The sequence below is a fragment of the Diceros bicornis genome, chromosome 25 (genome assembly GCF_020826845.1).
Source record: "Diceros bicornis minor isolate mBicDic1 chromosome 25, mDicBic1.mat.cur, whole genome shotgun sequence".
NCBI lineage: Eukaryota > Metazoa > Chordata > Mammalia > Perissodactyla > Rhinocerotidae > Diceros > Diceros bicornis.
This window is the reverse complement of record NC_080764.1, coordinates 33,928,418-34,000,506: the sequence shown is the minus strand read 5'-3', so window position 1 is coordinate 34,000,506 and position 72,089 is coordinate 33,928,418.

The following is a 72,089-nucleotide window of genomic DNA, read 5'->3' as shown; positions in this document are numbered from 1 at the left end:
CTCTAAGTTATAACTAAACAGACATTCATCAACCAACAAAGGATTCCCTACACAGCATAACAGAACACCTGAGAGATCCATGCAACCATACACCTGAAGGTGGGCAGACTGGATCTCTGGGAAGCAGCGGAACTGGGTGAGTGTACCCCTCCAACTCCCCAGCATCTGTGATCCAGGTCGTGGGTCCTCACACAGTGGCTGGCCTGGTGCAACTGTAGGTAGAGGCAGGGGTTGCCTGGCCCAAGTGCCAACACCTCAGAGTGGTGGTCCAGCCCATGGAAGCACCTACTGTGCCACAGCAGCCCTACCCATAGGAAAACTCCCCATCAAGTGGCTGCGGCTCAGCCCCCTCATGGGCACCCCTCTCCCCTATCTCTGGAGCTCAGCTGAGCCACCCACAAATGTAGTGCCAATGTGTGTGAAAGAAAACTTGCCTCCCACCTATCACAGCAGCTCTGCTGGTTCCCTGCTGAGTGCAGTAGCCCTTCCCTCACTAGAGCAACTAGCTTGCAGAGCACAGAGGCCCCACCTGCAGTGTGGGGTCTGCCCGCTGAGCACAGAGGGTGCACCCATGTGAGTGCAACCTGCTGAGGGGCTGTAGCCAGCCCACACAAATGCAGAGCAGCCCTACAGGCACAATAACAAGCAGATGGGGCAGGATCAGAAAATACAGCACCTGCCTCCACCCCTGCAGAAGCAGGTGAAATCTGCAACCTGATACTACCACAAATGTGCCATCATGGGATCAATTCATCAAACACCATGAAAAACTACAGTAACACTTCAGAGGGGAGGGAAAATGGCAAGTCTCCAGAAATCAATCCTGAAGTCACAGAAGTTTACAATCTAAATGTCAGAGAAGTCAAAATAGTTGTCATAAAGAAACTCAATGAGTTACAAGAAAACTCAGAAAGACAGTTCAATGAGCTCAGGAATAAAATTAATGAGCAGAAGGCATACTTCACTAAAGAGATTGAAGCTCTAAAAAAGAAAAAAAAAAACAGAAACTTTAGATATGAAGAACACACTTAACGAGATAAAAAATAATCTAGAAACCATAAAAAATAGAGCTGATGTTATGGAGGACAGAATTAGTGAATTAGAGAATAGATATATAGAAATGCTTCAGGTGGAGGAAGAGAGAGAATGAAGACTTTTAAAGAAAGAAATTCTTAAAAAGATATCCAAGTCAACTAGAAAAAGCAATATAAGAATTATGGGTATTCCAGATGGAGAAGAGAGGAAGAAATGAATAGAGAGCTTGTTCAAAGAAATAATAGCTGAGAACTGGGGAAGGAACTGAACTTACAAGTACATGAACTCCTAATTACATCAATGCAAAAAGACCTTCTCCGAAGCATATATTAAAACTGAGAGACGTCAATGACAAAGAAAAAGTATTAAGGGCAGCAAGGCAGAAGAAAATAACCTACAAAGGAACCCCTATCAAGCTTTCAGCAGATTTCTCAGCAGAAATCTCACAGGCTAGGAGAGAATGGAATGATATATTCAAAATACTGAAAGGCAAAAATTGTCAGCCAATAATACTCTATCCAGCGAAATTATCTCTCAGATATGATGGAGAAATAAAAGCTTCCCCAGATAAACAAAAGCTGAGGGAGTTTGTCACCACTAGACCTATCTTACAAGAAATGATGAAGGAAGTCCTCCTACCTCAAACAAAAAGACAAAGGTCCACAAAGCTTTGAGCAAGGAGACAGGCAGACAAAATCAGAAAATTTCAGCTGTCTGTCAGAACAAGTTAGCAAGCACTTAATTGTAACAGAAAAGGTAAAGGGAAGGAAAGCAGCAAAAACAACTATAATTTAGTTATAGTCACGTCAATTTCACCTCACTTCAATTTAGTCACAAAGTCACAAGAAAGAATAATTTGTGACAACAATAACTCAGAAGGGGAAGAGGTAAGGGATGGAACCTGCTTAGGCTAATGGAGATAAAAGGCTGTCAGAAAATGGACTATCTCGTCTACGAGATCCTTTATACAAAGCTCATGGTAACCACTAAACAAAAAAATCAGAGCAGAGCCACAAATCATAAATAAAGGGAAAACTGAGAAAACCATCACAGAAAACCTGAAACTGAAATGACAGTCAGAAATACAAGGGAAAAAAACAATGGAAATATAGAACAACCAGAAAACAATAGATAAAATGGCAATATTTAGCCCTCATATATCAATAATCACTCTAAATGTAAATGGATTGAATTCTCCAATAAAAAGACACAGAATTGCTGGTTGGATTAAAAAACAAGACCCAGCAATATGCAGCCTCCAGGAAACACATCTCAACTCTAAAGACAAACATAGGCTTAGAGTGAAGGGATAGAAGATCATACTCCAAGCAAACAGTAAACAAAATAAAGCAGATGTTGCCATACTTATATCAGACAAAGCAGACTTCAAGATAAAAAAGACAATGAGAGACAAAGAGGGACAGTCTATAATGACAAAATGTACATTCTACCAAGAGGACATAACACTTAAGAGTATATATGCCCCGAGCACAGGAGCACCAAAGTATATAAAGCAACTACGAACAGACCTAAAGGGAGAAATGGACAGCAATACAATAATAGTAGGAGACCTCAACACCCCACTTACATTAATGGATAGATCATCCAGACAGAAACTCAACAAGAAAACAGTGGCCTTAAATGAAACACTAGACCAGATGGACTTAATAGATATAAATAGAACATTCTATGCAAAAACAGCAGAATACACATTCTTCTCAAGTGCACATGGAACATTCTCAAAGATAGACCATATATTGGGAAACAAAGGCAAGCCTAAATAAATTTAAGAACATTGAAATCATATCAAGCATCTTTTCTGACAACAATGCTATGAAACTAGAAATCAACTATAAGAAAAAATCTAGGAAAGGCACAAATATGTGGAGACTAAACAACATGCTATTGAACAACATTTGGATCAATGAAGAAATCAAAGGAGAAATCAAAAAATACCTAGAGACAATTGAAAATGAAAACACAATGTACCAACTCTTATAAGATACAGCAAAAGCAGTTATAAGAGGGAAATTCTTAGCAATACAGGCCTACTTTAACAAACAAGAAAAATCTCAAATAAGTGATCTTAAGCTATACCTAACAGAACTAGAAAAAAGAAGAGCAAACAACACCCAGTCAGCAGAATGAGGTAAATAATAAAAATTAGAGCAGAAATAAATGAAATACAGACTAAAAAAATAATAAAAAGGATCAAAGAAACTAAGAGCTGGTTCTGTGAGAAGATAAACAAAATTGATAAACCCTTAACCAGATTCACTAAGAAAAAAAGAAAGTGCAAATAAATAAAATTAAAAATGAAGGATGAGAAATTACAACAGATACCACAGAAATACAAAGGATTATAAGAGAATACTATGAAAAACTATATTCCAAGCAATTGGATAACCTAGAAGAAATGAATAACTTCTTAGACTCATACAACCTCCCAAAACTGAATCAAGAAAAAATAGAGAATCTGAATAGGCCAATTACAAGTAAAGAGAAAGAAATACATGATGAAATACATCATACATGATGACCAAGTGTGATTTATACCGGGGACACAGGGATGGTTCATCATCTGGAAAATCAATCAACGTGATACACTACATTAACAAAATTAGAAATAAAAAAATCACGTGATCATCTCAATAGATACAGAGAAAGCATTTGACAAGGTCCAACATCCATTTTTAATAAAAATTCTCAATAAAATGGGTATAGAAGGAAAGTACCTCAACATAATAAAGGTCATATACGACAAACCCATAGCCAACATCATACTTAACAGTGAAAAACTGAAAGCCATCCCTCTGAGAACAGGAACAAGACAAGGCTGCCCACTGTCACCACTCCTATTCAACATAGTACTGGAGGTTCTGGCCAGAGCAATTGGGCAAGAAAAAGAAATTAAAGGTATCCAAATTGGAAAGGAAGAAGTAAAACTCTTACTGTTTGTGGATGACATGATTCTATATATATAGAAAAAGCTAAAGAATCCACCAGAAAACTATTAGAAATAATCAACAACTGCAGCAAAGTCAACCTACAAAATCCAGTTGCATTTCTATACACTAATACTGAATGAGCAGAAAGAGAAGTCCAGAATATAATCCCATTTACAATTGCAACAAAAAGAATAAAATACGTAGGAATAAATTTAACAAAGAAGGTGAAAGACCTATATACTGAAAACTATAAGACACAATTGAAAGAAATCGAAGAAGACATAAAGAAAAGGAAACATATTCCATGCTCATGGATTGGAAGAATAAACATAGTTAAAATGTCCATATTATCTAAAGAAATCTACAGATTCAATGCAATCCCAATCAGAATCCCAATGATATTCTTCATGGAAATAGAACAAAAAATCCTAAAATTTATATAGAACAACAAAAAACGCTGAATAACCAAAGCAATCATGAGACAAAAGAACAAAGCTGGAGGCATCACAATCTCTGACTTCAAAATATACTACAAAGCTGAGTAATATAAACAGCCTGGTACTGGCACAAAAACAGAGATGCAGATCAATGGCACAGAATTGAAAACCCAGAAATAAAACCACATGTCTATGGACAGCTAATTTTCAACAAAGCAGCCAAGAATATGCAATGGAGAAGGAAAGTCTCTTCAGTGAATGGTGTTGGGAAAACTGGGCAGCCATGTGCAAAAGAATGCAAGTAGACCATTATGTTACATCATACAGAAAAATTAACTCAAAATGGATTAAAAACTTGAATGCGAGACCTGAAACCATGAAACTCCTACAAGATAATATAGGCAGTACACTTTTTGACATCGGTCTTAGCAGGATCTTTTTGAATACTATGTCTACTCAGGCAAGGGAAACAAAAGAAAAAATAAACAAATGGGACTACATCAGACTAAAAAGCTTCTGCAAGACAAAAGAAACCATGAACACTGTGAAACACAACCCACCACCTGGGAGAAAATATTTGCAAATCATATATATTTCCAAATATATAAAGAACTCATATAACTCAACAACAAAATAATGAACAACCTGATCAAAAAATGGGCAGGGGATATGAACAGACATTTTTCCAAAGAAGAGATGTAGATGGCCAACAGGCACATGAAAAGACGCTCAACATCACTAATTGTTAGGAAAATGCAAATCAAAATTACAATAAGATATCACCTTACACCCGTCAGAATGGCTATAATTAGCAAGACTAGAAATAGCAAATGTTGGAGAGGGTGTGGCGAAAAGGGAACCCTCATACACTGCTTGTGGGAATGAAAACTAGTGCAGCCACTATGGAAAACAGTACAGAGATTTCTCAAAAAATTAAAAATAGAAATACCATATGATCCAGTTATCCCACTACTAGGTATTTATACACAAAACATGAAATAAACAATACAAGAGATTTATGCACCCCTATGTTCATTGCAGCATTATTCACAATAGTCAAGACATGGAAGCAACTCAAGTGCCCATCAACTGATGAATGGATAAAGACGATGTGGTATATATATACAATGGAATGCTACTCAGCTATAAAAAAAGACAAAATCGTCCCATTTGCCACAACACGGTGGACCTTGAGGGTATTATGTTAAGCGAAATAAGCCAGACAGAGAGAGACAAACACCATATGATTTCATTCATATGTGGAAAACAAACACATGGATAAAGGGAACAGATTAGTGGTTACCAGAGGGGAAGGGTGTGGGAGCTGAGTGAAAGAGATAAAGGGGCACATATACATGGTGACAGATAAAAACTAGACTATTGGTGGTACAATAAGGTACAGAGAAACTGATATATAATAATGTACATCTGAAACTACATAATGTTATAAACTAATATCACCTCAATAAAATAATTTTTAAAAAATTTTTAAAATCTCCAAAAATGTTTTTAGAAGCTAGAACCACATTAAATTTTTTTTAAAAAATAATCTGTCTATAGTGTTAGAATATATATTAATTTCCACTATTTCATCCATTTCTGTTTATAACTCTTCATTTTTTTCTGTTAGAAATAATGAAATATTCAAAAGAGCTAAAGTCTAGTAATAAAAACAATTATCTTTCTTAAACAACGTTGGCCTAGATATGAGCAGCCAGTATTCTAAGGATGACTCTGATGCTGGCTGGTAGACTCAAGATGACTGTAGCCCCAGCCAACACTTCGACTGAAGACTCGTGAGAGATCCTGAGCTACAGGACCCAGCTAAGCCATGCCCAGACCCCAGAAAAAGAGAAACTGAAATAATACATATTGCTGTTTTATGACGCTAAGTTTTAGGGTCATTTGATATTGCAGAAATAGATAACTAATACAACTGATCTTCTGAATGTAGTTTGAATTATCTTTACACTGTGGCTCTAATTTCTATATGTCATTCAGCTGCTCACATGACTCTCGACTATTATTTTCTTTGAATTTCCATTTTTTATTACATATACATGGCACGCAATTATCAAAGAATAGATATAATTGACAGAAAATAGGAGTATAATTAAGAAATTATTTTCTCTGTAATGTTAAGGGGAATCATTATTCCTCTCTACCTCATGCCCCTTTACCCACAAAAAGAAAGATTACCAAAAGGATAAATGAGTCGCTTTCTCTTTGGAACTTTTTCTTTATCTCTACACCTTCTCTGAGGTGGAAAAGTCATTGATTTAACTGATGAAGGTCTAACATTATGGGATTATATTACCAGTGTACAGGGTCATTGAACTGTTACAGCGAGAGGAATTTGTCTCTGATACTCTGGATTGTGCCATCTGACGCCTGGATGAATGAGTCAGAAGAGAAGTAAGTCTCTTTCTACTCCCTGCTACTAGGTTGTCTGCACTTTTGGGGCAGTCTCATGCCTCAGAACCTACCTTCTCGGGTATAGACATGCCATTCTCTCTTACAGACTCTTTGGAAGGCAACTGAATTACTGAAGCAAAATAGAGATTACATAAAGATGTTAAATGAACTCTGAGACTGCATACAGAAGCAAATTTCCACGCACACAGGCCTCAAATCTAGATTTAGGGCCTCTGGTAGGAAAACATTATTTGACCCTCGATTGAATTTGTGTTTTGCATTTTACATTTAATAAGGAATAAAGATTTTTGAGTTATTGTGTCACCATTAATAAAGCTAAATGATGATACCAGTTTAGCTCTTTGTATATTGTTTCTAAGCAGTAGAAACCAGTGATAAACAGTTAAGTGATTGTACAAAGAATCCCCAACAAGTTCCAAATGCATCACTTATCTGTGTATGTTAGACAAATCATAACTCCTTAGTTTTCTCACCTGTAAAATCCACTGACACATCTGCTTTTATAATCTCAGAGACCCTGTGATGACTAAATAAAAGAATAAAATATGCTAATTGCTATACTTAAATGATTGCATGCTGCTCGGGGGGAAATCAATGATAAATATGAATGAACACATAGCATTTGTGCAGTATTTTAAGACATCAAACTCACATCTCCAAAATGGCAATAAAAAATGATATTTATATCTGGCTCATTTCAAGTCCCTCTCTGCTTGCCATTCTATACTCAGTCTCTCCTTTCTGTACTACAAACCACTGTCCGCATTCCTACCTCAGAGCTTTTGCTCTTGTTCTTCCTTCTGCTGAAATGCTCTTCTGTCTGCTTGGATACAGCTCTTTGCACAAACATTTGCTCTTTGCCCATCTGGGGCAAGCTGGTCTTTAGAGAAGAATTACCTGACCATTCCTTATAAAAGATTAGCTTGTCCTCATTTCCATCATTCTCTGTCCCTTTATCCTGCCTTACATTATAATATTGCAGTTATCATTGTTGTATACTATATTGTATGTTCTTTAGTTCATTGTCATCATCCTCTCCCACAAAGGAGAGCTTAATCTTATGAGGATAGTGACTTTATCTATCATGTCCAATGGGTATTTCTACCAAAAAAATACAGCGCCTATAATGTGCACAAAGTTGCTGAAAAGGTATATAGTGAACAAAAGAACAAGCTACGTTTATTAGTAGATAAAATATACTTTAGTCACCACTTATCTCCAACTACCAAGTTACTCTGAACTTCAAGGTCAAATCCAGAGGAGAAAGATGGTATAGCCATTTGTGGGTGGGGACATAGTTATAAACTGGCACCAGAAAAGTCAAAATAAGCATTGCAATTCTATGTCCAAATAGACTGATAGGTTTTAAATAATGGAGGTCAGAGGTTAAGATAGTATTATCAATCAACACACAAACTGTCAGGAGGAAGATAAAGACACTGTAGATAAACATAAGACAGAAAATTTAAAACAGCATGATACACTGGTGAGCAAGAGGGTACAAAAGACGATGGGGTCTCAAGGCCCTCTGAAGAAACAAAAGGGATTCCATCAAACAGCTGTCAAAGGGCAAGGGCAGGGAAAGAACAAGCAAAGGACAAATGACAAGAGAAGAAAGCCATTGCTGCCAGGTAAAATCTATTTACTTTTGGCAGCTATTGAAAAAAGAAGTCCCTATCTCTCACCAACTCACTACAGCTTTGTATATTCTGACACCCCAAATACCAAGTGTATTGCATTTAATGCTCTTTTATTTTAAACCAAGCAACTTTTTCCCATCTAAAGCCAAACTGATCAAATGGACTTTTAGCCCCTCCTTAACCTCAGTTGTTAACACAGTGTCTGGCGTATTGTAGATGCTTAATAAATGTTGACTTAATGATGGATAAGCAAAACTTATTTTCATTTATGATACTAAAGAAATTTTACTTTTTTTCTGAGAAGGTATTTAAGTGTTGTTTAAAAAAACATAAAATGGAGGAATTAACAGAATGGAAATGTACTAAAGATTAAACTCCTTTTAGAAAAACAATTCATGACAGTTATTTTTCAAATAAATTGTCAGAAAAGTTTAATATTGTTTGATTAAATAGCATATTTTATGTTCTTTAATCTCCTACTATAATCCAGGAATTTCGGAAGATCAATATGTGTTCAACTTGAAAATAAAAAGTGGCTGAAATGCTACCTTACTTACCGTAAAAATGATTATTCTGACAATGCTTTTGCCGTGTTCAAGGCGAAAATAATAGCAAGAGTCTATGGTACTGCCATTTTAAAATAAGTAAACTAGTAAAAAATAATGAAAGAATCTCACAGAACAACTTGGGGACCATAAAAATGGGAAAGCGACAATAAAAATCTCAGGAAGACAAACACATAAGACATGTTTCACTAAAGTCAAAGAAAAATGGAATTCAAGAAAAATCTCTAAGGTATGGCCATGACCTTTAATGTAGCTATAAAAAGAATAAAATAAACGAAAACAAGTACATATGTCATTAAGTATTTGATTCCCCTCCAAAAAGTGTGTTTGTGTGTGTGTGTACAAATGCAAGTATACCAGAAAATAGCTTCCTCCTTGCCACTGTATGGTGCAATACACAGCACACCAGGTCATCATAGCAGGAGTCTGGCATGCTGATTCTATGCTTAGATGTTTTATCATCATAAAATGAAAGGTTGATGTAGAACTTACAGCTAAACATACTGTTCTATAAATGACAGTATGCATTAGCTTCCTGATACAGGGTATATACGTTAAGGCCAAGATTGATGCTTGGTATACTGAGAGTTTAGTTTAGTATTTGGAGCATAATTAAGTGTAAAAAAATGTTAGTTTAAAGAAAGAAAAGTTATTCCACAAACAGCAGTTGTACAGATATGCGTGGCACAGGGCTTGGCCCTAGAGAGCTGTGATCTTGATCATCTTGCCTGTAGTTTCTCAACATATACTATCTGATTAGCATCTATTTGAAAAAACTGAAAAGTCATCCTATAAATCTCAAAGTCAAGGCAAAAGAAAGAGAAAAGAGGAAAGTGAAATACTCTCTACAGAACATATTTTTCATAGAAATGGAAGGGGAAAATTGATGAAATATTTCAAAAGTACCAGAAGAAATAAATATTAAAAGATGAATAGATGTAAGTTGTATGAATGCTGAACGTAGAGACTATTAATCAAGAAAAGTAAATATAATACAATTACATATAATTAAATGTGAGATGATGAAATCAAGATCTGGCTGTGAAAAGCAAAGATTACTGTTGAATATTGAGATTAGAGAAATTGGGTGGTCACAAAGCTTTGATTTTAGGCGAACACATTCCCTTAAGAGCTTATTTGTTCAAGTGTTACCATTTTATTGAAAATTTGGAATAATCTTTCCATTTTACTTAGGATTCTGGAAATTAATTATTTAATAAGTTATTTTTTTCTTATGATTGTTTTTGCCAAGTATTTTTTAAATGCAACTGAATTCATTTTTCCTATTGATGCTGGAGTTCAAGTCATGGCTGGAGAAGTTTCACTACTTTAGAGAGAAATTCACCCATATTTGCTTCTCATAGTTTCATGGTACATTTGGTATATTTACATATGTGATCCAAAGAGGAAAGATTTGGAACTTGTTATATAATGGGGGGAATGAATCCAATGTTATGTTTTGTCCAAACGTTGCTTATTAAAATGTCATTCTTTCTCTGCTAATCTAAGATGCTGTATTTATGGTGGACTATTCTCATTAGTCTTTGTTTATGTGCCAGTCATTCTCGTTGTTCTTCTTTTCTCAGGGTTTTCTGGATAAGCTCACTTATTTGTTCTTCCAAGTAAGTTTTCTAACCAATTTGTCTAGCTCAGAATTGGAAGCAGGGACTTGACACTATTTTAATTGAAATTTTTGAATATTCATAAATTAATTGAGGAATAATTTTTGGCTTTTGGTTTTGAGTCTTGCTATCCAACTAAATGATATGTTTCCATTTTTAAGTCTACTTTTGCATCTTCAAAAATGTGTTTTACAGTTATTTGTGTAGGTTCTTCACTATTACTTAAGTTTATGCATAAGAATATTTCATTTTTGCTATCAAAACATCTTCTCTTTCAGTATTTCCTCTTATTCATTTTCTTTATTTTTTGTTTGTATCAATTAAGGTTATTAGTTTTTAGTATGTTGATTGTAAAACCAGACATTTTACTGTATTATCTTAATATGTGTTTTCATTTTGTAATTGATTTTTGGGAAAATGATATTTCTAGATGTATATTTAGGTTATGTAAACAGAGATAATGTGTTTTCCTTTTCAATTCTAATCATGCTCATTGTTTTGTCTCATCTCATTGCAATAGCTAATATCTCCAAAACTATGTATCACACACTGTGAAGGGTTGATGCTTTAACCTATTTGCAAGCTAACAAATTAGACTGTCACAGTTTCAGGGATGCCGACAGAAGACATGAGACTCCTAGGTCAGACACAAAGGATCTTATTACTCACAACAAAGCAGGCAGCTTAAGGTTTGTATTTCTATCGGTTCTCCTTGCTCTGCACATTCTACAGGGGTAATGTGGAGTGGCGTAGGTAGATGCTGTGCACACAGTGGGTTTGTGTCACAACTGATGGACTCCCAACTGAGGACACCTCCAACCATATGAGGAGGAAACAAGCAAACCTGTTCAACTTTTGTCCCAGAGGAAGACATATTATTTTTACTATTCCTAGTTAGCGAGCAAGTCTTCCCTCAGTTCTGCAGAGAGACATTATGTCTGTATTCCAAGGCTTTTTACTATGCAAACACTGTTGAGAATGTATTCTGGAACAAATGTTGATATAAGACCTACAGAAAGACCGTGGAGAATTTTGTCCCAACATAATGCTAAGTATTAATGAAGATAAAAAATATTCTTTTTTGTTTTTATGTAGAAAATCTCTTAGCATTTCTCCATGAAGTGTCCAGCTTGGGTGCTGAGATATATTAATTCCAATACTTTAAATGCATACCCATTGATCCCAAATTACTGCCTTTTTAACCAGAATGGAGGTAATATTTTGTTAAATGACTTTTAAGAATCTATAGAGACAATCATATGCTATTTTTCTTCATGTATATTAATATATAATAGTGGATAAATGACTCAATGAAAATATTAAAGCCTTTTTTTTTTTTTTTTTTTGGTGAGGAAGATGTGCCCTGAGCTAACATCTGTTGCCAATCCTCCCCTTTTTGCTGAGGAAGATTGGCCCTGAGCTAACATCCATGCCCATCTTCCTCTATTTTTTATATGTGGGACACCTGTCACAGCATGTCTTGATAAGCAGTGCATAGGTCTGGACCTGGGATCTGAACCTGTGAACCCTGGGCCACTGACGCAGAGCATGCGAACTTAACCACTACGCCACCAGGCCGGCCCTTAATGGCTTTTTAAATATATTTCTTTTGTTATATATTGTGGGAAGAATTCTAATATGATACATAATGACCCATGCCCTTGATCCATCCCCTCAACTTGAGTGTATACATTCATTCTAACCCACAGAATATGGCAAGGGTAGGGGAATATTACTCTTGTGATTGCATTACATTATACGGAATTTTAAAAACGGATTTCTCAGATACAATAAAAGCCCCTAACGAGCTTACTTTAAGGTAATCAGAAGGAAGATTATTCCGGGTGGGCCTGATCTAATCAGGTTAGCCATTTAAAAGAAGTTCTAAAAGTCAGAGAGCAGAAGCAGCAGAAATGTTCTCTTTCTGGCCCTGAAGATGCTGACAGCCTTGTGAATTGCCAGTGGCGAGAGGCGGCCTCTTGGAACTGAGAGCCTCAGTTATACCACTGCAAGGAAGTGAGTAACGTCAACAACCACGTGGTCTTGGAGAGAACTGCAGTCCTCAGCTGAGGCATTTCGATTGTAGCCTTGAGAGATGCTGAACAGAGGGAGCAGTTAAGCTGTGCTTGAACTTCGGAGCCATGAAAACTGTGAGAGAATAAATGTACATTGTTTTAAGATGCTAGGCTTGTGATAATTTGTGGTACAGCAATATAAGTTAATATTAATATTATGTAGTAGATGTATTAATGGATTTATTAATATATATAATGGATTTCCATGAATCCTAAAAAAAACACATTTTAAAATATTTTTAAGATGTTGTTGGCTTTGGTTTGATAATATTTTATTTACAGATTTTACATAAATATTCATAAGTGAGTTTGCTTTGTAGTACTTTTTTGTGGATATAACCCGCATATATTTTAGATGAATAGAGCTCTCAATAAATTTGATAAGCATTATATGTTTGCATTACCTATTGCCATGTCTATTTTTCCTTTGCAACAAAAGGGCAGAATTTGTTGTAATTTGCCCAATAATAACAGCTAGCTAATTCCTTTTTATTCATAAGAAAAATATAGGATTACATGCTGATCTGAGAAGATATTCTAAATGTCTCTTAACTTCTCATGCTTTCTCTCCCTTGTTTTGTGGTTACATTTTTGTCGGAACGTATCTTTTTATAATTCTTTCAACTTAGTCTGTTGTTGATAAATCCCTTGAATCTCCGAATGTTAAAAAGATATTTATTTTACCCTGCCACTTAAATGCTCATTTAGCCATTGGCACGTAGGATCAGAAAGATCAATGACAGAAGATAGTTAGGGACATTTTTCTCTTTTCTTCGTGGATATATTTCAAGCACCTAGAACCATGATTGAAAACGAATAGTTGCTCCATTAAATTTTTTGATGAATGAATGAATGACTATGTTATCATTGCTTTCTACGAGCATTGTGTGTGAGTTGGCTATGGATATTTTTATTCTCATACTTTTATATTCTCCATTTAGCATGTACATATGTACACACATATGTATGTTTTTGCTTATTTGTTTATTTTTATTGTAGTTTGTTTTGTTTTTTTGTAGAAATGTTCAGAGTTGTGTGCCTAGCTCTTTATATGCATTGCATTCAGCACTTGGATGGTACTTTCTATCTGAAACATATTTTTCTTTACTTCTGGAAAATGTTTTTTTATCGTTTCTTTGATAACTTGCTACTTTTTTTCTCATATTGTAGCTGATATTTATATCTTCTATTTTAACTTCGTATTTTTCCATTTCTCTGTCTTGCATTTTACTACTTTTTTAGGAAAAAACTCTTCAGTTCCATCTTCTAGCTTATTATTTTTAATGTATTCACTCTGCTATTAAGCCCATCTATTTAGTTTTATTGCTATGATTCTTAAGTATTTCAAGGACTCTAATGGTCTCATCTTATCTCTGGTTTGAACTATTTTAGTTTTTAAACGAGATGTCCACCATATACACAGTGTCTATTAACCATATATCATCTATTAACATTAATTCGACAATTATATATCAATAAACCACTACATTTCAGACTTTTCTAATACTTGAAGTTACTATAGTACACTAGAAAAAAATCTTTCTAGTGTTTGCATTATACAGCTTAATTCTAATGAGAAAAGATTTTTAAAAAAGAAAGAAATTCTACATCTGCATGTATGTTGATATGTTTAAAGGGGATATTAAATTGTTAAATAATAAGGAAAAAATAGAGCAGGTAAAGGAAATAGGAACTACAGTGAGCATCAGGGTGTGCTATTTTACATGGGCTGGTGAGAAAAGTCTCTGATTAGGTGACTCTTGAGCAGGGACCAGAGAAAGTAAAAGAACAAGTCATGGAGAAATTAAGAGATTTTTGGGGAAGAGGAACGGCATATGAAAAGGCCTTTTTAGTGTAGATAAGCATTAGTGTTTACAGAAGTTACTCCTGTATCCTGTACAAGAAATGTTATGAACATTTTCCTTTGGTATAATAGTCAGCTATTTCTGAGTAACAACCTAGTCTGATACATAATGGCTTAAAACATCAACTGTTTGTTTCCTGTGAGTCTACATGTTAACTAGATTGTTCTACTGGTCTGGGTAAAGCTCAGTGTATGTTGTCTGGGCCTATGTCTTTGAGATGAGCTGGTAGGTCCGCTGGAGGCTGGCTACCCTAGGATACCTACAATTGGGATATTGCCCCATGTTGTTCCTGATCCTATTCAGTCTAGCCTGGCTGTTTTCACGGTAGTGGCAGAGTTTGAAGAGAGAGAGTGGAAATAAGTATTTTTCAAGACTCTACTTGTATCACATTTGCTACTGTCCCATTGGGCAAAGCAAATTACACGGCTGAACCCCAAGCCAGGTGAAAGCATGCTGCAAAACTATAGAAGAAAAGATGTAAATACAGGCAGGCTCATTAATTAGGGCTATCAGTGCAATCAGTCAAACACAACTGAGTGTCACTGTGAGAACTAGAATTCTTTTCAACCATCATTTATTTAGTTTTTCCAGGCTTTGTATCACAGGTGGTTTGTTCATCCATGTGTAGACGCTGTTTCTGTGTATCATAGTCAAACTGTGTTAATTCTAGAGAAAGCATGCTGCCTTATAATATGAATGTATTCTACACTGTTAGCTAACTTTTGAAAATAATTTTCTTTCCAAAGACTTTCAGTTTCAGTTGATGGATTAGCTTGTTTTTAATGGACTCTCCTGTTGAAAATAACTGTAGACGTAGAAAAAACATGTAAAATATTTTGGAAAATTTTGGATAACAATCAATAGAAGGATTTGAGCCTCTACAGTAGTTGAGAAAGTGAAGTGTGTGAAGTAAGCTGTATATGCACCTTATATTTTTCCCTGAGGGTATTTTTTTCTAAATCACTTTATACATAAATAGAGTATAAGCCGAAAGCAACAGTATTATGCCTGAAGAGACAGATATTGGAGCTTTGGATGGCCAAGCCACTTTGGAGGGAGAAGGACCATGTCTAAGAAGTAAGAGTCAAACGCTAGAACTACACCCTATAATAAGATCAAAACTAAAATATACCAGATCCAGCAAAATCTTGAGAATGAAATTGTTCCCACAAACTTAAGCAAAGACTGATTACTCATTAGTCATGGTCATAAGTAGCCATCAGAACTTGTTTAATCCATCAACAGCAACTCGGTGAACACACTTTACAAGCCAACCAATCAGTGTCGGTCTCTTGCTTATGACAGTCAGCTAATCAAGGACAGATGATTCCAGTAAATATGTATCTGCTAATAAACAGCCTGTTTCTGAACAATCACACTTATACATGTGCTGTTAGCCTACTCAAGCTTCTGAAAGTCCTCTAATCCATAAATTCCACTCTCAGCTCTATTTGGAAATAATGTGCCTAACAAGCAAAGTTCTCCCTTAATAGAGTAAGCAATAGTTTCAGTTTTGTCTTTTTAATTCAGATATCAATGGTGGTCTCATGATCTTATGACAGTCTAAAACCGAGCCCAGATAGTATCAAAGTGATCCACTGGTACTCTATTTACCTGGCAGAAAAAACATTAATCCTGCAATAAAAATTATAATATCACCCAGACCTTCCAAAATGTTTTCATCCACAATAGCTAGGAACTTACTGAAAATTCAGAGGCTTGAATCAAAATATGACTGGATGACTAAAAAGCAATAAAAAGCAGACTAGGGAAGTGGATTCTCAGGTGATTCATATATTAGAGTTATCAAACAGTTACCTTAAAATATTGATATTAAGTTTAAGAAAAGATTGAAAAAGGACAAAATTTAAAGAGGTGGAGATTTTCAATAGAGATTTTCAATCTATAAAGAAGTATTGAAAGCACAGGAGCTGGCTTGGTGGTGTAGTGGTTAAGTTCAGGCACTCTGCTTCAGAGGCCCGCGGTTCACAGGTTCAAATCCAAGGCACAGACGTATGCACCGCTTATCAAGCCATGCTGTGGCAGGCATCTCACATATAAAGTAGAGGAAGATGGGCCTGGATGTTGTTAGCCCAGGGCCAACCTTCCTCAGCAAAAAGAAGAGGATTGGCAACAGATGTTAGCTCAGGATTAATCTTCCTCACCAAAAAAAAAAAAAAAAAAAGACAAGTATTGAAAGGACATTAAAGAATTGAAAAAAATATAATATATGAAATTAAGAACTTATTGGGTGGAATTATCAGCAATCTGGACACAACAGAAGATAGAATTAATGAACTTGAAGATAGGTACTTTAATAGAATAAGTGCAAACACTTTGGAAAATTGTTTGGCAATATCTACTAAAGCTAAGCAAAGTAATTCCATTTCTAGGTATACACCTATGAAAAATGAGTGAATATATCCACCAAAATACATGCCTCAAAACGTTCCTGGCAGATTTATAATTGCAAAAAATTAGGAAAAAAAAATCCAAATGTTCATCAGTAGAAGAATGTAATTTATCACAATTTATTTACCCAAAGGAACACTACACAGCAATTAAAAAGACAGAACTACTACTAAGTACAACAAAAAAATAAATCTCACAAACATAATGTGTGAAATAAAACAGACACAGATTACATGCAGTGTGAGTTTATCTACATTATGTTCAAAAACAGGCAGAATTAATGTATGGTGGAAAGTGACGTATTAAAAAAGAGAAAAATGGAGTCACATGACTGCTGCTTAATTCACCCCCAAATCTACAACAAGGGTGGAAACACATGTCTATTTCTTCTGGCACAAAAAAATGAAAAACAAAAGCAAGAATTCTACAGAGAAAAGAAAAAAATTGAAATAAAGATACCAGAAAGAAAATACCCTTTCCCTCCCTCACTTTAATTTTGTTTAATGGTTAACCTTCTTCTGGCTCCTAGGACCCAATTAAGTGAGAATTCAAGAGTACATCTGGATTATAATATTCTGCCTATGAAAAAATCTATTTTTGAATTTCGTTTTACATGTTTTCAGAGTGCCCATAAAAGACTTTGGGTAATGCTATTTTAGTCATTGAAATGAATTCCCTGCAAATGGCGTTTAAGAACTCTGATGACAAACAGTGACCTAATTCTGAATAGCTGAGAAAGAGGTGATGCCCCAGGTGTCATCTCAAGGGGACAGAAAATGAAGCAGCTGTTTCCTATCATCACCCACCTTTGAGGTACAACAGTGACATTCTCTCACCATTCAAAGGTCTAAGGCGGTAATTAGATGGTGCATTCTTTCTCTTTTTATCATAGACACCACAGCCTATAGAGAGGATTGATTCAAGCTTGCTGATTAATATTACTTCCAGCTGTTATAGTGGCAAAGTGTTTATTCTCTGAAATGACTTATTACACATCCAGCTTTGGTAGATTAACTAAATTATAAACTCATTTGAATTTGTATGGGTAAATTAGAACTATTGATAGATGAGACTATAGTTTTAAAAATATTTTACAGTGTTTTTCTATGAAAACCCTTTTAAAAAAATCACATACTGTAAATGAGTGCTGACTTAAATTTGCATTAAAATAGTTGCCATTCCAGTACAATCACTCTGACTATAATGATATTTAAATGAAGATGTCTGAGGTTTTATTTTTTAAAATGTAAATCCAATAAGAATGCAATGAAAAGATAAGTGAAGTATTACAGCATGGTATGTACATTGTATTAAAAATTAAGAAAAGGAATTATATTTCTATCTCAGTTACTTTTATATAGAGTATAAAATCAAACTTTTCAAAAAAACCTTTGAAAAAGAGTTCTAAAATTCCCCTCTAAATATGATAGTATTGTATACTTTAATATTTTGTAGCAGTAAGGAAGCCTTTTGGGGGGGTATTTTGGTTGTACTCGTGTATGTGTGTGTTACACTTTAATAGACAACATATTTGTTGGATGATTAATAAAAAAATTATAATTACAGATATGTCTGAATTCAGATAGAAGTGCAAGATTAAAACAACAAATATATTTCTAAAGGATCGATTCCCATGAGAAAAGAAATAACATCTTGAAATAGAAATTTGATTTTTATGTTTCTTAGAAAGCTGAGGGACATTTATATCAATTGGTGATACTACTCTTCCTTAACTTGAAAAGATTTTTCTTGTATGGTTTTGAAAAATATCCACCTATAATTTTTTAATTCTCAGTAGAATTTAACAGTTATGTTTGGTTGTAGTAGATATCCTGCAATTTCAAGCTTTCAAATGTCATTTTAAGGGAATAGTCTCATCTATTCATATTTCTAATTGATAGATAAAAATTCAGGTAAGTTCCCATTTTAGTTAAAATTCAAGAGACATATGGTTATAGGTCATTTTCAAACAAAGATATTAAAAGGAAAGAGGTAATTTCTTTGGACTGATCATCTTCTGGCTGGCCTTCTAGAAGAGGTGTTTTCCTTTCTCTAAATGTTATGGAAACCGGCTTAGGCTCATGGAAGAAAACTCAGTCTGGTCAATTACAAAGCTTGGACACTAAGTCTCCACTGCCACCTCTGTTGTCAAAGGGAAGGATTGGTGCTTCCCCAAATAAGAAGGCTGAGATGGTGAAGTCTGCTACTTGATGCCTCCATCATACAGTTGCAACCAGAAGTGTAGGACCCCCAACTCCCTGATCATGCCATAGAAAGGGCTGGTTCTTCCACTCAGCACCAATGCTGACCTGTCAGGATGAGCTGAAGCCAATATGCTGACAAGTCACATTGCTGTTGTATGCTGGCCCTGCTCGTGTGAGGGGAGGAACCAGCACTTTCTTAATCAGGCAGCTCAAAGCTCTTTAGCACTCACATTGGATCCAGCACTTCAAGAATCTTAGAATGCAATGAGCAACCTTGGTTATTATTTTTCCTTTTCCAAGATATATCACATGTCTTGAACCTCCTCATGTAAGTAGCTTTGCAAAAACAATATTATAAACTCTTAAACTTGAAGGAAAACATTCAAAAATATTAATGAGACCAGTTAGCATATCAAATAGTAGATATATTTAAATGTTTTATCAATTTGAATTAATTATAATGTTAATAATAAAAACTGTGTTCTCTAAATGCCCTACTGTTCTGCCAGTTCATCTTAAAAAACGGTGTATATACTCATATATATGTGTTTATATTTACATATAGCACATCGTTTTTACCATTGACTCTTCTTTGTCTTTATAAACAAAGTCGACTTAGTTTCTATTGAGCTAAGTCAGATATTTCCAGAATACCTAGCTAAAAAAAGAAAAATCAAATAGATTTTTCCAGCCAAGGGCTGTTTCATTATTCCAGACAACACTTTGTATTGATCCTCCTCTATTTATTTCTAATTTTGCTGCCACTGATTGAGTTGAGCTCTAAATCTTGTGATGGCTTACATGCTGTTAGGATGCTGCATTGCTACTAGAAGAACAGGGTAGCAATGTTCTCATTTTAATCTCTAATTTAGTCTTATTTGCAGCAAATTAAGGTGCCTGATGTAGCATTTTAGCACCAAAAATGCTTTATTATGTTTTTCTTTACCCGCCCTCACAGAAAACACAGTGTACGCAGTCAACACAAGTTTGTGCATTAGATACCCAGCACGAGAATTGTGAATCAAATAAACTAACACAAAAATTTTTCAACAATCTACCAATGTACCTGGCAGATAATATGTGCCTATATGGTTATATTTCAAATTTTCTATGTTTAAAACTTGTCAGAAAAGCAGAATGTGATATGAAAAGGATTGAAAGACAAACTTATCTAAAAGATTTCCTTCTATAATAGTCCCTGAGCTCTCACCTTTGGATAAGGTTTTGTTTTGAAGAGCTCTCTCAATGAAAGACTATATATGTGGTACATTTACTCATGGACACACGTCAAAAGGTATTGATTTCTCACATTGACAAGTTTCAGAATATAAAAGTTGAAGTAGTCAAATTTATAAAAGAGAATAAATTAATGAGAAAGAAAAGGAATCTAGAAAAAGAACAGAATGTGGGCTATTGCCATAGTATTTAGGTAAGGCTTCATGTATAAAATGTGGCACAGGTATTTGCTAGGGAGGATACTCAGAAAAAGAAAAAAAAATAGACTTTTAGAATTATGGAAAATATGATTAAATATATATCACGAAAAACGTTTTACATTTTGCCTTTTGGTGTGAAATATTATAAGGGCTGCATTGACTTTTCTTTTTTTTAACCTCATTTCTTAGTTTTCCTTTTAGATGGCCTTATTTATCTTTTGTATAGCCTTTAGCAAACTCTGCTTTTTTGATGAGGCTAGAGGTCATACCTTAATCATTCTGTATTCTTGAAACTAGCAAAATGAACACTAAATTTATTCCACTTGACAATATTACAAAATATATTTATATATTTAGTCTAAAGGTCTTTTTTGAGGAAAAAAATTAACATTAATAAATTTGTTCAATTTTTTATAGTTACGTTTAATAAATCTCTCAAGCAAACGTAATTATCCCACATTCATCACTCCAGAATAGTTATGAGCAAATTATTTTTGCCATGAAAGATAACTCATGACATACAACTTTCAGCAACAGGAGCCTTCTTAGAATTCTTGTGTGGTCCTCATTATAGCTCTAGCCATCATGTCATATTACAGTAGTGGGAACTCATGCCCGGAGAGAGCCAAACTCAAAAACTAATTAACTTTTCTCTTTCTATCACCGTTATTTTTATCCTCAAATCTCACATCTACTTCCACCTCCACTGTATTATCTGCAGTGGCTTATTGGCTGATTCCAGCTGATCAAAACCTAGAGTCAATTTGCACACCTATTAGTAACTCCTGGGATGGGAGGTAGGTAAAATATAGAAGCTCAGACATGTTGTATGATTATCTTAGGCCATTTTCTAAATACAATTAGAAATTCACCTATAGCCATTGTCAACAAGAAAAAAGCAGATGAAATATTTGTAAAAATTTGTAAGTGAAATGAGACATTATAAATTGAGCAAAAGCTTTCTAATTGTTCTTCATTCCCTGTGTAATAAATAAAAAATGATTTTAAAGTATATGATATGAAGAAGGAATATTATAAGACCATTTACATTTTGCATATATATTTTAAATGAAGAGAAGACACAATAATCTCATTTAGCAACAAAATGTGTTCTTGGATGTACCCTTTCAACATTGCTGTGTGTTCTAGTTATAGTTTCTGAAAAAAGTATATAGTGCAGGAAGTAAATGAATACTCAAGCATCACTATAAGTTTAATATTTCCTAGTGAAAGTGATGCATAATGTTAAATTCAAAACTAAGAAACATGATCAGACCTTTGTTTAAATATTTTCCAGAGCCAGCCCTGATGGCCTGGTGGTAAAAGTTCAGCATACTCCACTTCAGTGGCCCAGGTTCCGTTCCCGGGCGCAGAACCACACCATTTGTCTGTCAGTTGTCATGCTGTGGCAGGGGCTCACATAGAAGAACTAGAAGGACCTACAACTAGAATATATAACTATGTACTGTGGCTTTGGGGAGGACAAAAAAGAGAGAGAGGAGGATTGACAACAGATGTTAGCTCAGAGAGAATCTTTGCCAGCCAAAAAAAAAAAGATTAAAAAAAATTTCCAGTACACATGCATTTTTAAAACAAAATAAGTGCTCATGTGATTTCTTATTCACATAACAAAGACCCTCACTAATCTTAAAAAGTTCAATTTTAGTAGATACATACTTCTGCCAGGAGAAGTAGAAATAAAAATCAGCAGAAAACTTCCGTTGTCTTTTGTGACAATTTTTTCATTTTGACTTCTGGAAATCTTAGAAATATTTCTATTTCATGAAAAAACATGTGATATTATTGTTTTGCTTAGATGCATTGTCAGTTTCAAAATGATCCACAATTCTAAATCATAATACAATATGTTATAGAATCTGATATAACATAAAGCAGTCTAATTCTCAAGTACACTTTACTTTTTATGTCTTCAAAAAATAGAAAAAAGTTTAAAAAAATCGTGTAATCATTCAGCTTTTCTAGTATACATGCCAAATGTGGCCTAAGTGTACTCTTTAAGGGACATGACAAACTCAAATGTCACAATCTTTCCTAAGACATACCTAATAACCAAAAGGATGTGCATAATTCTTAAAGAGAAATAAAGAAATATGGTTTTAAAAGCATCTTTTCAGTGAAAGACATTTAGATTTACCTATGTTTACAATTACACAACTAAATATTAAATAATATGAAAAGGATTGCTAAACAAATCTAAATGTTCAAAATAAATTATCACTTCATATCAATCAGACTTACAAAAGCTAAAAGAGCTATAAGATGTATTTGTGGCAAGAATTTAGAGATCATTGTTGACAGAAATGTGCATTGATATAGCTTGTTTGGAAAGCTACCTTGTGACTCTCAGTCATTCTTCTGGTTATATCTCATTGAAACAGAGGCAAGTGAAAGTTTTCAGGATATGCATTGAAGAATTGATTGTAGCTCTAAGATAGGGAGACAGAGTGCATGCCCATAAATAGAGAAAATGCTCAAAAAGTGATGATACATCTGTACCATATCTTCTCATGGGGCTATTTAGAAGATTAAATTAGAACTATACCAGTTGATTGATTCTACACGATCTTACTGAATGAGACAACAAGACTCAGCATATAATATGATATGATCCCATGTATGATAATTACACAAACATGGATAAAAATACTAAAAACATTCCAGGAGTGGACAGAGTAGTAATACCAGTAGAGAAAAAGCAAAGAGGTTAACGGGGAAAGACAAGCAAAAAAGGAAAATGAACAAAGTACACTGTACATTAAAAACTGCATAAACTGAGTCAGCCCTGATGGCCTAGCGGTTGAAGTTTGGTGCGCTCCAGTTTGGCAGCCCAGGTTCGGTTTCCAGGTATGGAACTTTACACCACTCATCTGTCATTTGCCATGCTGTGGCAGTGGCTCACATAGAAGAACTATAAGGACTCACAACTGAAATATACAACCATGTACTGGGGCTTTGGGGAGAGGTGAAAAAAAGAGGAAGATTGGCAACAGATGTTAGCTCAAAGTGACTCTTTCCCAGCAAAAAAAAGCAACTGCATAACCTAATAACGTTTATGCAATGTTAGAACACATACATACACACACACACAATAGATTGTCAATTTATAATGATTTAAAATTTTAAAACATAATACATCACATTTTATAACATGACATGAAATAAACAAGTCCAAATTTTCAAACTGACTTCATACACATATTGGGGGGTGTTGGTGGATGTTGTGTATATAGCCAGTAAATACATAAAAAACCTACAAATATAATTTTGTAAGACAAAGCAAAAAAGGAAAATAATTAATTAACTAATTTATTAATCATAGAATGAAGTCTGGCTCATGGAGAGAATTGGAAACTAAAATTATTTGAATGCTTATTCTTTTCCAGACATTTTAATTCATTCAATAAATGTTCATTGAGCTTCTACTATGTGCTATGTACCAAGTTCAGTGTGAGACATGTAGAATATAGCAGTGAACTGGAGAGGCATGATCCCTGTCCTTAAGGCAAGTGTAGGAGACCAAAATAAATAAAACAAGCAAACAAAATAGTCACAAGTATAAAGGAAATAAACATGGCTCCTGGGATATATAATAAGTGGACAAGGTATATTGCATAGGGCAGTAAGAAAAGACCCACCTAGGTCTGTAGTCTGCAGGTACATGAAGAGCAAGGGAAAGTGTTCCAGGCATTGGGTGAAGGAGTTGTGATGGTCAATTTTATGTCAATTTTGTTAGGCTATTCAGTCAAACACCAATTATGCGATCAGTCACTACTAGGTCTTGCTGTGAAGTTGTCTGGTAGATATGATTCACGTCTGCACTCAGCTGACTTTAAGGAAAGGATATCCTCAATTATCTGGGTGAGCCTGATCCAAGCAGTTGAAAGATCTCAAGAGCAGAGCTGAGGTTTCTTCCTGCTAGGAAGAAGAAATTCTCTCTGTGGACTATAGCTTTAGCACACGTGCAAGAGTTTCCAGCCTCCCTTTCCTGACAGCCTGCCCTGCAGATTTAGATTTGCCTAGCCAGCCCTCACAGTCGTGTAAACCAATTTCTTGCAATAAATGTCTTTATATATATACATATGTGTATATATACATACACACATATGTATATATACACACACCTATAACTATATCTATATATCTCCTACTGATTCTGTTTCTCTGATGGAACCCAGCTGATACAGGAATGCAAAGGCTTTGAAGTTAAAAATGAATATGATGTGTTCCAGGAACTGAAATCGAGCATGTGGCTGGAGCACAGTGGGAAAAGGGAGAGGGCTAAGTAGGAGATAGGCCTCTGCATCGTTTTACTAAATCCATGTGATGCTCTTGGAGATAAGTATTACAATTTCCATTTCAAAGAAGAAGAAAGTAAATTTAGTGAAGTTATATAATGTTACCACAAATGGTAAATGGGATAGTAGCTGAGATCTGAAGCCCAGGTTTATCTAACTTCACAGCTCACAATTTTTCAGTTTTGCTTTGCTACCTTCTCATTCATATGTAGGGAAAATAGTAACACAATGACAATGATAGACTAAAGTAACCAGAGTGGTTGGTTTATACACCTAGTCTAAAGTTATGGTCCAAATCCATATGTTTCTCCATCCCTATTTCTTTAAGGATCTTTTGTCTCTTAACTATATCACTCCTATTATTCTTCATCTCTGTCACTTATCAAATTGTTTTCCTAAACATTACAAACCTAAATCTTCTTATGTGACTTCAGCATCCAAATTAGTTTATCTGTCCAGGAGCATATTTCCTTGACTCTCTGGACCCCAGGGAACCTATAAATTCATTCCACTTCCACCCTACCCTGAGCTTTGTCTTCACCAAGAACGATTGCACCTGTGAAATCTTAAAATAAAGTTATCTTACTCTGAGAACTTTCTAGCTCTTTTGCTCTGTGACTCAGCCTCATCACATACCAAAGTCCTTGATCCCTCTAAGTGTGGTTTAGGTATCAACCCTTTCCTATTCTTCTTGTCTTTTTATATGCAGATTAGGCCTCACAAGACACTTTGTTGTTTTGCTTTAGCATCAGTGTCCCTTCTGCCCAGTAAGCATAATGGCAGTCCTGGAGCCATTTAAATGTGTGCACTCTACTCTTGAACGTCCAGTATGATGTTGAATAGCAGCGGTGAGGGTGGACATTCTTGCCTTCTTTCTGAAGTTAGGGAAAAAATGCTGTTTAATTATGTTAAGGTCATTCTCTTCTATTCATTATTTGCTAAGAATATTTGTCATGAATGAGTGCTGTGTTTTTCCAAAAATTTTTTTGCATTAATTCAGCTGATCATATGGCATTTCTTCTTTAGTCTGCTAATATGGAGAATTACATTGATTTTTGAATGTTGAAGCATTTTTGCATTCCTGAGATGAATCCTACTTGGTGGTGATGTATTATCTCTTGTATATATTGCTGAATTTAGTATGTTAATATTTTGGTGAGGATTTTTGCCTCTATTTTCATAAGGTATTTTGGTCTGCAGTTTCCTTTTCTTTTAATGGTTGTGTCTGGTTTTGGTAAGAAGGAAACATTGGCTTTATAGAGTGAGTCGGGAACTGTTTACTCCCCTTCTATTTCTGGAAGATGTTTAGAATTGGAACAATTTCTTCCCTTCCATCAGTTGCAATGAATTCCCAGTGCCTTAAGGTGGCAGTTTTGATCATTTTCTCCCTGCAGTTTAAATCTTTTATTCTGAATGGGAGATAGAAGAGGTGGGATCTGGGCAAAGTTTCAGTAGTTGATGTTGTTCTACTTCCTCTATCAGTACCAGGAGAAGAGACTTCTTGGATTCTCCCTGACTTTTTTCTGTGATATCCTGGTCGCGTTCAGGGAGGGAAAGTCTGCAAAAGGTTGTGAACCACTCACATCTGCAGCCCCAGTGAGCTTCCCACACTCGTCTACGCCATACTTGATGTTTAGCAATTTGTTTACAAATTTTAACTTATATTTCTTATCCACTTTAAGTAAACAAATGAGAGGGTCCCGTTTCTTGCTGCAGGTGGCTCTCTTTCCCAAAGTTTCAGGTTACTTAATTGGGGTGCAACCTTAGTTCTGTGACAGGTTTAAGAAAAATAATGAATGTATAGTTTGTACAGGTTTATCAATGTTGTATGGATGAGAGTGATCCTCTCTCCAGCTCTCTCATCTATGAGCTGAAACCAAAAGGAGTCTTTTTAAAGAAAAGAAATCTGGCTTTTAAATTTGTCTTGACAATTTATTTAAGGAATATGTTAAGAACCCATCAAAATCATCAACACAATCTCCATGAAAAATCTTTTGCTTCTCTGATTAATCTTTTACAAAATTACCGAAAAAAGCTTTCCACTAACATTGAAGTAGGTTGTCATAATCTATTATATTTCAAGTTAACTGGAAGAATAAAAGTTTAAAAAGTGGTTTTCTAAAAGTATTTTTGATTATATTTAATGCTGATATTTTATTATTTTGTAAGACATTACACATGTATTGCATACAGCACAAATTCAAAAGCCCGAAATGTCAAAACCTGATTATGGATATTAGAATAGTTTTAGTTTTTTAGAAACAGAAATCCTCCTTTAAACATGTAAGTCTTTTGCTTATGCATTCACATTATTAAACGTTCTTGGAAGCTTATTATTTATAAAAATTAGGAACAGCCTATTATATGTCTAAAATGTTTTCATTCACATACCTTAGCCTAATGTGGACAATATTTTGAGACATTAATCTATTATTTATTGCTAACGATATCATATCATCTTACATTATGGTATATTATATTAGCATTTTCCTTTCCTGAATTCAAGAATTTAGGTGACAAGATGGAAAGCAAAAATAACTTGTGACTCTTCCTGGCTTTTTGTTCTAAAAGCCAAAACTAGTATCTAAGAAGAGGCACTTGAGTAGGAAAGAATATTTGTATCTGTACCTACATCTATCTACCTGTCTATCTATCTATCATCTATCTATCTATCATCTGTCTGTCTATCTACTGTCACAAGCAGGCATAGCAAGTTTGGTTCAAGCCTGGATTAGAAGCTTCCCCAGTCTGGGTTTGGGGAAGGCAAGAAAGCTATGGAGCATGCAGGGATGTGGGGTGAGAAGGAGAGTGAGGAGAGAGTAAGAGAAACTGAACCATGCTTCCCAGAACTGCTAAGTGAATGCAGCAAGACCCTCCAGTCACCCGGATGAGACGGAGTTTCACAAGGCCAGTGAATCAAAACAGTTCAAAGAGAAATGACACATGTTATATAACCAAACAGAGCCGTAGGTAGTCTTGTCAAGTTTCCCCCGTGGCCACTTGAAACAGAGGCCTCAGACAGCTGCTGGATTTGAGCGTTCATGTTGTCTGTGATGATGTTTTAAATGATATCCTCTGTAGACAAATGGCCTTTGCGCATGTCTCAGCTTTTGAAATGTCTCTCTGAACTTTGATGCCAGCTTGACAGGGGAACCCTTAGACCCTGAGGTTATGCAGTAGAGTAGGTGTTCAAGATAGATATTAATTTGCATTTTATAAAATATAGTTTTTACGTGGAGATTCACATGGCACATATGAGGGGGCTCATTCTGGACTACTAAAATACCAATGCTTTGACTGACTCTAGCCTATGAAGAGAGTAAGAGGTATTTACAAATAATTGAGTTTATGTCTCTCATCAGTCTAGAAAGATAGGAGCTCAAAGTTAAAATTAATTTGAGTTTTAGAAAATTAAGTTGTAGTCCCTGCTTCTCCGTTTCAAAATTGTTGCTCTATTAAAACAAAATAAAACACTATAATTTATTTTGATTTATATTAACCAGTTAACTCATTTTGCTGTTTTTTTTTTTCCTGTAGGCTTTCCTTTTTTACTCCAAAATAACGCTTGAAGAGAGCTGAAAGAGAATAAAAGAAAAATGGAATATTTGTCATTTTCCCAATGGTATTGTCAAGTTTCTCATTATTCACATTACTCTACTAAAGAATTGAAACATTTTTCTAAACTACTTGCAGTGACAGAAATAGTTTTTTAGAGCTGTCATTGCCTCTCCTAATATAGATTGATAGCAATGTTTTCATTAATTTTCACATTTTTTAAATGAGCATTTTATTTTTATACTTTGCAATGCATGTACCTTAACTGGCAGTTTGAAATATTAATGTTAATAATTGGTGGCTGATTTGCACTTTCTATGGCCCAATAGAACATCAGAAAAATGTAGATTAGACAATCAAATAACTTAAGCCTATGATTTAAGAATAATTTTTTAAATTCTGGCTTCCAACAAAATAGGAATATAGACCTAGGCTATTAGTTGAAAAGGCATTTACCTTTATGTGAAGTATTTTATTTCTTTTATATATTAAAAGTCTTGAAACAAATAAGACAAATTGCTAATAGTTTTTTTCTTAGGGTGATGGAAGCTTAGGGCTTTTGATATATTATTCTTTGAAATGATCTGTATTTTTAAAGATTTCTTTAAAATGTAGAGGGCACCATAAACTAATGAGGAGACATATAGAACTTTGGATTCTATATGTCATGTATTTTCCAAGAGAGTCCTGATTTTAACTGATTGTTTTATTGTCTGCTCATGTAACAAACTGTTTTCTCCCAATTTTTTGTAACAGCTTTATTGAGATATAATTCACACATCACAAAATGCATCTTTTAAAGTGTATAATTCAGTGTTTATTAAATACATTCTAAGTCATGCAACCGTCACCTCTATCCAATTTTACAACATTTTTTATCACTCTCTTCCTCCAGCAACCACTAATCTACTTTCAGTCAACATACAATATTTGGCCTTCTGTGACTGGCTTCTTTAAAGTAGCATAACATTTTATGGGTTGATCCATGTTGTAGCAGGTATCAGTACTTCACCTGTTCTACCCATGTTGATTGAGGAATCCCAGCCCCAGTACAGACACTCAAAGCAGAACATAGTCAAATGTGTGGACAAGTTTATCTTCAGTATCAGAGACACAGTGCAGCTAAAAAGTAGTCACGAGGACCACTCATGACTTAGGTATTATTGGTTAGTGGTAATTCCTCCCACACACTGACACTCATCACTTACTTTAGTTTTATTTTTTCTTTGTGAGGGAGACCATTGTGGTTTCTTGTATTTTCATCATTTATATTACTTCTAATAGTTTCCCATCTCTTCCCTCTCTCTCTTCCCTGGATATCATGGAATACGCACTTAAATGTGTGCAAAACCAATAGTTGTATTTATTACGTTCTCGTCTTCACTTTATACTTCTCTATCTTTAGTATCGTCTATAAAATCAATCTACCCATATCAGAACCTGTTCCTATTCCACAGTGAAATGGAGTTTTCATTCTTTCTTCAAACTCGTATTTTACGTCAACCGTGTGCCAAGTATTGAGTGAAATTTTGGAGACGTCATGATGAATGAAATATATTATCTGACCTCAGAATCAGAGTTTTCCAAAGCTATATATTTTAATAGTATGATAATTGACAACATAAACGATTGACCATCACATGATAGGAGATCATTGTCAAGGATAATATTGAATCACGTCTTGAAGGATAAGTACAATTTTGCTAAATAAATGTGTGCAACTGGAATAAACACAATTTTGAGAAAAAGAACACTGTACCTCAATGCAATGTGATGAGAAAAGGGGTGTATTCTGAGAATTTGAAGTCTCTATGTCTGAATTATGTCCCAAGCTCTTAGGAAAGGGACACTATACTGACGAAAGAAAGTGAATGAAGGAAGATAATCCTATTAAATTTGCGCTAAAACATGCCCAGTGGCACATTCATTAAATTGGCCCTTGTAACTCTCCAGGCTTGACTAAAGTAGAAGCAACTATCATTCTTGCTTTCTATCACCTCTGGCCCCCTAATATAGCCATTCTGTGAACTTGCTCTTCAGAGCTATTCTTGATGTTGTTTGAGTCTGTTTTCCACAGTATAAACAGGCTTGCTGCCTTTAGTTCTGAGTCCTCACATTATGCTAGGCTCAATAATAAGTATTTTACAGTCATTCTTTCAGTCAGCTCTTAGTGTGGTGCTGGACTAGCTTCATTAGACCTCTCTATGAAGGCTTTTGGAAAAACAGAACTGCAGGTGCCACCCTGGAATCTCTGATTCAGTAAGTTCAGGAGGGTTTTGGAATTTGTGCCAGTGCTTCTGGTGACCTGGTCATCAAGAAAGGTAACTCTCTATAAGAAAGATGTCATTTTCCATATTTTATAAACCTTCATGCTGGAGTTAGTTAAAATTAGAAGCCTTCTCAAAGCCACATAAACGTCTAGATCAGGGGCTGGCAAGTCCAGCTTACCACTTGTTTTTATAAATAAAGTGTTTTTGGAAGGTACTTCTGCACATTTGTCTTTGTATTGTCTATTGCTGTTTTCATACTAAATGGCAGAATCAAGTAGTTGCAACAGAGATCATGTGACCCACAAAGCCTAAAATACTTAATATCTGGCTTATATGTGTCAATATATTGGCCATAGTTCCTGAATCAAAAATTGAGAGAAAAGGGTATATTTCTCCTCATTAATTTCCTTAACTTCATTTATATATTTACTTTGTCCTAATTTACAGTGCTTTATACGTGATATTGTGATTTATAATAAGAAATATATATTTGGACTTCAACCCCTTTCCTGGCACAAGGCTCCTAAAACCCTTGGAATTTTCTAAGTGACAAGAGCTATAAACGTGTACTTTGTTATGTTAATGAGGTGATTTTTGGAAAGCACCTGAGGTGGGGGCTGGTTGCCAGAAGAACCAACCCTGTGATTAGAAGGGTGGAACTTTCAGTCCCACTCCTCTGACCTCCTGGGACTGGAGAGGGGCTGGAGGTTGAACTGTTCACCAATGGCTAATGATTTAATCAGTCATGCCTATTTAATGGAGCCTCCATAAAAATCCAAATGGATGAGGTTTGGAGAGCTTCCAGGTTGGTGAACACGTGGAGGTGCAGGGAGAGTGGTGCAGCTGGAGAGGGCAAGGAAGCTCTGAGCCCTTTTGCCATACCTTGCCCTATGTATCTCTTCATCTGGCTTTTGATTTGTATCCTTTAACATCCTTTGTAAGAAACTGGTGATCTAGGGAATAAACTGGTGTCCTGAGTTCTGTGAGCCATTCTAGCAAATTAATCAAATCCAAGGAAGTGGTTAGTGGTAACCTCCAATTCTGTAGCCAGTCAGTCAGAAGCACAGGTAACAACCTGGGCTTGTGATGGGCATCTGAAGCAGGTGGCGAGGGGTGTCAGTCTTGTGGGACTGAACCCTTAATCTGTGGGATATGATGCTATCTGGGCAGATAGTGTCAGAATTGAGTTGAATTGTAGGACACCCAGCGGGTGTCCAAGAATTGGTGGTAAGGGGAACCACCCCCACACACACGTTGGAATTGGTACCAGAACCTTTAGTGACTGACTTTCTAATTTCCAATAATTGAATTGACACAAATATTTTTAGAGATATCCATGCCACCTATTTTGTATCCACTGTCACATCATAAATAAGTGCTTTCATTCATCTAATAAACTTTAATTTCCTTATGCTTGTAACCCTCCAGAAAATTTACTTTGGTTTCCTGTTTTATCAAGAATACTGGTTGAGGTTGTTAGGAAGAAGGAAATTCCCCCTTTTTACTCTTCTTGTGTTCCAATGGCTGGACTAATACTAAAATTGACATAAGACCAGATAAACAAGAGAAAAAACCATTGTAATATGTATGTATTGGAGATCATAAAGAAATGATGCTCAGAGAGTGAACAAACCAGGCAGTATACATATCTTTTATACAAACAAACAATACATTTGTGAGGAATGACAGGACAAAGAAAATGAGATTTGGGGTATGTAATTAGTGAGGAATTTAAACAGAGTTAAGGATTGAGGTGGTACATTAGCAAGGTTTGGTTATATAGGCTTCTTGGCCTTGAATTCCCTAGCTCTGGTGATCAAGATGCAGAGGGAGCATCTTTCACATGGGAGATTTATTTACTGCTTTCAAGGGAGAACAGAGATGGAGGGTTAGAATGCCCTCTCTGCTTCTCAAGTAACTTTAATTCAAAATAATCAATATGACATTGTGGGATATTTTGAGGCAGCCCGCTCTGGGCCCCAACAAGGTCATTAATCATTAACAAACTCATTGATCTTTCTTCTATTCAAAATCTTAATGATGATAACAATGGCCAACATTTTGTGAACACTTACTATGAGCCAGCCACATTTATTATTTTATGTGATTATTTCAATAACTCCATAAGATAGCCATACTTAGTATACTCATTTTCATAATTTTAGAGAAGTTAACAAATTAGTGTTAGAACCAGGATTTCTATTCCGGAAGGGTGACTCTCAAAACCTCCCCTCCTATTCTTAATGATTCTCTTTATCTTTCTTTTTTTTCTTGTTGGTCTACTCTGAAGGAATGTCTTTTCTTCTTTGCTAAGTACATTGCTTCACCTGTGTTGTTAATCCCATGCCCTCTACTGGAACTTTGTCTAATTTGATGTGAGTAACCTAACACCTTGAATCATGCTTTCATTAACTCTTACTGACAGAATCTATTACAATGACTAGTATCAGGCACACTGTAGGGGTTGGTTAAATGGATGAATCAAGTTCAATGTGTTTTTATCTACCAAATATGAAACTGCATGATGTATTAATTTTCTATGGCTGCTGTAACACATGGCTACAAACTTGGTGGCTTAAAACAAGAGAAATGTATTTTCTCACAGCTTCAGAGGCCATAAATCCAAAGTCAGTATCTTTGGGCTGAAAGCAAGATGTCAGCAAGGCCACACTCCTTTCAGAGGCTCTAGAGAAGACTCAGTCCCTTGCTTCTTGAGGCTTTTGGTGGCTGTCAGCATTCCTTGAATTGTGGCCACATCACTCCAATTTTCAAGGCTAGTATCTTTAAAACTCTCTCTTCTCCATCTTAACTTGTTTTTTCATTTGTGCATGTTAAATGTGCCTCTGACTCTTTTATAGGGATACATGTGATTTCATTCAGGGTTCACTAGGATAATCCAGGATAATCTCTTTATCTCAAGATCCTTAACTTAATCATACCTGCAAATATCTTTTTTATTTTATTTTATTTTGTGTTATATAAGGTAATATTCATAGGTTCCAAAAATCAGGACATGGATATCTTTTGTGGGGACATTTTTTAGCCTACCACATGTAATATTTCTAATGATTCTGTCACTGATATCTTTTAATGTAATGCATCAAAAAAATAATAATGTAAACTATTTCTTTCTAATTTGTTGCGACACACATTTCATTTATTACCCATGTTCAAGTCACTAAGCTTATCTTTACGAAGTTTTGTACTAAAAAATGTTTAAAGCTAAACACAACCTAGAGAGTAGTATAGCTTGACTTAATTCTATGATAAATATCTAATTGTAACATTTATGTTCCTGTTAAGTATAGACTATGGAATACTGTTGTGTGTCACAATGAGAAGACCTCAATTGTCATTGGAATTGACTCAACAGTTCCCCATGCATAATGTAATATATTATTTTTTGCTGAGTCACAGGCACCTGCTACACCTCTCCTCCTCTTCTCTCTTCTTTCCTTGCTTTTATTCCTTTTCTTTCCTGAGAATAATCTGGGAGCCAAATGTGGAGCTATTGGGTTTAGAATGAATGAATCAGTGCATCCTATGCAATTATAGCAGAACATTATATATTCTAAAGTGAAAACATTTTTTGCTTTTCTTTATCTTCCTTGCTATTTTTCCTTCCATTCCTTGAAAAAATGCTATGGAATGATTCAGATTGTCATAGCAGCATTTCCATGTACCATTTTTACCTTCAGGATGTGTTTGAAAACCGACTACTCAGTTTGAAAACTGACTGACTACTTGTGTTTGAGAAACAGAAAAAAAAACTTTGTTGATTGTTTGGTTTACTTGTTGATTATTGTTATGAATTTACTTTATTGTCCAAAGGCTATAGTAAAAAAAACCAAACCGGAAAAAAAAAAACAACGCAGTAAGACTTTGTTTGTAGATGAATAAAAAAGAAATGGCAAAATGATTTTTAGCCATCCGTGATGGCTTATGAATTGGGCTCTAGAATCTGGATACTTGAGGCTAGGAGAGTTCTCAAAGGGCAGAATGGGGATGGGGCTTTTAGAAAGTGCTGGTTTAGTGGATCAAGAGAAGCGCTCCTCTGAATGACTAAATATTTTGAGAAGTTAAATTGGATAGAAGTCCTCTCCAGTCAACATCTGATTAGGAACTCTCATCCTGAAATCCTGTAACCGGCTGTCAGCCAGTTTACCAAGTCACCTGCCTCAAAGTGAAAATCCCACTTCTTTTCCACCAAAGTTACACCTTTAACTGCCCAGCGAGAGGGAGGCCCACCACCTCTCAGGACATGTGTAAACCCCAAGGGACTCCTGGACATGTAGCAGAATGTTGGGGAGTAACTTTTGTCTCAGTCTTAGAGGTGTACAGTGGAAAAAACTCAAGATTCCAAAGTCAGGATAAGATTTATACCATTGTATAACCATTGTCAATATCACAGTGCTGGCGCTGACTTCGGCCACCTTGGACGCCATACCCCGGAGATGGTAGAAGAGATGAGTCATCTTGTTGTCTGGGGCACGTGGGGTTAGGCTCAGAAAACACTAACATGACAAAGAGGCAGAAAAATGTTTTTCACTAATTCACAGGCACTGAAGTTATCATTAGGGTCCAAAACATAATTTTAAAATAGCTAATACTTTTCTCTAGGCCTTTCAATCTCAGCACCTTCTCACAGTTCTTTATTAAAAAGGTACCTAAAATATTAACTTGCTATGAAGATTGCATAATATAAAAAGCATACCTAGTCTGTGGCATGCCATTTCAATGCATGATAGCTATTATTAATAATTATATTATTATTATACAATTACTACTATATAATAATTATTGTGGTAGTGGTGGATTTTATCTAAAGTCCAGTGTTCTCCAAGGACATTCTCCTTCATTATTGCCATTTCTAAACATGTCTATCAGTCTTTATCCTGAATAATTACTGAGGCTGATCTCTACGATGATAAAATTGAAAATAATACAAAATTTATACATATAGCTTACAAAATCTGTACATATTTATATACCGGAAGAGAACTTTGTTATATTAAATTATTTAATACTGTGAGTAGTTTGAAAAAAATGTGTACATTGTCACTTCTTACTGTTGGGGAAAATAAAGAGGCTCTGTTCCTTTTCTTTCCCTCCAAACCTTCAAAGACACAAATACTTGACATTAGAGCTTATATACTATGACATAGAGCCTAATCATCTGATCCTTTCAATTCTGTGAGTAGCTATGTACCTCCGTGGCTTGATAAAATAGTTATTGAAAACTGTGCTGTAGAATATGTGAATCTGGGTAAGGAAAAATCTGTAAGTATTGAAGATCTTCATAAATAAGAGTATGTGTGTGTGTGTGTTATTGGTTTCAGACTGCTTCTCTTCTGACCTATTTTTCATTCTGGAGTCAGTGTGATCAAACATTAGTACAACTGGAACACCATGACTGTACCTCAAAGCCAAAGGACCCCATTCATTTGTTGTTCTCTAAACGTGAGCATACTTTTGCTGTATACTGAGTGTTCTATTGCTTAAAGTTACAGTTCTTTCCCTATTGCCTTTGTTGTTTTTACCTTGTTGGTTCTTTTTGTCATTATGATCATTCTAGTTACTCTATTAACTTGAAATGTTTTTATATACAGCTATATGTATATATATGTGTATATATGTAGCCAACCCCACTACGAGGAACTAGTTTTGTCTTAACTTCTTATAGTTAGCACCTAGCACAATGTCATATTCTGTAGGTGTTCATTAAATTATTTATCATTGTGGCATATCAAAAAATAAATAAATAACCACAAGGGCAGGTAGAACAATGTTTAGAATTCACAGAATCCCCTGGGGTACCTCTTCCCACATCCATGTCCAGACATAAAAGTTAATGAAAAATCTCCAACTCAATAATGGCAAAACTATTGAGACTCAGGCCTTTGGGAATGTGGGTTTGAGTAACCCAATCAACTAAAGACCTCTGACAAGAAAAAAATGCAGGTTGAGGACAAAGGGACATAAAACGAGTAAAGGAAGATGGCAGCAATAATTTGAACTACTCCCTTGTGATCAGTTGTATTAGCACGTTATTGCTTTTTACCCTCCACGCTTGTCCTAATGTTTTATATAAGGAGCAGTGGCAGTTATTTTGGCAAGTTAGTTTAAGGTTACAGAATACCCAGATGTGAATGTGAACTTAGCTTAAGGTTACACAATATCCAGATGTGAATGTGACTACAAAGATGAAGAATTAAGATTTTTGTGTGACCCGACGTATTAGCCATGTTTCTAGCTTCTGTAAAGTTGATGCTTTAACATTTGCCCTACATGCCTGTGCCAGACAGGCCTTGTTTTGGACAATCTGATAATATGCCTGCATCACCTAGCCTTAGACACCTCCTGACTCTGTCGTGCCACCTCCCTTCCTGGAGAAGGGTCCTCCTCCTGGGGACTTTTCAACACAAACCCATCCAGAGTCCACTCACCACTTTTATTATTGGGCTTTCACGCTCTCAGCCACTATAAACCTGATCACCCTAGAACCAAGTACCAGAAAATTAGATGCCTATTGTCTGGTACCCAGACAATATGCCCCAGAGACTGAAACTAGCTGATTATAAGCCTGCTTACCCTGCCTCGCCCATTCCTTCCTGCAGAAACCACAATAAAGTCTCCTGTCCAGAGTTTCCCCCTTTTCATCTGCCTAGTGACCAACACTGGTGCTTCCCTGGGCCCACAGCGTTCCATCCTCTTTCATCTTGGAAATTGTGAGTAATCAACTATCTTTTCAATGGCAATCATCTCCTGATCTCTTGATTTCACTATACCTCCAATTTTCTATTAATACGGTATATTTTAAAACATTCATTTTGGAGAATGGTCAAATATCTTTAATTGCGTGAAAGATGGTTGCATCATGTAATGAGGAAGGTGCTATTGTCATTACTGTTTTAAGTATGGGTAGAAGAGAGAAAGAATACTCAGAAGCCAAAGCAGTGGATGTCCTATTATTTGTCTGTTTGTTCTCAACCCACATTTCCACTCTTCTCTGCTAATTTATCTTTAGGCCAGCCTTGCAAATTAACTCAAAAAACAATTGACTGTTATCTATCTGGCACTTTGCTTCACACTGGAGATAACAGAAGAATTAAGATATAATTTATATTTTGGATTACATTCCTTTTAAATCTACAGTTAAAACAATATGACTTAATCAAAGTCACATAAACTGGCAATATTAAAATCTAGTTTTCAAAAGTGATAAGCAGTGGGGAATTGGCTTTATAAAATAAAATATTCATAAAATACTTTTAGATAGTCAACATACAAGCAATACAAATACTAACTCATTTGCAAATATTACCTCATTAATTCTCATAATAATCCTATTATTCTTATATTGAAGAAACCGAGGCAAAGAGACATTAAATAATTTGCCCAAGATCACAAGCAAATCATTGGAAGTCAGGATTTGAATCTAGGCAATCTGGTCCCAGATTTCACGCTCTTAGCAGAGTCTACAATATGTTACATCTCACTTGCTTTAAAAAAATGTTTATTTCTTAAAATATTTATAAACAACACACAGTTGTATTATTTTTTATTACCTCATCACATTATTCAACAGTTATTTTCAAAACTGAAAACAAAAATGCCAAAGGGACAGAATAAAACACAGCTCAACTTATTGTGAAAACTATCTTCACTTGTACACTTTTAATAATTTATCTGGCACTTAGTTATTTTTTTCAAAAAAATAGCAAGATTTATTTCTTTATGGTCTTAGTGGTTCTATTAATAATATAATAACTATTTTAAAGTATTTATGACCCTTTACTATAAAACAGTATTTGTACCATTTCTATAATGAAAATACTCAATAACTTCATGATATAATTCGAGTAATTCTCTTTTAGTTATTTTCTCGTTTCAATATAGATCTGATAGGCTACTTTACATTTTTAATACTAGAACGTTATAAGTTATGGATGACATTTTACTACCTAGTACAAAAATATTCTTATAGTTTTTGCAATGGACCTTTCAAGTTCTTTGTTTTTAATTATTTTATTGAGGTCCTACTGACTTATAACATTGTGTAAATTTCAGGTGTACATTATTATATATCAGTTTCTGTATAGACTGCATCTTGTTCACTACCAATAGTCTAGTTTTTATCTGTCACCATACATATGTGCCCCTTTACCCTTTTTGCCCTCTGCCCACCCCCTTCCACTCTGGTAACCGCCAACCTGTTCTCTTTATCTATGTGTTTGTTTGTTTATCTTCCACATATGAGTGAAATCATATGGTATTTGTCTTTCTCTGTCTGACCTATTTTGCTTAGCATAATACCTTGAAGGTCAATACATGTTGTCACAAATGGCAAGTTTTTCTCTTTTTTATGGCTAAGTAGTATTCCATTGTGTATATATACCACATCTTCTTTATCCATTCATTTGTTGATAGGCAATTGCATTGCTTCTGCATTCTGGCTATTGGGAATAGTGCTGTGATGAACATAAGGGTGCATAAATCTTTTTGAAGTATTGATTTCATGTTCTTTGGATAAATATCCAGTAGTGGAATAGCTGGATCATATGGTATTTCTAGTTTTAATTTTTTGAGAAATCTCCATACTGTTATCCATAGTGGCTGCACCAGTTTGCATTTCCACCAGCAGTGTATGAGGGCTCCTTCTTGTCCACATCTTCTCCAGCACTTGTTATTTCTTGTCTTGTTAATTCTAGTCATTCTGAAGGGTGAGGAGCTATCTCATTGTAGTTTTGATTTGCCTTTCCCTAATAATCAGTGATGGTGAACATCTTTCATGTGCCTGTTGGACATCTGTATATCTTCTTTGGAAAAATGTCTGTTCATATTCTCTGCCCATTTTTTGATCAGGTGGTTCATTTTGTTGTTGTTGAATTTTATGAGTTCTTTGTACATTTTGGAAATTAACCCCTTGTTGGACATATGATTTGCAAATATTTTATCCCAGTTGGTAGGTTGTCTTTTCGTTTTGTTGATAGTTTCCTTTGCCATACAGAAGCTTTTAGTCTGATGTAGTCCCATTTGTTTATTTTTTCTTTTGTTTCCCTTGCCTGAGTAGACATGGTATTCAAAAAGATACTGCTAAGACCGATGTCAAAGAGCGTACTGCCTATATTTTCTTCTAGCTGTTTTATGGTTTCAGGTCTTACATTCAAGTCTTTAATCCATTTTGAGTTAATTTTTGTGTATAGTATGAAATAATGGTCTACTTTCTTTCTTTTGCATGTGGCTGTCTAGTTTTCCCAACACCATTTATTGAAGAGACTTTCCTTCCTCCATTGTATGTTCTTGCCTCCCTTGTCAAAAATTAGCTGTCCATCGATGTGTGGGTTTATTTTCAGGCTCTCAATTCTGTGCCATTGATCCGTGTGTCTGTTTTTGTGCCAGTACCATTCTGTTTTTATTACTATAGCTTTGTAGTATATTTTGAAGTCAGGGAGTGTGATAGCTCCAACTTTTTTCTTTTTTTCTCAGGATTGCTTTGGCTATTAGAGGTGTTTTGTTGTTCCATATAAATTTTAGGTTCTTTATTCTATTTCTGTGAAGAATGTCACTTGGATTCTATTAGGATTGCATTGAATCTGTAGATTGCTTTAGGTAGTATGGACATTTTAACTATGTTTATTCTTCCAGTCTATGAGCATGGAGTGTCTTCCCATTTCTTTACATCTTCTTTGATTTATTTCAATAATATCTTATAGTTTTGAGTGTATAGTTCTTTCACCTCCTTGGTTAAATTTATTCCTAGGTATTTGATTCTTTTTGTTGTGATTGTGAGTGAGATTGTGTTCTTGATTTCTCTTTCTGCTAGTTCATTTTTAGTATATAGAAATGCAACTGATATTTTTATGTTGAGTTTGTACCCTATAACTTTACTGTATCCATTGATTATTTCTAACAGTTTTTCGGTGGATTCTTTAGGGTTTTCTACATATAGAATCATGTCATTTGCAAATAGCGACAGTTTTACTTGTTCTTTTCAAGTTTTAAAGTAATAATTCTGAATCACCGTGTTAGAATGGCCACAGTTGCATGAAAGATATACATTTTTCTGAAATATAAAGTAGATTACTTTTATGTAGAAAGCTGTTTTTAAAGAAGAAATTATCGATTCGTGATACATTGATAATCCCAGAAAAAAAAGTAATAGGAAAACAGGTGAACAGGAAAATAGAGTACCAGGCATGCGTCATAAACTTAAAGGAATTTTTGCTAGAGTGGAGATTATACCAGACTGAAAGTCATTTCAGGATGACTCATATTCCTGATTTTGAAAAAGTAGTATGTCTGAAAAATGACATGGATCCAGAAAAATCTCCATTACCAGCTCCTTATACAGAGACATGAAGGTAGATTAGAAGCAGGCAAGCAAAGATACGGAAATGTTTTTCTAAATTGTGACTTCCATCTAGAATGAACAGTGAAATAAGTCAGAAACCAACACAGCAAGGATTTTTCTAGGTCTAGTTGAGCAAGGAAAGTGAAAGTTTGGAGGCAGTGTTTCAAAAGGAAGAATCCCAGAACACTAGGATACAATGCTTGCCTCTGACAGAAATTAGAGGGAACAGCTTGCGTGGGAAAGATACTCATGTCATAAGAGAAGACTAATCTGAAAATATCAGAGCAATATTTTTTTCTGATATAGATTTATTGTAATTTACTCTTTCTATCCTTCTGAATTTTAGATGTTTTTTTTTTTGTAATCAGCGCTATACTAAGTGTATTTTGTGCCCTGGAACCAACCCATGTGTTCTTAACCACGGGTCAGGCAAGAAATGTGTATAAAAAATAGAGGAAGCATTTAGAAATGTTTACAGCAAATTGACATTCCTATGACATCATTATTGTAATTTATTTTTATGGGTTGAATTGTGTGCCCCCAAAATTCATAAGTTGACGTCCTAACCACCAGTAACTCAGAATGTGACCTTTTTTGCAAATAAGGCCTTTGCAGATGTAATTACTCAAGTTTGGATGAGGTCAGAGGGCCCTAATGCAGTATGACTGATAATCTTATAAGAAGGAGAAATTTGGACACAGAGGCACGCACACAGGGAGGACACCCTGTGAGGATGAAGGCAGAGATCAAGCTGTACTTTTGTGCACCAAGGAACACCAAGACTGCCAGCAAACCACCTGAAGCTAGGGGAGAGGCATGGAACAGATTCTCTCTCACAGCCCTCAGAAGGAACCAACCCTGCTGACACCTTGATCTCAGACTTCCAGCCTCCATAACTGCAAGACAAAAAATTTCTGTTGTTTAAGCCACTTCATTTGTGGTACTTTGTTAAAGCAGCACTGGAAAACTAGTATATTTATAAATATGTCAATCCTCAATGTGTTAGAATTTGAGAATATATATATATAAAACACAAAATGAGGCCTGGTCTTTCACTACAGATATTTTGATAGGCATTGTTCTAAAGTACATTACATTCACAAATTAAACACATACAATTTGAATTTCCCAATACTAAGTCCTAAGCTTATCTTCTTTTTTCTTTTTCATCTTGTATAAGGTTTGAGAACTAAAGTAACTTGAGGAGACATGCAGATAACATTATTGAGTGAAGGCACTCATGATAAGACACAATAAATGGAGAGAAAACCTGTCTAACTGGAGAATAAAGTTTTACCTAAAATTATACATGCTGATTTTCAAAATACTACGTTGGCCAAATAAAACACATCTGTAGACCCACCAGTTTGAGATCACTGCTCTATATTTTTTCCTTTGGTTATCTCAAGCATAGCCATTATTTCACTTATTTTCTATTCTCAAATATTTACCTAAGTCCAGAGTTCTCTTCAGCACCACAGTCCTGTATATTCAACTATCAAGTTCTTCATTTGGTTGTCTTAGAGGTATAGGGCACTCAGCATGTTCCAAATGAAAACAATATTCAACTCCATAAAATCACTTGGTTTCTAACTTCTACCAGTGACTGACACCCAGTGTAGAAGCCGTGAGCTAACCATCATAGTGATAATCCTCTCTCTCTCGTCATACAATATCAAATCCACTATTATGTGACGTTTGTTCTACTATACATATACATTTTTTAAGGTCTTTAGTGAAGAGTAGTGTGTTTATTTTCGTGTGAAATAGCCACAATAATTATGTCCTGTCATATCTTCCTGACTTAAAAGGCATTTGATATACATAGAGATTACTTATTGCGTATGGATTGCTAGATATATATAGTGAATTATGTCCTTAATAAATAAGAAATTGTCTTCTTTTTCCCATTTAATGCTAACTTCAATGGTGTTACATTTTCTCCTATTTAGATTCCTACTCATCATTTCATTGTGTCTATGTTTGATAGAGCAATGCCTATTACTTTGCTTATAGAATATCTCTTGTATGTTTTATTTTATGGTCTATTATAAATAAAGAGGCAATATAGTCCAATTTACTGGCAAAAGAGCCAGTCTCTGGAGCTAGAGTCTTTGCATCCCAATAGAAAGTTGCAACATAAATAGCAAGGTAACCAAAGATGATCAAATAACTAATGCATATTTGAAAAACGTTTAACAAATTGAAATCAATGTTACCAAATTTATTATAATCAAGTCCTCACATATTAACGAGGTTATAGTAGGAAAAAAAGAATGACACTTGATGCTGATAAGGATTCTTTTAAAACTTTTTCTTCGTACTTACTAAGAGAAGTACTAAATTAAAACTTTCCATGGTGCTAATTTATCAATATATGTCAAATTTTTATTTTCATATGCTTTGACATATACTTCTTTTTGTGGGCATTTTTTTCCTTTTGGAAAAAAATCAGAAATTCCCAGAAAGATTTAGATTCAAATATTCTTATTTCAATTTCATTTATAATACTAAAAATGTAAACATAAATCATCAAATTCTGTCATAATTATATTATGGAAAATGGTATTATCATTAAATTTTAAATGAAAATTGCAAGATATAAAATGGTTTCTACCTGGTCTATTAAAAACTTCAGCAACCAGTAAGTCACAATATTTTTATGTCAAAATCACAATGCCAGGCCTCCAATCTACCTTTTTACAGAACTCCTTATTTTCCTGGAGGCTTTCCTCCAACAAATGCTTATCAGAATCCCAAGGGTGTGATTTAGTCTTGGTCATTCTCAGGTATGCCAGTAGTGAGGGCAAGAAAGAAATATACCAACAATAATGGTTACTTTCTCTGAGTTTTAGGTTTGTTGGTGATTATTATTTAGGGTTTTTTTTTTTCATATTTCCCAATCTTTTAAAATTGAATATAGATTTCTGATGTCAACAGAAATAAAATTATGCTATTTAAAAAGTATCATTAAATGCACATAGTATTTCTTTTTATATTATCATTTTTGTATATGTATATGTATCATTTTGTATATGTATATATTTGTATATATGATTTATGTATATGTATATGTATATCATTTTGTATATGTAACAACTTTTCATAAAGTTGTTAAATTTATATGCTTAGTTTTAAGCCTCTGGACTTTGATTTTTTGTGCTACTTTTCCTTTAATATTCTGTTAGCTGACCTGAAATTAATGGTGCAAGAAAGGACAATCGCTGTGTGACAGATATTTGGGTTCTGCAAGAATCTTGTTTGAATGGATCTGCCCTTATTACAAGGAAAAAGCTTAACTCTGACATTAATGAGAACTAATTATGTTAAGTTTCTCAGCCTACTGAAGCTTAACACTGACCTGTTTTATCAAAGAAATAGCTGTAAACAGACATCTAGTCATGAATAACACCACTGGAATTCCACGCACTATCATCTCCCATTTAGAATGAGAAATTGGACATTAAGAAAATACTTACATAAGTTTTTAATCTTAATAAAAATCATTTTAAATGACATATAAAAAATGTATTTGCTTATTTAGTAAGACTACAAAAATAGTGTTATGTTCAATAACCACTTGTATTCAGAGAGAGGTCTATTTATTTCTAGAATCATTATACAACACAGTATCATGTTAAAAGTTGAGTAATATATTGTGCTTTTGAATATGTGTTTTCTTTCGTGGATAGAGTAATAAAATTTGTTACTTGGACAAGTTCAAGAATCATCCAAGAAGTATATGGCAAAAATAAAGGGGAAATTAGCATAGCGGCTGTCACAACATATATTTTTTACAATAAAACTTCATTTATTCATTACATTTAATTCAACCAATATTTATTCAGTGACTATTGTGTGTGTGACATGTGCTAGGGGCTGTGGACACATGCAAAGGAGAAAGACAAAACTGGTCCCTACCTTTATAGAACTAATTTTCTAGAGAGCGAAATTGCAAGAGAAAACTAATCTAGAATACGAAAAATATATATCACCTGTAAATTGTTATAGGTGATGAGAAGGAAATGAACAGAATGTATAAGCAGAAAATGAGGGTTCGTCTGCCTCTGATAATCTGGTCCGTCACAGCTTCTTTGAGGAGGTAATAAGCAAGCTAAAATATCAAGAATGAGAAGGCCAGGGGCATAGTAAAGTAGGGGAAAGAGCACTCTAGGCCAAGTGAACAGTAAGTTGCAGGAAATAGCTCTATCTTCACATAAAGCAGAGATTTGTGTCTGTGGTTCACGTGCCTTTCTAGTGGCCTCCAAGCTAGGTCCAAGGTGATTACCTTAGCAATGTATATGCTCTCTGCAAACCAGAGCTTCAGAATTATTTGAAAATATTTGAAAAACATTCAAAGTCTAGTTTCACGATTAGAAATATTAAAATGATATATTTGTCAACGAAAGAAAAGGGGTAATTCTGAGGTTTCTTAAAATCAAACTTCAAGCTCTGCCTTCAGAATTTCCCAGCTAAGCTTCATATTCTCCCTCTCACAAAGGATCAGAATCCAGCAAATGTCTTGAAGGGATTCCAGCCACGTGCTTGAGTCCAGCTGCTTGCCCCCAGCAGGATTTTGTTTCTTAAGCACCGTAGATTTCAGGACATTTCAGTCTACCTTTCAGAAAATTTCTCTTAACTCCCCAGACTCCCACATAGTCCCAGAACTCAGAAAATGTCCTGTGGAGAGAACTGGTCGAGCGTTTGAAGCTCCTCAGTTTTCTGCTTTGTTATTCCAGCACTGCATGTCAACTAAAAACTTCCTCCTATCTCCTTCCGCCAGCAGAGTCTGTCTGCTTGAGCTAAGCCTGATCCACAGCCTGTGCCCAGAATCAGCAAATACCCACAGGGGTCTAAAAAAGACTGTAGTTTATCAGCTCACCCAGGAAAAGTTTTTTCCTCACTGGAATTTTTTTATTTAGATATTATTTCTCCCATAGCTATCTCATGCCTCTGAAAATATGCTTTTTGTAATTTATACAAATTTTCTCAGTTTTTGTGGCAGGAGCAATGGCCTGCTGCTACTTATTAGAACCTACCTAGAAACAGACGTCTTCAGTACTGTTTCCATTTACTATTTTGATGTGGGAGGCTGAGATTCCGTAGTCTCGCACTTGATCGTCCTTTAACAATAGCTCTCACAATGTAGTTTGTGCCAATGTGGGTTTTGTGCAGTTGTCACACATTTCTATTCCAATTAATCTCTTAAGGACTAGAGAAAGAACTGAAGTGCCTTTGTGCTGACACACCCTCTTACAATGAAAAGGACTGGAGGCAAAAGTCCATTTATCACCCCATAAAGCACTATTTTTCTTTTTGGCATTTTGATTCAGCAGGGGTTTGTGATAGCTCAGGACCAGTGTTCCATAATCTAAAAAGTGACCTAGCATTTCGCCTTCCCTAATGCACCACTACTCTGTTTAATATCTACGAGCTCTTTCAGGGGAGATAAAGAGAAAAATATACATGATGTACTTCATATCTTTAATAGGTCTCCCTATAATGTATCAGCCTTACTCTCAATGAAGAGGCTCTAGTTCTTTGAACTGACCTAAGTCTAGGAATTAGTCAGGGACCGTAACTACAGGTGGCTCAGTTCAGCCTCCATTGGTCACATTAGATGCACTGTTGTTATTGTGTTGTTATTGTTGATGATGTTCTTTCAGTTGTATAGCCAAGCAAGGACTCAGTTTATGGCCCATCTATTTTGTTTCTAGAGACCTCATAATCAACTAAATATAGTTACAATCAAAGTCTGTGTTGGTCAAGCCATTCAGATTACCACACTTAATAGAATGCTAGTGCAAAAGAGCTGTCAGCTTTTTATGGCAGTGAAAGTGAAAAAGCCAGAGCAGTGGTGGTCATTCAACAGTGAGTGTTATGCAAAGCTGTAGATGTTGTGGGGGAAGGGTTACATAAATCTGCAGAGAGAGAAGAATCTCTATTTATCTCCAACCGTGGGTGGGAACATGAATGATCATTATATTTCTGTGGAAATTGGAAGATACAAACAGATAGTCAACTTCCATGACTCTTCCCACAGTAGCTCTGTCATCTGTCCCTGGGAAAGCAAGAGGGAAGAACCAAACAGTGATATAGAAGCCTGAGGTCGCATCTCTTTCAGATCATCTCTATTCTGTTTTCCAGTTGCTGGGACACCAGTCTTTCACTGAAAAGTTAGAGATGGGAGGTAGACAAAGATGATAAAAATTTACTATGACTCTACCTTCAAGGGAAAGTGAAAGGATTCTTTGCAGAAATAGTAGAAAGTGAAGAGACAATTAAGCAAGGGTAAGAGAATAATTATCAAAAATGTGAATGGGAAAGGAACGATTAGCAAAAATAAGACAATCCGTGTCTTCCCTGACCTTCCTCAAAAGAGTGCCCAAGGGGGAAACTGGTTCTAAGCTCAAGTTTATAACTGTCGGTAAATCTGTGCTATGTCTCTCTCCTTGCAGGCAGCACTGACCTTGAGATTCTTCTGTTTGTGCATGTGTATAAGGAACAAATTGAGTTAAAAATAGTATTCAAAGCTTAAAGAGTTTACACAAGTGAGAACATAATATTTCCACTGATAAATGGGTGAGCGGTTTATTTATGATGCTTCAGATTATAACACGTTTGTGTGTTTGAGGGCTCATTTACAAATTTCTTTAAAAAACTAAGTTTTATTATTTCCAAGACAGTCCATAGTTTCTTAGTGAACTAAATTAAAATAGACTTATGGAAATTAAAGTAAACAATTACCATAAATTTAATGATATTATTGTGGCAGATTGCGTTATGGTTCCCAGTGATGCAAGCCTCCATGTATTCACACTCTTTACCATATGAATTGTTTTCACCCAGGGGATGCTATCAGATGTGATGCAAGAGGAGCTTTAAGTGTGTCTGAGTCAATGGGTTGGGCCCTAGCATTTCTGACACTGCCTTGAGAAGAGCTTCTCTCAAGTAGCTCAGAACCCATTTAGCTTCAGCCTCAAAATGAATACATGTGGGGCCTAGCTGACCCCAACCCATAGTGAGGAGCTAAGCTCATCCAGAATCACAGTTTGAAGAGGAGCTACTCTTCCAAGACCAGCCTCAATTAGTTGATTCACAGCAGAACTGGAGACCTATGAATATAGGAATAAATTCTTATTATCATTATATGTAGCTGAGGTTTGAGTAGACTGTTACTAAGCATTACTGAGTCAACAGCTGACATATCAAGGCACCTAGAAGTGGAGTGCTTCCACAGTAAAAACCTAAAATATGTGGCACGGGCTTTGGGACTGGAGAGCAGGAGTTGAGAAAACTGTTATAAGGACTCAGAAAAAAAGAGAACAGGCCAGTTTACAAATAGAATTAATAAGGATTATGGAGAACCTAGAAATGCTGGGATCTGCTGGATTTGAAAATAAAACCTTTTCGTGTTTGGTCTCTCCAGCTAGCAATCATTCAAAAGTTAAGATACGGCCTTGGAGGGAAGCTCAAAAACCTACATGGCCCTTAAAAGAGTTCCTGCAGATGTAAATAAACAAAACGTCAGTTTGGCAGCCTCACCATTTGTTAAGACTTCTGAAATAAATATGGTGGCACCTATTAGATCTTTATACTTGGGTACACAGACTCCTAAGAAGGTGAAGAACATGGTCCCACAAAATATGATAAGAATAATGCCTCTAAAAGATTTATGGGTGAGGCTGTTGGTACCTATAGTTGACTGAAATTGAATATATTAAAAAATACCATAAAATTTTGAGAGATCTATATTTTCAAGAATGTTGCCAGTCTGTTCAGATGGTAAAAAAACAAAAAGCAATTCTGTTCTTCCACTTCCTATGGGCAGAGAATAAATAGAAAGTGCTGAAGAGGCAAATGGAAAGATCCATAAAGCAGAGCTTCTGCCAGGAAGTGGGACCAGTGTCTGGTCAAGAAAATTTTCTACCCCAAGATTGGGAGTACATGATAATGTTTGCCCAGCAGGATTTCAGAATTCCTAGGCATTGGTGGCTCCAATTTGCCTCCCATTTCTCCTCTTTTCAAATGAGAGCAATTATTGAACTTACCCCGCCCATATTTCACAATCATTCATTGGGTGTGTAGGTGGAGAATAACTTGTCTTTTTTGTTAATAAGTCTTCTTATAAAAATAACTGATATCAGACCTGATGTAGATGGTGAGACGCTGAGCAACAATTAGTAACTCCAGGGTAGCAGTTGAGTGAATTTTGTTTGTGGGAGGATCATAAATAACTGTGACTAAGGGTGGTGGATAGTGATAGACTAATTTAATTATTTTTTGCCATTCTTAACCCCTCCCTTCAAAAATGTCCCAGGCCATGTGACTTGCTTAGGCCAACTGGATATTAATATGCATGATAGAGTAAAGGGATAAAATATGCTTACACGAATGGGCTTTCTTTCTTGCTCTACTGGTTCTCCTTCAGCTAATTTTAACACACCCAAAGTGGACCTTAGCTGAACTTGTAGGGAGAAGCCAAGCCCTACAGACCTACAGCCTGAAGAAGAGCTTCACAACTGAGCCAGCCTAAATGTGCTGACCTGCAGCTGCATTCAGAACCGTGAACATAGGGACAGATACTTATTGATGTATGTCTCTGAGTTTTGGGGTGCATTTTATACAGCATTTTTGTGACAACAGTTGACTGATAAAATTATAAACCATGAATTTTTTGTTGGAGGCATAACTACTCTCAGAGAAAGAAGAGCTTTCTTGACTTAAACTAATATAGATCAAAGAAGACATTTTCATTCATGTTAATAAAATCAAACATGATAATCAAAATATTTTTCCCCAGAACTCAACACTTTGAAAAAACATTTCTCCCTCTTGGGTTATTTCAGAAAATTAGCTTTAAGCGATGGATGGGAAGGAGAGCTCAGGGAATCCATCTTTCCGTGAATAGAATTTGTCTTTTAGTATTTTCAACATTAAAAATTTTAAAATAATAGTTTAATGATGAAAGTATATCAAGTATATAACATAAAACTGAAGAAATTAATATATCTTAGTTCTTTGATTTTCTTACCTGATACTATAACTTGAAATGAAGAGATATCTTTTTTGATATAATAGGTTGTTGTGGAAATTTTAAATTTTTAAAGTTGGCTTTGTATTCTAAACTTTATGTCCTTGAAATTACCTCAGAAAACAAGTCATTGTCACGAGCATCATATATTTCTCTTGAAATTTTCTGCAATTGTATTAAATTTGTTCTATATTCATGTGGTCTGTACCAAAGATGTAAGGGTATTTACTTTCGTGGTTTGGGGGCTTATTTAAACATAATGCAGGTATGGAATCAAAAATGATATAAGCTGTAATCTAATGGTACTTTTGTGTTTCAAGGGTTTGTTCTTTTAAAGTAAACACTGTCAAGATTGTATAAATTACATTAGATTATAATTCCCGAAATACTCTCTTGGTATAATTTTTCAAATTGTAATATTTGGTATATTTCTCTCATAATTTTGGATATGACTTTGGTGTTATTTTCTGATACCTCTGGCTAGTTTTAGAGAATTAAAATTGTACAGCATAGACTTGAATAGGTATATTCACAGGGCCTCAAAACTATTAGACATGCCCTGCAAGAACTGTTAAAAAAAAAGATCTTCAGTCAAGAAAGAAAATTATATTGGTTAGTGTAACAGATTGAATAGTGTCCCCAAAAGGGTATGCCCAAATCCTAAGCCCCAGTACACGTGGATGAGACCTTATTTGAAAATAGGATCTTTGCTGATGTAATTAAGTTAAAGATGTTGAGGTGAGATCATCCTGGATTAAGTGTGGGCCCTGTATCCAATGACTTGTGTCCTTATAATTTGAAGGAGACAGAGTCGGAAGTGATGCATCTATAAGTCAAGGAAAACCAAGATTTGCTGGCAACCATCGGAATCTAAGAGAGAGCCATGGGACAGATTATCCCTCAGAGCATCCAGAAGGAATCATCCCTGCTGACACCTTGATTTTGGATTTATAGTCTCCAAAGCTGAGAATAAATTTCTACTGTTTTAAGCCACCAAGATTGTGGTAAGATGATACGGCTGCCCTAGGAAACTAATACACTTTCTAGTACTGGAAAGTAGAGTGTTGCTGTTACAAATACCTACAAATCTGGAGGTGGCTTTGGAATTGGGTAATAGGTAGAGAGTAGAAGAATTCAGATGCACATGATAGAAAAAACCTATATTATAGATTGATTGGAAGAAATGATTGATGATTGGTAGAAATACAGATGCTGCAGGTGACTGGTAAGAGTTCAGAAGAAAATGAGGAACATGTTATGAAAGACTGGAGGAATGGCAGTTCTTGTTATAAAATGACATTAAATTTGGCTGAATTTAACTATGGAAAATAGTATGGAGGTTTCTCAAAAATTTAAAAACAGAAATATCATATGATCCAGCTATTCCATTACTCGGTATTTACCTAAAGAACATGAAATCAACAATTCAAAGAGATTTCTGCATCCCTATGTTCATCGCACCATTATTCACCATAACCAAGACATGGAAGCAACCCACGTCCCCATCAACAGATGAATGGATAAAGATGTGGGATATATATACAATGGAATACTACTCAGCCATTAAAAAAAGACAAAATCATGCCATTTGTGACCACATGGATGAACCTTGAGGGTATTATGTTAAGCGAAATAAGCCAGATAGAGATAGACAAACACCATCTGATTTCACTCACATGTGAAAGATAAACAAACACATGGATAAGGAGTACAGGGGTGGGAGGAGGGCAAAAGGGGTAAAGGGGGACATATGCATGGTAATAGATTAAAACTAGACTATTTGTAGTGAACACAATGCAGTCTATACAGAAACTGGAATATGGTGATATACCCTTGAAATTACACAGTTATAAGCCAATATGACCTCAATAAAATAATTAAAGAAAAAAATTTGGCTGAATTTATTCTATTCTTGACAGGAAAGTAGAATTTGTAATAGTGAAATTAACTGAGGAGATTTCCAAGAAAAATGTTGAAGCTGCAGCCTGGTTTTTCCTTACTGCTTATAGAAAAATGTGAGAGGGAAGAAATAAATTGAAGAAGGAATCGCTAAGCAAAAAGGAACAAACATTTGATGATTTGGGAAATTCTCAGTCTATCTAGATTGAAAAAGAAGCTAAAATTAGGAAATGCACCCTCGGAAAAGCATGTTCTGGAGAGAGGGCCAAGGGTGTGGCTGAAAAATCTTTTACTGAAAAGATTAGGTGTATGATGCATGGATCTAATCAACCACCTCAGCAGAAGCCAGGGTTAGAGATGGTTTATCCAGGAAGGATCTGCAGAAAACTCTTTTCTGAGGTGCAAACCCTCATGAACTACGTGGAAGACTGACAATGTTTCTGGGAATGTTATACCAGTAGAAACACGGCTGGAAGGGGACGGAAGCTGGACAAAGTGAAAGAAGGTTGTTGCACTCCCACAACTCAACTTCTTTGTGAACGACTCTAAAAGAATGTAAATTATAAGCTACAGACCATGAGAAAATACTTTCAAAACACATATTTGATAAAGGGCTTGTCTCCAAAATGTACAAAGAACTTTTCAAACTCAACAATAAGACAACAAACAACCCACTTTAAAAATGAGAAAATGTTAGAACGGATACCTCACCAAAAAAAACACACAGATGTCAAATAAACATGTGAAATACTAGTCAACATCACTTTTCATTAGGGAAATTCACATTAAAACAATAATTAAATCCAACCACTACACACCTATCACAAAGGCTAAAATCCAAAGAAACCTGATAATACTAATTGCCAACAGGAACCGTCCTTCATTGCAGGTAGAAGTGGAAAATACAGACACTTTGGAAGACAGTTGCTAGCTTCTTACAAAGGTAAACATAGTCTTGCCATATGATCTAGCAATTGCTAGATTATTTTGGAAATTATTTATTTTGGAAAACTTAATGTTCATACAAAAATCTGCACAGCAATGTTTATAGCAACTTTATTCATAATTGCCAAAAACTGGAAGCAACCAATATGACCTTCAATAGGTGAATGGATAAAGAAACTGTGGTACATCCATACAATAGAATACTATTTAGCGATAAAAAGAAATGAGCTATCAAGCCACAGAATGGCATGCACAAATATTAAATGCATACTGTGAAGTGGAAAAAGCAAATGTGAAAATACTAAATATTGTATGATTCCGATTATATGACATTCGAAAAAGGCAGAACTGTAGACATGGTAAAAAGATTAGTGATATTCAAGGTTGTGCAGGGGAGGAGGAAGGGGAGATGGTGAGTAGGTGATGTACATGTGTTGCACACTGTCTCCACTACTAGACAACTCTAACCCACTTCCCCAACTCAAAAAGCTCTTTCTTCCATGCTTCCTGTTGCTCAGGCTAAAATACTCAGAGACATACTTTGCTTCTCACTTTTATTATATCATACATTCAATATATCTGCAAATTTTATTGCTTGTAGCTCTAAAATATAATCACGAGTATCATTATTTTAATCAATGCCCCTGGTATTACCATGCTAGAAATCACCATCTTCTTGGATTATCCTTAAAACTTCCTAACTGGTCTCCTAGAATGTGTCCCAGCCCTCATTCAGTTTGTTCCTAACAAGGAGTCAGAGTGATCTTTTTATAATTATACACAAGTTTAGATCCTTTTCCCATTCAAAACTATCAAATGTTGTAACTTTATAATAAAATGTGATATTTCATAGTGTAGGTCCATATCCTTCAATATTTCCTTAATGATTTTTGGCCATTTGAGTTTCAATATAAATTTTAGAAAGATCTTCTCAATGTCCACTATATACCAATTTTTTTATAATCATCAGAAAGGTAGCACTTTTAGCAACAACAGTTGTTTAGGAGAATTCTGTTGGAATTGGAAAGATTTTGTATATTTCAGACGTGGTTTTAAAGAACATCATTATGCAGTTCCATTCTCTATGACTTTGAAAAAGTGTGAATAGTCTTTTATTTCTCTAGTATAGCTTTAATAAGTCTACCGGTCATAAGAAGTAAGTAATGTCACCTCTCCATATGCTTTTCCTTCCCTGTAGAAGATAATTTCTATCGAATAAAAAATGAAAATAATCAGGATAAGTAAGTGTTCACTATAGGTATCTGTTCATTTTTCATCATTATGGTACATGAAAAGGATTATATGCAGATTAGTCTTTGATTTTAATTTAAATGGATTTTACCAGTAAATTGGATTTTGCTATGCTTCATAAGGATATATTTCGTGTAGCAAACTGAATTGCCTACCTTTACAAATTGATATGAATCAGGAAAGAAACTTCATTTCATGCAAACTTTTTAATAGCTAGGCAGAAATGTAAAATTTACTCTTGCAATCATCTGTGGTTCTACTGCATTAAGAATTCTATTTATCTAAGCAAATGGAATAGCTTGCATTTAGGCATGCCCCTCTGTGCTTCTCCACAGTATTACATGTTAATATATTTAATCTATTCAACATCTTTGGATGTTTAAAACATAATCGCATGCATTTATGCTAGAGCTTGGGCATACTTGTACTACCTATAATGAATTTGGCCTATCAGCAAAAGCTCTATAAGCTTTTATCTAGTAACATACATAGAATTAGCATCATAAACATTGTTTTCTTGGAAATTTGCGTTTTCAGCTCTGAATGATTAATCTTTTTCTCCATGTTAAATATATACAGCAGTTTAAACACCTTTAATTTTTCTGGATTTCTAAGTCACTATTTTATTACAAAATCTCTAGCTCTTTCTTCACTTAAAATGGCAATTAGCTATTAGAATTATATTTCCACATTGATTACAATTAATGACATTAAAATTAATTAGACTTAAAAGTAGACAATGAATAATTTACAAATGAAAGTTACACAGAAATACTGTTGATACTACATTTACTGAATAATTAGCATTCAACTCTGCTATAGAATCTGCTCATTGCAAAAACGATGCTAACATTTCCTCTCCCCACTCCCTGGCCAACAAGTGCCAGTTACATTAGACCAGCCAGTTACACGTTGCTGGTGTCAGAAACTGTTGGCTAACAGTTTGTCTTCTTCAGTTCATTAAGCTCAAGTTTTGTTTGAGCCACAATATGCTGAATTAATACAAGCCTCTTCACTAACCCCAAGAATGAGTTGTTATTGGTCTAAACCAATCATGGTAATCCCATAGCTTCCACTAGTTATTGATTAGGACTGACAGTGTGACTAGATTCTGACCCGTGAGCCATAAGAAGTCTGATGAATAGAATTTTGAGAAGTTTCATTCCTGATTTAAAAAAAAAAAAAAAGACAGAAAACTTTCCTTTTTTTTTCCTCTTGCCGTAAATGTAGTTTTTTGAAGATGTAATAGAGTTTAGGCAGCCATCTTTAGGCCATGAAGAGAAAAATCTGAAGACAAAAAGCTAATGCAATTCATTAGAAGGATAGTAAGAGCTTTATTATTAACCAATTAGTTATTGCATCAAAACTGAAAATACTTACATTTAGATTCCTTGTTAGGTAAAATAATGAAAATGTCTCCATTGTTTAATGTTTTGTTCTAGTACTGTGCACTCATCCTAATTGATCCAGCTTCTTTACTGTTTCAAAGTTTAGATCCAAAATAAATAAACATAATCAACAATGACTACTGTCACGGGTAATAATAAAAATGACAGCTAACATTTATTATGCAATTGTTATGGTTCTATGTCTTTTTGCATATGTTATTACGTCCTGTAATTATTACAATAATCTCATAAAATAAGTAATTTTATTATACATACTTTACAGACATGTAAAAGGAAGCACAAAGAGGTAGAGAAAGTTCACACAGACTGGAAATTGCAAATTCACATCCAGGGAGACTTGCCCTAGAGCTCTAGCTTCTTGCTGTTATTGTTAGGTAGAGATAGAGAGGTTTAGGATTATATCACATAATCCAAAATTTGTATAAAAACAGAAGACAAAAGGGCTAAGAAAACAAACATATTTTTATTTTATTTACTTATTTATTTATGTATTTTTTATTGTGGTAACATTGGTTTATAACATTATATAGATTTCGGGTGTACATCATTATATTTCAATTTCTGTGTAGATTACATCATGTTCACCACCCAAAGACTACTTACAATCCATCACCTCACACATGTGCCTAATCACCCATTTCACCCTCCCCACTCCCCCCTGCCTCTCTGGTAACCACCAATCCAATCTCTGTCTCTATGTCATTGTTTTTTGTTGTTTTTATCTTCTATTTATGAGTGAGATCGCATGGTATTTGACTTTGTTCCTCCTACTTATTTTGCTTAGGATAATACCTTCAATGTCCATCCATGTTGTCATGGATGGCTGGATTTCATCCATTTTTATGGCTGAGTAGTATTCCATTGTGTCTATGTACCATGTTTTCTTTATCCATTCATCCCTTGATGAGCACCTAGGTTGTTTTTAAGTCTTGGCTATTGTGAATAATGCTGTTGTGAACGTAGGGGTGCATATATCTTTATGCATTCATGTTTTCACATCCTTTGGATAAATACCCAGCAGTGGAATCACTGGATAGTATGGTAGTTCTAGTCAACTTTTTCAGGAACCTCCATACTATTTTCCATAATGGCTGCACCGGTTTGCACTACCACCAGCAGTGTATGAGAGTTCTCTTCCCTCCACATCGTCTCCAACACTTGTTATTTCCTGTCTTGTTATTTATAGCCATTCTGATGGGCATAAGGTGATATTTCATCGTAGTTTTGATTTGCATGTCTCTGGTAATTAGTGATGTTGAAATCTTTTTATGTGCCTGTTGGCCATCGGTATATCTTCTTTGGAGAAATGTCTGTTTTCAAGTCTTATATTCAAGTCTAATCCATTTTGAGTTAATTTTTGTGTATGGTGTGAGATAATGGTCTACTTTCTTTCTTTTGCATGTGGCTGTCCAGTTTCCCCAACACCATTTATTGAAGAGACTTTCCTTCCTCCATTGTATGTTCTTGGCTCCCTTGTCCAAAATTAGCTGTCCATAGATGTGTGGGTATATTTCTGGGCTCTCAATTCTGTTCCATTGACCTGTGTGTCTGTTTTTTGTGCCAGTACCATGTTGTTTTGATTACTATAGCTTTGTAGTATATTTTGAAGTCAAGGAGTGTGATACCTCCAACTTTGTTCTGTTTTGCAGGATTCCTTTGGTTATTTGGGGTCTTTTGTTGTTCCATATAAATTTTAGGTTCTTTGTTCTATTTCTGTGAAAAATGTCATTGGAATTTTGATAGGGGTTGCACTGAGCCTGTAGATTGCTTTAGGAAGTATGGAACATTTTAAGTATGTTAATTCTTCCAATCCAAGAGCACAGAATATCTTTCCATTAACAAACATATTTTTAAATAAACTAATACAAAATAAAGCTGGAAGGTTATATTATGTGACAAATTTTCTATTACTATTATCTCTTGCAATGCTTATACTAGATATTTCACTTCAGTTAAAAGTAGTATAGTATGGATAGACTTTTAAAAAATGATTTAATGCAGCTTGTGTGTGTGTGTGTGTTCATGTAGCTTTTATTTTTTATCCCAGTATTACTTCCCTGAGCAAGTGATAAACCATCTGTATTTTTTACTCTGCTCATGAAACATATTATTAGGCATTGGAAAAATCTTAGAAACGTCACTGTAATACTTAAATGAACTTGAACCAGTGAGTCAACATAACTCTGTTATTCAGTATAACTCTTTCTTTCAAAAAACATACCATAATAATGATATATTCTATTCAAAATTTGGAATTTGAAGAAATGTCTACCATTGGTTAAGGAACGTATAAGCCTAAATCCCTAAGCCAAATTTCATGACTTGAATTTCACTAAGGGTGGGTGAAATAAGGATGAACTTATTTATTTATTTCTTATTTCCCCATAAGCTAGAGTCCTATTTATCAAGATATCAAATTAGAGGAAAGAAAACATGTGAGTCACTTCTCTTATCCTTGAGAAAGTATGGAAAGCATCAAGTACAGTTCATCCATGGAACTGTGAATTTATCTTTTATATAATCTCCCCAGATCCTGTTGCTGTAATATGTAACTCTGAGCTTTTTGATCTGGTGATCTTACATCTTATCATATAATTAACAACCTTCATTCCCTTTTTCCATTTCTCCTGGAAGAATTTCTATATCTTTCTCTTTAGGTTTCTGGTCACTCCCTCTTCAGTTAATTCACATATTGATATATATGTCATGGAATGTATTAGCTGCAATAAATCATGAAACAAAATATTTTGATGTAAGTACTAATAGTATGTAGTATTTTCTAATTGGTGAAAAAATTAAAGATTAGTATAATTTCTACATTATCCTTGTTGTTTTAATACATGTTTCTCATGGTTTTCCAAATATATTAAAAATAATTGTTTTACTAAGTCCTTCCAAATTAATGACATATTCCATAATTTTACGTTTAATTATAAGTGTGCTGCTACAACAGTTATTGACTGAAAAGAAATTTTGAAGTATATATGAACGTGTTTGCATATCATACAAAGCATTTTCATTGATATAGAACACTGTTATTTTAAGAGCATGGCTTGATAATATGATATGATAGCTCAAAAAATATTGGGGAAATGCGTATGCTTTTCGGGACCACACAGAATTGTATTTATGGTCAACAAAAACATTTTCAGGCTGTTGCTTAGCAACCTACGTGCAAGGAAAAATTTGCATCAGTGCTTAAAGAATCAGGGCTTATGATATTAAACTCTTTGACAGTGTTTGGTATTACTACTCTTCGAAGTTCACCAATAATATTAACTTGATTGACTTTCTAATTCCATTTGCAGCTTTCAGCTTACTTATTAATTTTTACATGAAAATACAATAAGAAAAGTACATGTAAAACTTTGAAGAAAGAAAGAGGTGAGAGAGAGAGGGAGAAGAAAGGAAGGAAGGAAGGAAAGAAGGCAGGCAGGCAGGCAAAGGACTTCATCTTCAGATGCTAACAGCTATTTCACTACCCCTTAGGGAAAACAAACTCTGGTCATAATCACTGTGAAGGTACTATTTTCCCCTCTTTTTTCTGGGGCTATATTATGATAAACACTACTATATTCTTGTGAAATATCTCTTTAGTGAATTTCATATAGGATAATTCAAAATTAAAAGATAAAGACAGCTACAACCACAAGTGTGTGACTACTGGCTCCTTTACCACACATACTCATTCCAGAAGGATATCTTTGACAAGCTATCCATTTCTACTTGCATCCCATGAAGAACAGCAGTATCATGGTTAGAGTCTAATGACAAATCACTTTCATTTTCATTTTCTCGTTATAGTTTAAAAAAAATCACAGGAGCCTAACCAACTACAGCAAACAATATTAAGCAATATTATGAAATTATGATAGTTGTTCATTTATTAATACTAACAGATAATTTCTTTGCATAAAAATAAGATTTGCACATTTCACTTCCTCTTGTTATCCCTATCACTGTAAATGGCACACTAAGTGTTGGCTAAGTTAGAAATCAGTTAATTGTTATCCACACTTATGTGCCCCTGCTGCCCATATGTGATAGGCAGCTATGTTTTCCTTAATTCTATTATCAATTTTTTCTCTCAAATCCAAATCATTCTTTTCAAACTCACTGCAGTTGCTACAGTTCATTCTTCCATCATCCTTAGAATTGCTTCTAAACTGGCCTTTCCCTTCCAGTCTTTGCTCTCCAAAGTGTAGACGTTGCTCACAGAGTGCTCTTCCTGCGTCAATGATCATATCACCACCTTACTTAAAACCTAGCAAAGACTTCCTATCACCTGCACAGAAAGGTCAAAACTCTTAGCATGACGTAATACGCGACTTCAAGAGTAGTCTCTGCTTACCTTAGCTGCATATTCACTCAGTATTTTCTCCCCCATTACAGGCTACGCTCAAAGAATACTGAGAGAGTCATAATTTTCTAACTGTGATGGGTTTTTTTCCATCTTTCTCTCCATTACTTCAGGCATATAATCTATATGCATATAATTTCCTTCTCTTCCTTATTTGAAAAACAACTGATTCTTGACTCTCAAATTCACCATTGCTTCTCCCAAAAGCCTTTGTTTAACTCTCTTTCTCAGTGAAGTTGAATATTTCCTCATCAGTGTTAGCACTCTAGCTGACACACACTTCTGTTACCATGCCATGTTATATTTGTCTACAGATCAGCAACTCTTATATGATTAGCAGGTGTTCTTTCTCTCCAATTATTTTCCCTCAGAGCCCATACTAACATCTTTTAGGCTCTAGAGCTTGATGCTTAATAAATATTCAATTGCTCAATAATGTGATGTCGAATAAATGAATTAATTCGTCTATTAAATTAATGATTGAAGTAGTAACATGAATTTTAAAAGATAATATTTATCAAGAAATTTGATGTCTGAAACATTTGGCATTTGTTTTTCAGTGAAAGGAATAGTTGAATGAGATTCCCTGAATCAAAGCCAGGAGTGGCCATTTACCTTCTTTAGTCACCAAATATTTATTGGCTACAAATTATATACCCTACACATTATTGAAATAGTTTCTACCATAACATATTTACAATCCCATACGCAATGGTTTATGACAGAAGACAGATGGGCTGATATTAGTCATCATGAACCTGTTTATAAGGTTGAAAAGAGAGTCACTTACCCTAGACTTGCAAAGCTGAAGCAAAGCTCAAGGAAAAGGTGCAGCTTGAACCAGATTTAGAGAATGAACAAGTCCCGGTCAAATGCAAAAAAGGTGTGGAGGACATTTCAAGGAGAAGAAATAGTAGGGGCGGAGGCTTAGAGGTGAAATATAGATAGAAATTTGGGGGTAATTACAGGTAACTAATATGTAGCTAGGTTTTTCCCATCACAAGGAAGCCACAGATCCAGATCAATTTAGGTACCAGGAGTTTATTGTAAGAATACATGTAGAATCAAAGAAGTATTAATTAATTCATTCCTTAAATGTTTATTGACAAGCAGTAATGCAACAGGCACTGTGCTAATATCTAGCAATATAATGTTACCCACAACAGCAATCAACCTTGAGTTTATGGGCTTCTATGCCTGTGGGAAAGAGAGTTATATGTCTTACAGTCCCATGCATAGTTAACAATGTTGTGACAGAAAAGGACAAAGTATGATTAGCACATATAATGAGGGAAGCTGAAGCATAAGACACTCATCTAGCAGTTGAAAAATCAGGATTCATGGAGACCTGAAATTCATTCAGAATTCAACAGCAACCCTACCAGCCCATTGCTATACTGAAATTCTAGAATATGAGGACAATGGGAGAATGAGTAATTGAGTTTAGGACCAAAGGTAATGAGCTTGAATTGCTTGTGGGGACTACAACATGATACTCCAGAGTGAAATCTTAGCTAAAATATTATTTTTCACCAAGATTTAGATGGCAGATAAGAACATGGGAACGGATGAAGACAGAAGCAAAAAATATTAAAATTTATATTAGCAAATAATATTCAATGACTCCCTTCCATTGTTTCTGCTGAGAAAACATTTGTCAGTATTTTTGTTATTCTTCTAAAGATAAATTTTTCTCTTTCTTCCCCTCTTGCTACTTTTAAAATTGTTTGGTTTCTGTATTTTTCTTCACAGTTTTACTGAAAAGTGCTATTGTGTGCTGTTCTTTGTATTTATTTACCTTGCTAAAGGTCACAATACTCCTTGAATCTATAGTTTATATAATTCATTTTTTTTAAATACAACCATTAGCTTTTTCAATATTGCTACTGCCACACTTTTATGAGACTTCATATTTTATAGGGTTTCAATTACACATAGGTTAGACTTTTTCATTTATATTTTTTCAGTATTTTTCTTTTTTTTTCTCTGTATGCTTCATTTGGATATTTTCTATTAACATGACTTACAATTTTCTTATCTTATCCTAGATTTATTCTTTGGTTAAAACCAAATATTAAGTTTTTAAATTCATTCATTGCGTTTTCAGATGTAGAATATCAATTTGATCCTTTATTTTTTTTAAGAGTCTAGTAAATTTTTGATCTTATCTATTTTATGCATTTCCTTCCTATTTTCTTGAACAGAGAATCTCACTCTTATTTTAAATTTCTTGGCAGGAGGCTCCAATGTCTAGATAGTCTGGAGTCTGTTGCTGTGGTCTGACTCTCTTCATATTGTGTCACATTCAGAGATGTTCCAGAACTGCTTCATACCCACTTGTGAGAGCAGATAGTGAGCATCTCTTCCTAACTCTGCATTCAATAACTTTACATTGATAGTGTAAAATCATTCATGATGGGATTGTTTAAACCACAGAAATGAGCAAAAGCACAAATCAAGACTCCATCAACTGCCAAAGCCATTGCCTATAGTCCTGTATTTTAGCATGCCTAGTAATTTTTTTTTTTAATTGAAGGCCAAACTTTCTCTATATCAACTGGAGCCTCTATAACTTTTTTACAGACTGTACTCCTTGCTCTGCTAGGCAGATAGAATGATGGCTGGTAACCTTAATCCAACTAGACTTCTAGCTGAGTAGGTGGCAGACTAAAATTTTAGGAGAGTCCTTCTACCTCAAGTTACCCAGATCCTCTGGTATAGTCCTCCAGAACTTTCAATGGAAAGATTCTCCTCTGAACTATCAACCTTCTTGTCTCAGAAAAACTGACACTGTGGAGAGTTTATTAATGATTTGCAAATTTTATATGTAATATTTCCTTATTCCTGCTTTTGTTTTTCTTAAAAAAAGAAGGAAAAATTGGTTATATGTAATTATTAAATAAAAATTATAATTTTAATTTTATGTAAAATTTATGCAGAAAAAAGCACTATGAAATGTAAAGAATAGCTGAATTTAGGATAAATGTTTCTTCTTTGCAATAAATCTTAATGTTTGAAATATTCTTATAATTTTAAGAAAAATATAAAACGTTAATGGTAGAAGTAATTTTTTAAATTATATGCTTTAATTTTAGACAGAGCTTATTGGCCTTTTCCTATGACACATTATCCCACTTACCCTTCTTTCTAATTATTCTAATTCTCTCCTCATTCTTGTTATACATAAATATAAATTTTTATGTTTAAATTACTACAGTTATAACAGTAAAATGTTCATTTCTTCAGTAAAGACTAAAATCATATCTCATTTACAGAAGACAATCTGTTTATTTATGCTCAAATAATATAAAACAAACTGCAATTAGTAATCTTTTCATTTGAAATTTTTTTCCAGAACTTTATTTTGGATAGGTGTTAGGTAGAAGGAATCTAAGTGTATCAAGGCATTTATGCAGTAACTTAAAGCTTAAAATCTTTGGTGGAAAAGGTGGGCTTACATTTCAATCATCTACTATCCATTTTAGTGCAATTTCAAAGTAGTTTCAATGAATCATGAAATATATCCAGTTACTTCTTGAGAAAATTCTCTGATTATCCCCAACTTTTTGCTTAGGATATTATATAGTATTTATTTAATAACATCTTAAACATCAAATTTCTAAGTGATTGTCTTAGAATTTCTACATTATTGTTATATGATAAAAGATAAACAACCCGTCACAAATATCATCATTAATCAACATTTGTATGCACACATCTGAAGTGTTCTTAAAATATTTGGATCTTACATACTTATGTAATTTTAATGAAATCAAATGTTTAAAAAGAACATTTAAATAGATTTTAATTAGTCTGAGAGTAACAGGCTTTCTCTATGATTATGTAGATTTCTTATGATAACAGAAAAGTAGCAGATAAAAGTAGTTGATAGAAATGGCAATTGGGATATAAAGTGACTCACTAAATTTGAGTTGTTCTTCCCTTGAAGAACATAATGTCAACTTAATAATGGATCAAATAATTTTCTTCCTTCAGTTGATAACAAAACAAAACTATATATAGTTACAAAGAAGCAGAACTGCATATTTTTAAACATATAATTTGCCTGTTGGACAAAAAAATGAGAAAGAAAATAATTAGTTTTAAATTTTCAACCAAACACTGCAAATAGATTCAATAATTCACCAAGATATTGAAATCAAAATAAGCTACTCTTCACCTTAAGAGCAAAATGTGTCTTATTCATCTTCATGACATTTAAATGCCTACTGAACTGTATGCCTTGCACACAGCAGGTGATTAAATGTTTTTTCAAATGATAATAATAGTTTCTCTGTTTTGTTAGAAAAATAAAAACAATATATCATCCGTTTCTGGATTTTGATACTATTTCCATTTCCCATAATGTTCTTTTGTTTTTTTTTAAATATAATCTCTTATTTTTATTTTTATGTAATGTAGTCACAGCAGGTCTGGTTAACAGTCTGAATTAAATTCTCAGCTACGAATTAATAAATATAATTTTACTCTTTCAGTTGATTCGTCCTGAAAAACACTTTGGATCAGTTATAATCAACTATCATGGGTTATACAGGAAAGAGAGGGCATTGATAATTCAAGAATCCAAAAGTTAAGTAAACATAAATTGACTCCATAAATTAATGTATCCTTCAATCTTCTTTACAAACTTGTATTTCAACAATTCTTCATGACTGTATGTAATAAATGATTATTGTATATCCCTGAATTAGAAAATCTTATACTTCATGAAGTTATTATTCTCTAGAGAAGACCATTATATTTTTCCAAACATTTAAAAAAATTTAGACCTTCAAATTAGTTGAAAGACCAGTACATTAGACCTTGTGTAACCTTCACTTAGATTCAACATTTATTAACTTATGAAACCAAGAAACCTCCCTATTTCTACCAGAAACCTAATACCAAGTAACAAGCCAAATCAGTCTTCTGCTGGGAAGAAGCAAGAGCCATAGAGAGAAGCTCCTTTTCTGGGGAAGGCTTGCAGGGCCTGCTAAAAGCTGAGTATGAAGCAGAAGACCCGGAAAACAAAAAAAAAACGAAAAAAAACACCTTTGAACTCCCTGGCACATAGTTTAAGAACAGGGTAGCAGGAGCCCCCCACCTAAGGCATTTAAAAGTGTGTGCTCCAATATAAGTCACTATGCCAATAATAAAGTGCTGTACCAGTTCATCTATGGACCCAATTGATGCAATGTCCATCATTACTTGCTTGAAAAAAACAAGAGACATACTAATTTCTTGGCCTAAATCCTATTTACTTCATTGGATACAGTTTTTTTTCCATAACCAGCATGTAACATTATATGAAATATCAGAAATGAAGGAGACAAAGGAGGAAAAGAAGAGGAAGCAGCAGCAGCATGACCCCCCCCCCCCCCAAGAAATAAACAGCTAGCAGAAAAAGAGCCTGGAATGATGAAGATGTCAGAACTATCAATCAAAGATTAAAATAACTATAAATAACGTCTTAAAAGATCTATAGAAAAGGTAGAGAACATGTCTGAAAAAAATGGTGAATTTAGCAGACATTTAAACCTAAAAAGGAAGAGTATAAAGCAAATACTACAAGTAAAAAGACAAATTAGAGATGAGATTTTCCTTCGAAAGGATTGTCACAATATTAGACACTGCAGAGAACTTGAAGATAAATTAATTGAAATTACCAAATTAAAATGCAAAGAGGAAAAAAGGGAGATAAAAACACGATAGAACTTGAGCTTTTCACCAAGACTCAGTTACATTTACTAGATTTACACTCCCTCCTTAAACAACTAAAAATCATACAAAATATATAAAACAAGGGTTGTCAGACATTGGACAAAAGTCAGTACAGGACAGTGATTTCTGAGAGAGGAAGAACAAATGAGCTGAACCCAGTAATATCCCCAGCATGCTTCCTGTAGAGAATCCCCATGATACAGAGCGAGAAAGCAGAACCAAGGTAGAGTTGAGAGATTTCTCGGAGCAGAGCAGACAGAGTTCAGATCCCAAGCAGGGCGAGGCAGCTAGACTGTGCAGGACAGAGTACTGGAGAGGAAAGAATTGCAAAGAGAGATAGTTCTTTAGGTCTTTGCAAGGTCAACCTTGCATCTACAGCTGAGTGAAAAACAGCAACATGTGTGAAGAACCTACACAAGCCTTGGGGGAATGCTAGCATACAGAATGGTCAATGGAGTTTCCAAATGGTCACGAATAGTTTGTTTCCATAGTGAAAAAAGTCTCTTAATTCATAGGGCACGGGTTATTGTACTCAGAAGGTACTCAACAGTGGGACAAAATTAGCCCTAGAATAGAGGTTGCTCTGGTCCCATCTGAAAAACACACCCCAAAATGTTGATCCTTTTCTCTCACCATATACAAAAAATTAATGCAAAATGGATCATAGAGCTAAATGTAATGCACTGTGTATTTTACAAAAGCACAAACAATCCATGTAAAGAGACAAGTTTTATTTGCCTTTACCCCCATAGGGAATATATTCTGAGCAATATATATATATACTTTTTTTTTTTTTTAGGAAGATTAGCCCTGAGCTAACATCTGTGCCAGTCTTCCTCTATTTTGTATGTGGGTCGTCCCAACATCACGGCTTGACGAGTGGTGTAGGTCTGCGCCTGGGATCTGAACCCATGGACCTAGGCCACCACAGCAGAACATGCAGAACTTTAACTGTTTGGCCATAGTGCCAGCCCCTTCTGAGTGATATTTTTAATGTTATGTTTAGAACAAACATAGATTTTTATTATATCCCTCAACAAAGAGTAAGGTGTTCAAACCAAGGAACAATTTGGTGATAATTAAATGGGAAGAAGTGACCTGATACCTGATTCTAGAGTAGCCTACCTTAATCTAAGGGATATTTTACATCAGCCAGAGAAATGAATATAGTGTATATTCATCTGATAATCCTTAATAAATAGGTTTTATCTCTGGACACGTTTTAGAGCTATTAAGTCTTCTGTCCTAACACCTAGGGATAAAATTTGTCTTTTTTCGATTGAGGAATCTTCTTTTTTCATATCCCTTTGTCTACAAAATTATAAGATCTTGAGAGCCAAGTTGGGGTGAAAACCTATAAGAAATGGGTCAAGGAAGCCACTCAACCTGATTCTAGTTTCATCCAGAGATTAGAGATCCAAATGTATGGTCACCATTTCAGGCAACTACAATGGAGTTTGAGGCCACAGCTCAGCTTGTGATAAAGTTAATGCATTTATTTAGTCCTGTGCTGGTGCATCTGTCTCCCTCAGGGAGACCTAACAGAATGCCTCCAGGGAGCAGATGAGTTTTATTTCACTTTGTATCCATCATTCTTTTTCTACCAGATATGGCTGAACAAAATCATTTTATCTGCGTTAAACCGTAATTTAATTTCTAGCCAATAATTTGGTTTTCATGAAAACTAATCATTAAGTTTTTTTTCCCCCTTTACTAATGGTTTCACTCATGACTGTTTACCACAGGAAGGGCGTAGCTATTTTAGCATAGTTAAGATTTAGGAGTTTTTCATAAAGCGAGAGTGAGCTTTTATAAAGCATTTAGCTCATTTTTTAAATAAGCCAAATGAATTTTAGCTCTTTCTACCAAGACACTAAAATAAAAGATTCAAACTCAAGTTTGACCCTGCCTGCATTTTACTGATCACTATTTCCTGAACAACATTCTAAAGCAATACCCATTTCAGTGAAGATGTAATACAACAAAGTCCAGACTGGATAATTGTCTTTCAGAGCAATCTACTTCCTAATTACATTATCTTAACTATGCTCTAAATGGACCCACTAGTCTTTGCAGTGTTTTAAAAATAAAGTTTTCCTACAGCATTTTTAATTTAACACTAAAGTCTTTTGAAATAGAGCCAAAGACATGCTACATATTTTTTTATAGTGGAAAAGAGGAGGTGACTTTTTATAAAGACTAAATAAATTATATACTCCTTTGTGATATAACATTTATCCACGTACCATCTTAACTTAGAGCAGGCAAACCTTCTTTTTTCCCCCACTTTTACTTTAACCTAGAGGCCAATAACTTCAAATTGAATTAACTTGCTTCTCAATAAGATTGTTGATGCAACTAAGTAATTATGGTAAGTTGCTTCATCATTATTCTTCTCAGCTCTGCATATATAACACTGATTGAGTTAAAATTTCTATTTACATATTACAATCAGTGGTTAACTAAACTGTCATATTTTTAATTTTGAGGTAACATTAATTAAGAGAGATGAAAAATTCATCTAAGAGATGAGCCTAGAGAAACTTTACATTATAATATATTTACATGCAGATAGAGTATATATATAATTGTTTTCTTCTTAGGAATACTTGAGTTGTTCAAGTTATGACAAGAACAGCTATGCTATTTTCGTGATGTCAAGCAGAATATATTTTAAAGAGTTACTTCAATAGGTGAAAACTTCCCATTAGCAAATCTTACACAACAAAATACAAGTTAGTTTTCTAAATCCTAATTTGGATAGTTGCTCTTGCCTCCAAAATCATACACCCTCCCCAATAAAAAGTATTGTAGTTCTAATTATAAAACGAATACATCTGATGCAGTACTATCTTTTGGAATTCATCTATAGCAAGTTCTTCTACAAGCTTTGATCCTGTTCTGACTCACAACATTTGTCCAATCTTTAGTGCTCTTTTTTCATCGACGAATCACATGTTTTGTTATTAAACACATGGCTTGCAGGATACAATAAATAATTCGACCCAAATTGGACATTTTCCATGTTCCAGTTGCTGTGACCCATACCGAGGATTCAGAGAGGAAGAGGGCATAGTCTCTGCACTCAGCGTACATGTCATCCAGTCATGGTCAGGTAGATAAACAAACGACAGTTAAGTGTGATAAATGCAAAGCAGGAAAATCAGACAGAGATTGCAAGGAAAGTGAGTGATTATTGCTACTTGGGGGAGTCAGGAGAAACTTTGCAGAGGAATTGATATGTGATTTGGGACTGAAGAATGAATAAAATATTCATCAAGTGGATAAAAGGGCATTTTAAATAATGGAACTTAGATGTTCAAAGAAATAGAGTTTTACTATTCTTCCCTAAACAAAATTCAACCACTCTTCTTAACAGGGACCATGCTAATGTCACTAGAGGGTTTTTCAAACCCTCACTCAGGTGTATTTTACCCCTCTTCAAAGCTCCCACGTGGGCTGTGTTTTGTGGTAATTGTCAGAATGTTCATAAGCATTCAGATTTTACTTCTGGATACATGGTAGGATTGTACTTTTTCCTCTCATTTGATGGTGGTTCTGAACAAGCAACTTTCTTTGATCATGAAATAAGAGTGGAAGTAATATGCATTATATCTAGGTAAATGCTTTTGAGCTCTAATGCATTATTTGACACATTCTCTTCCATCTGTCGTGGTGATCACGGACATATTGAGAAGAGTCTGTGAGCCTGAGTCCTTGAGCGGCAATGATAAGCAGATCCCCATCCCGCTCTTTGATGGACATTTAATGTGAGGGAATAATAATCATTTAGTCTTATATATCAATAAGACTTGAGGTTGTTTGTTATCACAACAAAACATAGACAACCCTTCCCGGTGATGGTTAAAAACATTTTAATATCAAGCTTTTGGTACCTAGATGAAGTGGTTAAATGAGACAGAAGTCACTTCTATATATAAAATGTCCATTGTCATATAGTGTATTTCCATATTGCAATGATTCTCCCCATAACAAGCACTGCACAACTCATCTACATATCCCCAGACATGCACAGCCATTATTAGTCCCCCTGCTTTGATATGTTTTCTTGGCATTCTGCACAATGTCCTCATAGCACTTAATTTATAATTGTGAAATTACTAGTGGTATTATTTCGTTATTATTTGCCTCCTTCATGTATGGTGATCCCAAGTAGATAATGCCATGTCAGTATACCCTAGTGAATGGCAAGGACACTGGACCAGGATGAGTATTTAATAAATAAGTGAAAGTTAAATAAATAAGTGAATGGATGCATGAGCATATGAATGCATGAATGATTGAGTATACGAAGTGAATATTTATTGACTTCACTGCCCTCTAAGGCCTTAGACAAACGGAAAGAGAACTAGACCAAGTTGCTATAAGTAGGTTTTATTAACTAGAATTTAACATAATTAACAAGCACTAAAATTGTCGACTTTTAATAGGTAAAGGGGGTATTTATAATGATATAATACAATTCTCTCACTTTACAGATTAGAAAACTGAAATTATACAGGCTTGTGAGTTACCAGTGGTGACAGAGAGAGTCAGTGATATTGTTTGCAATTTCTTGATAATAATGCTAATTTTCCTTCTTAGAATGCAGTTTCCATAGTTTTTGTAAAGACTCAAAATGAATAGCGGCTATTTGATAGCTGCATCATCTTGAGCAAATATTTAACCCTTTGGGACCTCAATGTCCTCATGTCTAAAAGGAGCATACCAATATTATCTACCATATAGGCTTATTGTGAGAACTAAAGGAAGTAATATACGTAAAATAAGTAAGAGGCGTTCCTTCATACTATGTACATATATACCTGCATATGTGTACTATATGCAATGAACACTATATATGTACATACACACACATTTGGTCTGATGCTGATGATGTTGATGATGGTGATGAATGCATATAATCAAGTCACAAAATGCAGAATCTTTAACAAGATTCAGAATTCTAATTATTCTTCCCACATATTTTAAGTCTTTGGGAATAGGCGTGCATTTAGATGAAATGTCTAAGACTGGAGAATTTCATGATGTAGGGTGGAGTAATTACAAGGATTATAGTTAGCTTCATAATTGTGGGACATTTTAATTTTTTTACATTCGTATCTCCATAATGTTATTATTTTTGAGTCACAATTTTTTAAATCTTACTAGATTATATAAGTACTATCATTAAGGCTACATTTTAAACAATTTTTGCAGGAAAAAAGAGAAAGAGAGATAAGATCATTTATTGTTTGTCGATTTTTACCCGAGATTCAAAATGATAAAGAGAAGTGAGCTAATATTTATAGAGAATCTTTATGTCAAAATTTTCAGGCATATAATATATATATATATATAATATGTAATATATAATGTATAAAATAGATAACTTGTAATATATACATATAATTTCATCTCCATATGTTCCCTACTAATTTTTCTTTTTCGGGGTGAGAAAGATTGGCCTTATGCCAACGTCCATTGCCAGTCTTCCTCTTTTTGCTGAGGAAGATTAGCATTGAGCTAGCATCCTTGCCCATCTTCCTCTATTTTATATGTGGGATGCCACCACAGCATGGCTTGACGAGCAATGCATAGGTCCATGCCCGGGATCCAAACCTGTGAATCCCAGGCCGCCAAAGCAGAGCGCACAATCTTAACCACTAGGCCACCAGCCAGCCCTTCCTACTGATTTTTGTGTGTGTGTGTGTGTGTGTGCGTGTGTGTGAGGAAGATTAGCCTTGAGATAACATCCACTGCCAATCCTCGTTTTTGCTGAGGAGGATTGGCCCTGGGCTGACATCCATGTCCGTCCTATTCTACTTTATATGGGACGCCACCACAGCATGACTTGACAAGCACTGCGTTGGTGCCCGCCCAGGATCTGAACCTGTGAACCCCGGCCGCCACACTGGAGTGCGTGCACTTAACCGCTACAGCACCAGGCCGCCCCACCTCCCACTAATTTTTTATAGAAAAAGAAAATTAAGACTATGTGAAAATAATTTGTCAAAATGGTCAACTAGAAAACTACTAAAAAAAAAACTTTCTTTTTAAAGAAAAGTTTAGAAAGAAAATAGATTGATAATACTAAAACAGTAAAAGCCAAATTTTCAGATTTCATTCAACAACCTAATTTAAAATTTTAAGGATAAATTAAGTACAATGGCCAGATGTACAAAGATCAACTGTTAAACTTCAACTCTTTTATTTTACTGATGCAAAATTAGATCCCAAGGATGCCAAAATGCTTGCCTCAATTTGCAAAGTGTCTGAAAGATGATGATTCTGAATCT